The sequence below is a fragment of the Rhodamnia argentea genome, chromosome 4 (genome assembly GCF_020921035.1).
Source record: "Rhodamnia argentea isolate NSW1041297 chromosome 4, ASM2092103v1, whole genome shotgun sequence".
NCBI classification, from domain to species: Eukaryota; Viridiplantae; Streptophyta; class Magnoliopsida; order Myrtales; family Myrtaceae; genus Rhodamnia; species Rhodamnia argentea.
Genome location: NC_063153.1, coordinates 4,881,011 through 4,953,099, shown reverse-complemented (window position 1 = coordinate 4,953,099; position 72,089 = coordinate 4,881,011). Strand labels below are relative to the sequence as shown.

The 72,089-nt window shown below is 39.0% G+C and overlaps 2 protein-coding genes across 2 annotated transcripts; one reads left to right on the top strand and one right to left on the bottom strand.

The window, feature by feature from the left end:
• Positions 1-31,055: 31,055 nt before the first annotated feature.
• On the bottom strand, positions 31,056-32,906 carry LOC115750815 (AAA-ATPase At5g57480). The gene has a single exon (XM_030688377.2). The coding sequence runs from the start codon at positions 32,775-32,777 to the stop codon at positions 31,224-31,226; it is 1,554 nt and encodes a 517-aa protein (XP_030544237.2). The 5' UTR covers positions 32,778-32,906; the 3' UTR covers positions 31,056-31,223.
• A 27,191-nt stretch (positions 32,907-60,097) lies between these two features.
• On the top strand, positions 60,098-63,454 carry LOC115750810 (pentatricopeptide repeat-containing protein At4g20740). Its single transcript, XM_030688367.2, has 2 exons — positions 60,098-62,617; positions 62,787-63,454. The coding sequence occupies exon 1, from the start codon at positions 60,214-60,216 to the stop codon at positions 62,386-62,388; it is 2,175 nt and encodes a 724-aa protein (XP_030544227.1). The 5' UTR covers positions 60,098-60,213; the 3' UTR covers positions 62,389-62,617; positions 62,787-63,454.
• Positions 63,455-72,089: the final 8,635 nt, after the last annotated feature.

Below are 72,089 nucleotides of genomic sequence, written 5' to 3'. Positions count from 1 at the left end.
ATATTGCTGCAGATTTAAGAACTTAAAAAGACTCTCTGGCACAGTTTTCTCGCGATAGTTACCCTTCTGAAGATGAGTGTTTCATATTCAATGAGGGGTATTTGGCAAGCTGGTCATGGTTGCAGCACCTTCAAAACGAAGTTGTCTCCTCCAGTTTTGAGATGGTGCAACCAGGAGTGATAACTTGGATCCATAACTCATATAACAACGCAGGTAATGTAGGAGTTATTTAAAACTTTAAAAACGGGTTGGAATAGGTCTGGAAAATTAAAGCTGAACTATGTTTCGGTCTTAATGGTCCGGTGCGATACCCATTTTCAGCCCATGAGCCCCAAAGATTAATAACTAAAAAAATAAAGGAATCAGTTGAAGAGAGAGAGAGAGAGAGAGAATAGGTGACAAAATGGATCTCGATCGTTGTAGGTCATAAATGGGTTGCCTTAAGTTTTAAAGACAAGCTTAAGTGAATCATAAAACTTTATCACATCAGCGATGGTCGGCCAAATGGACTGAATTAGTACGATTACAAAAGGTTTAGATTGAATTGGCAAAAAAAAAAATTAGGATTGAATTGGCATAATTACAATAAATTTAGGACTTTTTTGATAATTTTTCCTTTCATAGACAATACTCTCAGTATGGCAAATCAATGCATGTCGCACCTATTAGTATGGCAATTTCTTAGACTAAACCTTAGAATTTTGCAGCATTATTGTTTTGCAATTTATTTCTGAATAACATCGCGATATTTGCAATACGGATAGTATTCGTTTTACGGGAAATTATTCTTTTGCTCTGTGATGAAAATAATGACAGAAAAGATCAGATTTCCAAAGTGAATTTCGGGTATTTCTGTATAAGAAAAAAGCTTGGTCATTTTAGTATGGCAATTTCTTAAGACTATACCATAGGCTTCTTGTATATTCAATCGTTGAAAGTTTAAAAAGACACGAGCCAAACTCAGTCTTTCTGTTTTCTTTTATGCGAGTCACTTTAAGAATGAACTGGAAACTTTATTGTAAATTCATTCAGCAGAGAAAAATTTCTTCATAATTAAGCACTGTTTATTTCACGAAAAATGAGTGATTTAAAAAATATTTTTTTAAAAGTAATTATTTGTATATTTTAAAATAATTATTTTCGTTATCGACAAAAAGTTAGGTTTGAGCAGTTTTGCCAACGATATAATATTTGTCATTCGTTAATTTACATGTGATATAAGCAATCATTTGTAGGAAAATATTTTTCAAATCATGTATTTTTAGCAAATAAATGGAGTCTTAATCACATATGATCTCAAGGAGATTTTAGCTAACAAAATAAGGAATTATCTGTTGAGGCTAACAATGCATCTTAAGGGGGGTGATTAGATTGTTCTGAAGCTTTTGCAGAAATCACCAAGTAAAACTTGAAAATCAATTGCAGCAAATATTAGAAATATCTGTTAGTACTAGTGTGCAAATGCCAATTAATAATGGAAGTAAAAGATAACACACAGCAACGAGGTATCTTGTTCAAGACAAGCATCGGTAGAAACAAATTGTAAACAGCAAGTGCGCGTACTGTTGTTTAAAAAATGAGGATGATATTGAACATGTGATGCTAATATTAAGGAAATAAAATATATTACAAACCGAAATATAGTGATTTAGCTTTATCGCCAAGCCTACGTCCACTCTTAATATCATCAACCACGATAAGGCTGGAATCTACTAGTAATCTGTTAAGACAAGGTCCAATGAGCAATTACCGCATCTTCACTAAATCACACTACTGAGACTTCTGTACTACTGTCACGTTTGTACACTTGCTCTTATCACAATTACAAACATTAGCATGGCCCAAACATTCACGTTAGAAAATAAATAGCCGCTAATAACAGAAATAGAACAAAGAATAAGACACAAAGCAAATGACTTGCTTTGTTTGTTTCCACCCAGCATTTCTACTTCTCTTAGACTCAATATATAACCAACCATCCTCAGATGACGTTTGCCTCGAAATCCTCAAATACCCATTGATCCTACCGTTGCCAGCAACAGGACATCACTAGAATCATCAGAGTGGCTAGTGCCAGTGTGAGAGTTATTGCCAAAATTTCTCCTAATCTACTCTAGTGATCTTTTCTGGATCCCAAATCTTTGTAACGGCTATTTCTTTTTCTTTTTTTTTTGTTTAATAACATTCCAGTCAGCTGATCAAGTTATTAGCACTTTCCAAGACGAAATATCAGCACAATCCTCTACCCATAATTAGGATGTGCAGATTTTTACTAGTCTGTTGATGTTGTTCACTTACAAACCACGTGGATGACTTGCAATCACTCATCTTATGATCCTCTTGGCCTCTTTAGCGTACAAAAACTTTCAAGGACATCAGTATCCCCGTTGATTTTTCATTTTCGCTTATTAACCATATCAATTTCCAAAGACTTCCAAGGACATCAGCATTCTAGCTGATTCCTCATCTTCACCGATTTGACTGAGTTAGCTTCGAAATATCTCTAACGACACCATGTTGACTCTGAACACACAAGTTGGTTCCTCATCTTCACCGAACTCACAAGAATCAGGCCTTAATTCACTATAAAGGTCGAAGGGGATCAAACCCATTCTACGACCCACCATTTGATCCGAGCAACTTAAGCCCTCCTTCTTCATCGGTATTGTCACAGTCTTCCACCTCATCTAAAATCGATAGTTGCTCTTGTGCCAACAATCTACTGCTTCGGTAACAATGCGATGCACCCCATAATGATGTTAATCTTTCTTCTGGTCCTTCCAAGCATATTGAAAATTTCAATTCTATCAAGCTATTCATCTTCATGATCCGTCCAAGCTTTATCAAATATCCTCGTTCTAGGCTTATTTACCATCACTAAGGTTCATCCAACCATTCATCCAATCTTTATACCTTCCAGCCATCACAAACATCCTTGTTCACCATTGATCAAGATCCTTCCAAATGTTCACCTTATGTGAAGATCCTTCTAACTTGTAGACATCTTTAAAGCCTAATATCTTTTTCGCCTCGGATATTGATAACAATCCCTGGATGTCGGTAGAGCATTTTATATATAGTGGCAGAGCACTCCTCATATCAGAATCATCTAATGTTGTTTATGACATCATTTGCATATCGGCTTGTGTATATTTCACCTGGTAATATTCAACTAATACATTAGTAGCATTTGATTGTTTTTATCGTCAAAATGATATGGGGGATTTTCCAACACTCATCGATTTTCCACGCTATATCTGTAAAATATTAAATATAGAATCAGAAAACTATTATATTACCACCTAGGATTCTAGAAATAATATCTAATATTGTAGATGTGATTTAACTAAGCGGTTCTGGGTCAATAAAGGGATTCACCATGAACAAAACACAAGCTCGAACTTGTACCGGAGACTTGCAACACATCAATGAGGGTTAAATCCTATGATTGTGACACTTCGACCAATTTTTCAAGGCAAGCTCAGTATTTAAATTAAACAATAATTATATGTGCTTATGTATTTCAAACCTAACCCCCTCAATCTGTCATTGTACTTTTTTCTCATAATAAGTTCGCGTGGTCATTAATCTAAGCTTCACCTCCATTACGTAGCTACTGTAATATGCATGTCAGTCATCATCGGTACGAGTTCTATTTCTACCAAAAAAAAAAAACCAGCTTAAGTCGCTCAAATTATGGCCTAGGTTTGATATTGAAAATCCTATATCATGATTCAAGAAATATTTTCCGCTTATATACACCAAGCACTTGTAACACCTTAGGGTTGGCACATTTGGTTGGGTCACTGGGGGAATTTACAGCCCAAGAGATAGAGATCAGCCGTTCGGATTTCGCAAATTACGTGCCAGCTGCTTTTGGTCAGAGCCACCAACACAGGATTTAACCAACTCATGAGGCTAGTAGGGAATTTCGTGAACCTTCATATATCCAAGTCACCACATCCATGCCGCTGGATTGTAAAAATGGAATCATCAATATCTCATGTTTGTTTGTACATATACTAAATCAATTATACTAACACATGTAATCATCAAACAATTATCAATCTTGGAATATTGGTCCACAACGTTGATGTGCTAATAAATGACATATACTTATTTAGATACCATTTGTTTCGCGACAAATGAATGATTTGGAAATTATTTTTCGAAAAAAAAGATCTCTTGTATTGCTTACGAAAATGAATGAACACAATACATTTTTACTGTCTACGACAATGGTTAGACATAAATTGTCGTTGATAATCAAAATATATTCCATTGACTAAATATGTCAAGTAATACAAGCAATCATTTTTCAAAAAATATTTTTCAAATCATTCACTTTTCTTTAAATAAATGGATCCTTAGATATCAACTACATGTTTGTGGACCATTTAATACGACGATTTATTTATGAACAACATCATGACACTTTCTAATTTGGCGGGAAATTATTTTGTTGTAGTGTAATTAAATTAATAGCAACAAAAGCAGATTTTGGATGCGAATTTAATTGTTTCTGTACAAGAAAAAAGCTTGGTCATTTTATTCCGTTTGAATATCGAATAAAGGCAAGAGCTTTTCAAAGACATTTTGTATATATGCAAATGCAATCGTTGAAAGTTCAAAAAGACACGAACCAAACTCATTCCCACGGTTTTACTTTGATGCGATTCACTTTCAAGAATAGGTAGTGAACTTTTTATTGTTAATTCAGCAAGCGTGTAAAAATTTATTCAAAAAACTAGTGAAGGATAATCTCGTAGAGGCATATTGTATTTACAACCGTAGTAAGGAAAATAGTGTGAAAAATGAAGTAGTGAAATGAGAAAAAGACGAATTGCAATTCGTGAACACAAAGAGATAAACTAATTGAATTTTCGCCTCTTGGGGTTGGTGCAATTGGTCGGGGCGTTGGGGGGATTTCCAACAAAGACGCATTTCACAAATTATTATGGAGCTGCTCTGTTGGAATATATAAATGTGAAACCATTCTTCTATCAACTTAAGCTTTTAGAACAGTTGGTTGTGGTCCCAAAAAATCTTTTATGGTATCGTAGCAGGAGGTCTTGAGTTCAAATTGGAATATATAAATATTAAACCACGCCTTCTCAAATTAGAATATATAAATATTAAACCACGTCTTCTTCTATCGCCTTAAGCTTTTAAAACAGTTAGTTGTGGTCCCATAAAATCTTGATTTCGAGGAAATTGTTCATTTAGTAGCCGTACAATATTTGAATATAGTCCTTCCGGCCAATTTTCATCGGAACTTGCTGATGTGACGATATGCCACGCAGGATGGTTGATGATTATTGGTTCACCACATCGGCGATTTCTGGCGAAAATTGACTGAATGACTACATTGGCATTTCGCGCAAATATCTACAACTCAATTGATAAAATTAAAAATTTTATGGTTGAATTGGCCACCGTACAATAGGTTTAGGATTGACTGGTCATGTAATGTTGCCTAAGATCTCTAACATTGAGCTAGACTTAAAACAACTAATGAAGTACCAATCATATTTGTCGTAATTCATATGCTGCTCCCACGTCTTGTGGGAAGGAATCAGGTCGTAGATGCCCTCAAATACGGTCGAAGTTGCACCTAAGAATCCAATTCAGTCTTTGACAAACTGTAGAAAAATCATTCTTAGCCCACCATTTTATTTTGGGTGCGGCATCATTCGCACTTTTTTTTTATGGTCAAGAGACATTTGAACTTTGAAGGACGCACTCCATCAGTTCCAAAAAGATGGCAATATTCTTTTTTCTCTCTTTTTGGACTATATGTCTTTGATCGGAATATGAATGTTTGAATAATTACAATTAATGCGTAGAAGATTGATCCATGCAAAATTCATCTAAGCTATAGATACTATATCATACAAAGCAAAAGGAACCCTTTTTGTTAAGATCTCAATCTGTTTAGTAAAATAAATTACACCCACGATAAAAAGTGTGAGTTTAAACTTTATTTAAATTCTCGCATAGTTCGATTTTTAAGTTTGACTATTTTCTATTCTGCAAGCTCTTTGTAGAGTGCTTTTCGCTTTTCATACTTGGCACAAATTCTTGAGGTAGATAGCCACATTTTTTTTTATTATGAGCCAGGTTATCTCGAAAAGCAGAAGCAACAAAATGACCCCATTCCCTTAATTATGAAAGTATCCGTTGTTGTTCTTGTATTTTTGGCATTACACAAAGAAAATTACTAGAAGAAAGAAGATTTAATTTCCTCCATTGGATAGAAAACCAATCAAGAAAGGTTCGTTTTGTGAAAATTAAGTGTTGGATTCAAATAGTGGTAGATGGAGGTGTGATTTAGGCTCCATTCATTTTGCCAAAAATGAGGTGTTTCTGGAAAAGAAAATGTCAATATTTTTCGGTGTTTGGTTGAAATCTGAAAAATATTTTCCATCGTTTGGTGTGGAAAATCAGATTTTATTTTCCTCCCTGCACTCATTTTAATTATTTTTTATTTTTTATTTTTTTAAAAAAATTATTTTTTATTTTTTTCTCTTTTTTTTTTCTTTTCGCCCCTTCTTTGATTGATCGCTGACCTTAGGTGAGGTCAAGTTGCCACCTCTGGAGAGGCTTGACCTCTCTCAAGGCTAGCGACCCTTGGCTTGACCTATGGCCAATCGCTAGCCGTCGCCGTGACCAGCAATTAGCAAAGGAAGAAAAAAATATAAAATAAATAAAATAAAAATACACAAATAAAAAGAAAGGAAGAAAATAAAACTAAAAAATAATTAAAAAGAAAAGGAATATGAAGGAGTGGAGAGAGAAATGATGAGGAAATTTTCTTTTCTCTTTTCAAAAAAAAAAAAAGAAATCATTTTTCCATGAGTGGAAGATGTTTTCCTTGACTCATTTATTTCCTGTTAACCGAACATCGAAAAACATGGAAAATACTTTCTTAGAAGTTGTTCTTCGCTAAACAGACATAGCCTTAGCATTTGAATGACAAAATAATAGAGAAGACATGGAAAATAAAAAGGTCAAAAAAAAAGAAAGAAAAGGAAGGGTGCGGTCCATTATCGCATAAAGAGCTAAGTTCCCCTTTAAATGGACACCGCTAAATCTTAAAAGCTTTTGACAAATCGCAAAGCTTCAATTTGAGATAAATTCAGACCAACCAGATGATATTTCAATTTTCTTCATCCTCCCAAATTCAGAAATATTGGTCTAAAGGTCCTGATGTCCTTCTTAGATTGGAAGCAAGCTGGACCACTGAAATTGTTCTTCATGAAGAATAAAGTACGGAAAATGGGCAGACCAAGACGTTAAAATTGGTGAATTTATTGACCCAGCAAAACAAAGTTAGCCAAAAACAAAAAAGGAGAAAGAGAGAGAGAATATGATGTTTGTGCTTTACATCTTTGGTGTCTGGACATAGCATCCTTCCCAGTTAATTTAGGGTTGAGAAAGAAAGACCAATTTCAAGTGTTCATATATATTCTTCCACTGGAGTATATGCCGAAAACGACGTATAGCACGATCAGGACATGTCCTAATTAGGTCGGCTTCGATGTATTTCCCATCCCCTCGACCTTGACAGGAGTTAAAAAGAGTTTCCGGGTTTAGGATTGTGTGACGGACTAGGAATCCCATTTGTAAAGTCTTGTGGGATTTGGACGGGTTTGGAATCCAACTAACAAGTAAGTGGAGGTACGAATAACGTGCCGTGGAATTTTGGAAACAAGCAACAACGCTCGCTCTTGGTAATTATATTGAAACGCATAATTGGTTGAAGCGTTTCGAATAAGAGCACTCTTTGTTTTCTAATTCTATTTTTTTGCATTGAATTATTTGTTAGCCCCCGAAAATTTATTTACCAATCTACCTTACTTTTTCCTGAAAAAAAAAAGAGTTATTCATATACATTGAGTTTATAAATTCTACAGCACATGCATAACATTTGAGTTAGGTTTTTATTTTTATTTTTTGGGTTCGAAAAAAGGGGATTTTGAATTCATGATTTTATGCCGAAAACCGATAGCGAGTTCGAAACGAGCTTGAAATACACCCGAAAGACACTGGGACGAGGTTGGCCGTCTCCAACCCGCTCTCAACGAATAATAACTTCATTTTTTCGTTAGATTAAAAAAAAAAATCCAATTGCATCAAAGAACAAGATCGACAAGGTCTTGGCACAAATGGACGAGATTGGAATTTGTTTTCTTGTTGAGTCTGTTTGCTTATTAGGGTTGGAGATAGAAAGTTGTCTCCTTCTTGAGTTTGGGCGTGTACAGAATATTGTTTTAGGCTCCGTTTGTTTCGTAGAAAGTAAGTTATTTGAAAAATATTTTCAAAATTTGTTTGCTTATAAAAATGAAGGAACGAAAAATATTTTCATATTGAATGCAAATGTTTAGATGCGATTCATTTTCGATAATGAAATTGTCTTTCATTAACTGATTATTTCAAGCTATACCTGCGATCATTTTTAAGAAATTGTTTTCCAAACCACTCATTTTTTGGCCAAAGAAACGGAGCCTTATTCTCGTCAAAATAGTCCTATGATATGCTCGAATCGCAGAGATGTGGTAAGTGAAGTGTATAATTAAACTAAATATGAACTACGTAAAATTATCGATTTGTAGAGTTTTAACCCCATCCGGTCGCTATCTACATGTTGTAAACCCTTTTTTTTCCTTTAAAAAAAATAAAAGAACACCTCAAGTGCAATATTTGTGTATGGCGCTCATTTTGGTACCAATATTTTTTTTAGATCATTTAAGTGTCAATTTTTTAAAAAACGATTATGTAAGTGCCAATTCCGGAGAAGTTGCCAGAATTTCTCGTCGTTGGCATTAAAGTGATTGTTTTTTTTCTCCGATTTGGAACTAAAGTTATCGTTTGTTGGATCAAACAGAATGGCCAATGAAAGAAACAAATACATTGAAAGAATGAGTCACCGACTGGAATGACAGGTACTCTTAATCCTTACTCTTTCGAGTAAGCATTTTTTTCAGTCCTTCGGCGTCTTCACCCATTCGCTGGCTCTGATTAATAGTTCTACTTTCCTTTGATCTCAGATCGAAGAACCTTAAGTGAAGTGCTAATACTAGGGTCCGAGAGTTTAGCCTTCCCCTGGCAGTACTCTTTCATCCGGTGCAAATTCTGACATCATAACGGCCCGCTTCCTTCTCTAGCTCCATGCTCGCGGAGCGGCACACCGACCAGCATCAAGAGAATAAGAATCGGGCAAAGGCGCGAGAGAGGAACCAAAAGGGAAGGTGCCATGGAAGAAAAAAAAGGATCAGCTAATTAACACCACCCGAAGTCACCCACGTGTGGGCGGTCTCCTTATTAAAGAGCAACTCGCTGCGATGGCCTAGAAAAAAATGACATGCTAAATGCACTAAGATTTCAAGATGCATCCACTAAGACTATGACTATCGGTGAGGGCTTTTTAAAAGCATCGATTGTGTTCAATCAGCCACTCTCCTTTCTTTGACGGCCGCTGGGGTTGAAAGCAAGTCCGGGCACTACCAAGCATTAGCCCAAAAAAAGTGATATCGTAAACTTCTAGCATTTCAGGGCGAGGGCAAGAAGGCATCGAGTGTTGGCATAGTAAGCATATTTCTAAGGGAAGATGACGCTTATTTCAAGCACAAGTGCCAATTTTTTTCAAAAATAGTTATTCAAGTACTAACTCCGGTGAGATAGCCAGAATTTCTCACCGTTGACAATAAGGTGATCGTTTTTCTCCTATTTAGCACTTAAGTGATCCTAAAAAAAATATTTACACCAAAGTAAGCGTCGTACACAAATATCGACATTTGATATGTCCTTTTACCTTTAAAAAACTTAAATTAACCAGACGTCCATTCCTTTAAAGGAGGAATTGCATTTTCGGTCCTTCAATTGGAAACACATTCGGCAATTTATCATCCCTAATTTCTAAAATCTTTTAGCTTTTACCCTCTAGATTTTCATTCCGTGCGATTTCCATTCTCAACTATCATACATGTGCAATATTACCGATAAATTACACGGCATACGTAGACAGTTCAAAAGAGATACTATATTAACTTCTGAATATTATTTACGTGCACTATTCATGACTCATGTTCCACATTAAATGAGCACTAGAGGCGGAAATCGCACACTAAATTCAACTTTATGGACTGAATATCGATATACAAATGTCAAAATAAAGCACAAAAAGTGGTAACTTTGCAGCAACGAATATTATTTCCGAATGAGCGTCAGTCGCGCGAATCTCTCTTTGCGGCGCGCTACTCCAAACGTCACACGTGTTTTTACCAAACGTATGGTCCTTTTGACCATGGAAATACAAGTTGGCCATCCTCTCGTTATGCATTGACCATGTATATGATAGCGGTGATCGATTCTCAATCCGGTATGATCTCGTCCAAATCAAAAATCGAATTAGAAAGACCAATTTTCAGGCCGATCCAATAGAACCGATTAATTATTCATATGAGTGAATAACACGGATTTTGATTTGAATATATTAATTAAGATTAGATTTGAATTTTTAAAAAAAAAAAAGGCAACCGAAGGATTACTAAGTCTACGTTTAACAATCGGTCCAGTCCGATTCCTCCCGAAATCGGAAACCGATCCAAAAAATCACTTACTCTAATTTTATGGAACCGAAAACCAGCCGGGGATTGGAGCGAACTCCATGGGAACTGGACCGAGACCGATTCAATGCAATTCGTCTTACTCACTCCTAGCGTATAATAAATATAGAAAAAAACAACATTTTCCATACGGGGCAAAGATAACAAAACGTTTCAAAAGCCCCAACGTTTCTCCCCCGCAGGGCCAAAGGACAAAAATGACACCCACTAATAATTCTGCCATTCTCAGTGTTAAATCACCGCGCTCATCCTACGAGACTCAATGCACAACGAGCCACGTAAAACAGCACAAAACAAAACCTTTTCTATTAAGATAAAATTTCAAAAAATTGCCTGAAATTTATGTGTTCTTTCAAAAGAGAGCTCAAAATGAATCATATTTCAAATAAAAGTCTAAGGTAGTAAACTAATCTCAAATAAAAATCAAAGCTCATTATTAATCACTCGAATCTTCATAAGACCAGAGGCATTTTCATCAAAAATATTTTTCTCGTTTTCCCATCTCACTTTCTTTCTTTTCTTTTATCTCTTTTTATTAATATTTTACGTTCTTTTCCTTTCTTTCTTTCACATTCGCACCTTCGAGACCTCTCTCTTCGCCCTTGACGACATCCTTGGTGCCTTCTCCAGCCTTGACCGCGGTTTCCCCCACAAGAACGCATTCGACGCGCTCATTACTCGCTTTTGTTGTCTCGTCCGCCTCAACGAAGCCCTTCGCATTGCCAAGACAATGACGATCTGTGGCTTCGGCCACAACACTAGACAAGAAGGTGAAAGAAAAGGGAGAAAAGAATAAGAGGCCAAAAACACAAAAAGAAAAAGGCTATTGGATGAAAATGCCCCTTTTTATTATTACGATTTGGCTAGTCGGTGGTCATTGGGTCTTATTTAAGACTAAGTTTGCCACTTCAAGCCCTTATGTGAGACTAAGTTTGTTACTTCATATTATTATTTGAGATAAGATTTACTTTGAGCCCCTTTTTGAGAAAATGCATTTACTTCAAGCCTTTATTGAAAGTTTCAATCACTATTTCCAAATACATTCAATAATCTCTTTTACCAAATATCTTGCATCTTTTTTTTATTTATAGAAAACGACATCATTTCTTATTGCGAGCGAAGTAGCACCGACACCGGCACACAACACAACACAACACAATATGACAAGCCAATATGTTATTTCTAGAAAAATATTTTTGTACATTGGGACACACTGTATATGAAATATGTATTTTTATATATACATGATAATTTATCATGGATATGTAAAAATATCAGCGGTGAGTTTCTTCTTTTTTTTGTTAGGAATTCACCATTAGGTTTTTTTTATTAGCTGGGTATATTAATTTTAGGGTTGCTAGATATATGACTTAAGTATATATATTTTTGATAAATTTATATTTTGACCATTAATTTATTAAAAATGCTTAAAATTGATCTCGTATGTGTCGAAATGGCTGTCGGGATGTTAGACTTGTGTGTCACTAGTGTGTTTGGAGTGAGATCACGTATTGATCACATGTCGAAGTGTCGGAGAATATTAAACACTACACGAAAGCTCCTAGAGAATATCGATGCTTCTTAGGATGCGAGTGAAGTAGTTTGTTGTGGGCATCAACAGAGGGATCCGCCTTGGGCGTCATCATTGTTCCAGGGGTGAAAGGTTTGACGACTTCTCTTTCTTGTTTTTTGGAAATGTTTGCAAGGTCGTGTTATGTTAATCCCAAAGGTAAAAAGTTAATGACTTTTCTTTGGACATCTCACGGATTGTGTTATTTTTGTCCAAGGTCCAAAAGATTAAGCTTCTTTTTTGGGGATTCCGCCAAGAAAATAATAGATGAATTATTCATGTTCTTTTTTTTATTTTTGATTTGTCTTATCTTTATTTTCTTTTTCTTTTTTTACTTTTACTTTGTCTATTTGCAAAATGCAAAAGTCGAATTCTTTATCTATGATATTAACGTTTTTTTTAAATTTTTTTATCAGTAAGATCGCATGCATTACATGAATAATCCATTTTCAATGGGCAGAAGGCAGGGTTCAATGAACACAAACCCTAGGACGAGGACCATGGCCAAGGTCACACACATCACTCAATCAAATCCATCGACCAGGACAGCGAGTGGCTCGGGACACACATCGAGGGGTTCCCTTATTTGTACTTTAGCTGATCCGACACTCGCCTTTCGAAATAATTGAGGCACCGGCATCCAAAGATCACCGTCAAAAACTTGTCCTTGCGTTGCCGAGAAGGAAATCATTAAATCCTTTGACTAAGTTGAGAAGAAGAATGATGGAATTATACTTGGCCGTAGCAAAGGAGATCTTGTTGCATCCGTAGGCTTTAGCGCGACAAAATTCATGTGCCATCTGAATTAGGGTGACACATGGAACGTCCACATGTTACAATCATGTCATGGAGAAAGAAGTTGGTATAGGGGCTGTGTAATGTGACCTGTTGCATGAAATAACTAAGGTTCTCCGTCTCTCTCCACTACGACCCGGCCCCTCCGCCGCAGCCGTAGCCACCGCAACCGCACAACCCCCGCCTCATCCAACTTTTCCGCACAACTTGTCCTCGCGACTGTCCATCGCTGCCATCCTTCGTCTACAATCAAGGGCATAGATGGTGGTCGAGGTGAAGGGCAGTGCAATGGCTAACCTGTTTTGTGAGCAAGTAGATGCGTGAAGTTGACGTCATCGTCGTCGGCCTTGGCCGTCTTCCATGGTACATTGCCGCAAAAATTATGTTGTAATTTTGTTTAATAATTTAGGATTAAATTGACAAAATTGAAAAATCATGCCTAAATGTACAATAGGATCCTTAACAGATGCAATTGCTTTTATCTCTATTGAAATATTGTGGAAACTCTTATGTAATTCAAAATATTAAGATAGAGCAAAATATTTGTTTGTAAGAGTTATTATAAAAGACACTGTATGCTGTTGCTCTACACCACTATTATTGGGAGATATCAATTTGACGCTAAATGTAGCTAAATACTTTTAAATCAGGAGGATTGCTGTCAAATAATTTAGCTGTATCTAAAAAATTTAGGAATATGACAACTAGTCACGGATGTATAAGCCTTTAAGAACCTAATATATATGGATGTTAATTCAGTCATAATTCCAACTTGTAAAGTTAGTCATAAATTTTTATAAGAAATTTCAATGTAGTCTTTTCAACCAATATTTGCCAAAATATATAGACGCGGCGATCTACCATGTAGGAAAGTGGGTGATAACTAGACTGTCACGTTAGTGGTTTCCCTCGAAAATTGACAAGAATTATTTTATTCGAATTTCTCGGAAAGATTTAGGTCTAAATTGGCAAAAAAAAAAATTGTTAAATTAACATTCCATTCATATATAAAAAAAAAAAAAAAAAAAGTGAAACATTGTAATCTAACTGCTTCTACTAGAAAACAAAACAAACTTCGAATAACAAGATGAATCATCAAAACAAATATAGGGGTCACACACTCAAAAACCAAATCTATGACTTCTTCAAATCAAAATCGACGGTCGATCACCAAATGCGTCTTCAGTAATGAGCATACACCGAGATTTTCATCTGTTGCTATGACTTTGCTTTTTAGTGGTGCGTGTCTAGATTTGGCATCCCCAATACTATTGTTATGTAGAATAGGAAGGTTAAATAAGCATAGATTTGATAGTGAAAGTGAAACATTCATAAAGTTCTTCCGATCTCCTTTAAAACTGGACTTGTACGTTAACGAAATTAGAGAGAAGCGAAATCCCAAAACATGCATTAAAAAAACTCCCCAAAACGGGAGAGAGAAGTTTTCTAATCTAGACTAGATCAAAAGAAAAAAGGCTCCACAAATGGGAGAAAAACAAAATATTCAAACAATAATTAAATCAATTAACGAATAGAAGAAGGAATGAAGAGTTCTAGCTCAAACCATCCCCTCTATAGATATAGAAGAAGGGAGTTGTGTGGAGATGAGAGGGAGAGAGGAAGGAGGCTGGCGGTTAGGGTTTAAAGGCTAAATTGACAAAATTAAAAGGTATAAAACTGTATTAACGTCTATATAATAAGGATTAGGTAATATTTCCTTGAAAAGCCTATTTTGCTGGGTATCATGGAGTACTAACTCTTCCGTCGAACCATTTTCCTTTGTTTTTTCCTTGGCGCAAAAACTAGCATCCTTATTCTTACACATACACTTCGGTAGTAAATTGAGGAACTGAGGCATCAAATCAACCCAAACATAATTATAGAAGATTGGTGGCCACTTTACTCTATTTTTTTCGATCCAAATATTTCGGTATAGATTGATGCAAGTTGTATCGGAAAGGACCGTAGGAACTTAGACCGTGTTAAACTGGCCATTGGGTTTCTAAAATTCTATCCAAAAAGCCTGAAATTTCTACGGTCCACCGACCACAATATAGCAAGCCACCGTCTCGAAATTGAAGAAAAAAGGATATTAGAAAAAGGGGCCGATTTGCAAAAGCAACTTTTGACAAACACGATACTCAACTTTTCCTGGATGCACTTTGCATCACGTGATTTTCCATGTATTGTTTCTCGTGTGAACGGCAAAATAACTAATCGGTCCTAAATTTATTATACAGAACCTATAAATATTAATTCAACCTTAAAATTTTTAAATTTTGCTAGCTTAGAATTAAACTTTTCGCGAAACTTCAATGTTGTCATTCTAGCAAAATTTTCGCCAGAAACCGTTGACATAACAAGGTGCCACGTAGGACAGCCAAAGGCAATTGGACTTCCACATCATCGACTTCTGATAAAAATTGACAGGAATGATTACATTGAAATTTTTCCAAAAATTTAGTAATAAATTGGCAAAATTAAAAAATTTAAAAGTGAATCAATAGTTGCATAATGAATTTAGAAATAGATGGGTAACTTTTTCCATGCTATGTTTGGGAAGCAGGAACCAATGGAAATTTGGGTGGACAATGACGAAGATGTCGAAACCCTTTGGAGAAGGAAAATGAGCGAACTTTTTCATAGTTTTGTGCGTTTCCTACACATTCGCATTCCTCACCCCACTTCCAAAGTGTTCAAGACCAAAAAAAGGATGCCTTCTTCCTTAAATAATTTCAACTTGCCAAGTGCATAATCTACAATAATCGATGCAGACGAAGGATAAGAAAAAATCTCGAAGATGATTTCCATAATTTTCTCTCAAAAAATGACGTGCCAAAAACCCTACGTAGGTTCGGAACATCTTCGATCCGTCCAACAATGGTCGCACCACGTCCGATAAATTCACTTTGCCAACCCGGCATAATACATGTACGCATTATTATTCGGCCAATTGCTAGTGTAAGTATATGTACATTTATCTTCGATGAGCCACATGTGTATTTGGAAAAAGAGGAAATATTTATAGCACAATCCAAGGGAAAATTGTCTAAAACGTCTTAAACATATTGCACTTTTGCCTTTGCCAATTGAATCCTAATTATTTTCATTTTCTGTCAATTGAATCCATCATGCCAATTTTAGCCAAATTTCACCGATGTGGACTAAGGCTGTCCTACGTGGAACGGCCGGCAATAATGCGGATAATTTTTAATAATATTTTGTTTTTCTCAGAGGCCGGTGAGGGTTGCTAGGCTCTCACCGGTCATTGGGCGAGGGTCACTTGTCCCTTGCCGGCCTTGGGCCGAGGGCATTGCGGCCCTAGCCCAGCCTCACCTAGATATGGACTCAATTGGGAAAAAAAATAAAAAGGTTTAGGATTCAATTGGTAAATTTAAAAGATTTAGGATTAAATTGACAAAAGCAAAATAGGTTTAGTATTTTTTGAACAATTTCCTCAATAATCCAAAGAAACAAGAAACGTTGGTGCATTATCCGGAGCCAGTTAAGTCCACTTTCTCATGCTTCTGGACGTCAAATTTTTGCATGCTTTCCACGGGCGAAAATCAAGAAGTTGGATTTTCACTTTCTTCTGTTTTCTCCACCTATCCCCACGTACTCGTTGGCCAAACCCAACATGGGTCGTTGCTCTCAGCCCCCACTCCTTTTTCGAAGTCGGTCACCTTTCCAACTCATTTCCATCAGAATCAACAACGCAGAAAACCCCAAAAAACAAAAAAAGCAGAAAGAGATGGTCTAGCTTTTGGTGATTGCTGCAGACGACTTTTGAGCTTCAGCAGATCCTCCTTTTTTTTCTCCCCAACACCAGATCTTGGGGGGTTGCTTCTACTCTTGTTCCTCCACCCTTTTTCCCTCGCGTATGAACGAGCCCCGTCGTCTTTTCAAAATAAAAGAATCAAAACATCAGTAGGAGTTTGACGATGAGAAGAAAGAAGCCCCCATCGCAAGGAGGGTGACTCCTCCACAAAACAAGCCAACAAAGCCCTAAAGCTGCGTCTCGAGTGACCTCTTTCTTTTCACCAAACAAGCCAAATCAAATCAAGTCCCTCTCTTGTCTAAAGCGAGGCTATTGTCGGAGCGTAATCATAACGGCTCTGCACGAAGGGAATGAGGATGTAATCAGACCTATTAAAATGGGTTGTAAATCCACTTCTTAACCCATATATGATGAGATAAGTTATATGAGTTAGTTGTATTAGCTAAATGGGTTGTAAATGTATTAAACATGATATGGGTGTTAAATAGGTCGTAAATGGGTTTATCATTTAGTTACCCAACACACATCTCTCACGCTTACTCGATCTCGCACTTGCTCACTCCGCACTCTTATGTAAGTTTGGATATGAGTTTTCCAATATTTGATTAAATATAAAAGTATTTTGGGAATATAGATCGGGTTAGGTATTGGTCATTAGATTGCATTGCAATAAATATGTCATAAACAGGGTTAAATAGGTCTATTTGGGTCGACCATTTATGAACCAACCCAACTAACCCACCCGTTTAATGGGTCTAGTTGTAATTACCGGATATTACACTTTGAATTAATCGTCAATTTGATACCTCAAGTACTTTATACATATATAATATGTTATACCAAATACTTTAATATATTTTAATAACTTATTTATGGGCATAACTAGAATTAAGCACATAACATGTGGCTCAAAACAGATATTACATTGTACTAATCATCATTCTACTAACCAATCATGAGTGTTCTACCACATATATATCATCAGGATATAAAAATCTACTACATATAAAATATTATCTATTTATTAATTGTCAATACTAGCTAAATTAACTCGTCTAATTAATTATTATCTAAAAACAAATATTATTTACTACATAATTATTGTATGATTGAAATGATAGTTATATCACAATTTGTGCACTAACTAAACATAATTATAGATTACGATGATCATTATATTATGGATGGTATGTATTGAGTTATGAAAGTTTAAATAACCATACCTAATAGGGAGAGACTACTATTATGCTAAGTATTATATCATGAAATAATTTACAATTACGTATAATCAACATAATGTTGTTATATTCGATTGATTATATACCTATTATTCATTTTTTTACCTATTAATGGTACAATAGGTCCTTAAGTTAAGATAAGTATAACTGATTCTATCATTACATAAAAGATACAAATAAATACAGTTATAACCAATTTGTATATTTTAATTATAGTTAATAATCACCAATAATAGAGTGAATGGAATATATAGAGGGCTATATTGAGAACAGTCATTACAATCAGATTGTAACAGTCTTTACACAGAGGAATCCATGTAACAACTATAATGTTGTCATAACTATTATGGTAAGCAAACATTGTACATGCAATTACTCATATGCATGTGATGTAATTGTAAGCCATCCAAATGGCCGCCCGTCGTCTTAAACGACGCACTAGGATCGCCGTAATCGAAAACTAGAAACATAACAATAGAGAAAAGCCTTAGGCATACCCGATTTCGAATCCATGGTGCCTTGAACGGAGTTCCGACAATTTGAGGCTCGAGTTCTTCCCTTCTATTACCCTCTAGAAGCCTGGTGTTGATAAGGTAGCACTTCCGTATGGCGAATGAAATAATGAGGGTTAGAAGGGGACGCCCTAGCCCTATTTATAGAGTTTTAGCCGGGCCCACTCATCATGGGCCGGGCCGAACTCGGCCCACACTAGCTAGGCTCATATTCAGTCCATTAAGAATTTTTTTTATATCTTTTCTTTATTAGACTAACCCCGTATAAACAATTTCAATTAATGTAGCCCACATCAGGAAAACTCTTACATTCTCCCACTTGGGCTATATTAATTAAAAGTGTACTGTAGTGCGCCCCTTTATGTTGGTCTAGGGATTATTCTTAACGGCCAATCCGATCCTGTAGAGTTTCAAATACCGAATCATGATAGTAACTACATGAAAACGTGTACAGAGTCACCCATGGTCACGAGTGTTCTTAACTCTATTGACACGGATTTAATATGGAAGTATGGCAAATGAATAACACCTTATAAAAGAGATACTTTATGTGCCATCCCTTTGTCATGCACCATTCTCTCTCCTTATGTGCCATGAAACTTTATGTGCATTAGAGAATGTCCTTATAATTCCAATGAACCTCGATATGTCTCACTTTCATGGTTAATCTTACTTTATGTATAACAAGACATATCCTTAAGGTAAATAACTAAAGGCCCCTAACTTTTACTCAAGGTTTACACAACAACTCGAGATTTTCACCAAAGATGTGTATTCAACTCAAATACTTTATTGCATACAAAAGAGTCGATACATATCATAATGTTACAAAAAGTAACATTCACATATGTAAACAACATTAGAGCAAGACAAAAACAGCTCCCACTAATCAACAACATCCAACGATGCTCCTAGGCCTATCATAATGACATGTCATTCGAATACGTAAAGGCGAAGGCCTTTTGTGAGTGGGTCTACTATCATATCGTCTGTAGAAATATGCTCTACCGCAATGTCACGACTCTGCACTTTCTCCTTTATGGTCAAATACTTGACCTCCGTGTGCTTACAACCCTTGAGGCCTCTATTGTTGTTAATAAACAACATCGTAACCCGATTATCACAATACAACCGTATGGGTCGATCCACAAAAACAAAGATAGTCAACTCTCTAATAAGGCTCCGGAGCCAAATAGCCTAGGTAGCAGCCCAATAGCATGCTATGAATTTCGAATGCATTGTAGTGAATGTCACACTATTATGCTTTTGACTTTTCCATGATACCGCACCGCGTGTCAACATAAAGATATGTCCCGTTGTCGACTTCCTCTCATCCCGACAGCCAGCAAAGTTTGCATTCGAATACCCTACTAACTGCAGGTCATGAACATGCCTGTAGATCAGCATATAGCCATTTGTCCTCTTTAAATATCTTAATACCTTCTTAGCAACAACCCAGTGATTGTATCCCAGATTCGACCGATATCTACCCAGAAGTCCAGTTGCAAATGCAATGTATGGTCTAGTGCAAATTTGAGCATACATGATATTTCCAAGTGCACTAGCATGAGGTACATTCCTCATTTAGGCTTTCTCATTATCTGTATGAGGACACCGCAATGTACTTAATTTGTCACCCTTAACTACAGGAGCAATTCCTGGCTTACAATCTTGCATATTGAATCTGTTCAAAATACAATTAACATGTGCCCTCCGAGATAAACCCAATAATCAGCGAGAACGATCCCTATAGATCTCAATACCGAGGACAAAGGATTTATCACCAAGGTCATTCATATCAAAATTCATCAATAACATCCGCTTCGTCTCATACAGTAATCTAATATCACTGCTTGCAAACAAAATGTCATCGACATAAAGTATGAGGAAAATTAATTTCCTCTCACTAACCTTGCAAGATATACCCCGATCCAACTTGTTCTCAACAAAATCAAATGAAGTGACGACGCTATGAAACTTCAGATACCATTGCTTAGAAGCTTGCTTGAGCCTATACATGGATTTTTTTCAATTTATACACAAGTTGACCTGAATCATCAACCGTAAAACCTTCGAGTTGTACCATATAGACCTCCTCATCAAGGTCCCCATTTGGAAAAGCAGTTTTAACATCCATCCGGTGTAACTCCATATCAAAATGAGCTATTAAAACCATGATCACTTTAAAGGAATCTTTCGAAGAGACTGGCGAAAAGGCCGCCTCATAGTCTATTCCTTCTCTCTAACTAAATCCTTTGGCTACCAGTCTAGCCTTAAACTTCTCAATTTTTCCTTTAGAGTCCCTTTTGGTCTTATACATCCATTTGCAGCCAATAGGCTTGTGGCCCTTAGGCAATTCAACAAACTCCCGCACACCGTTATATTTCATAGATTGCATCTCATCCTTCATCGCATCTATCCACAGATCCGCTTGAGGACAAGAAATAGCATCCGCATAAGTTACTAGATCAACCACATATCCAATGTCTTAGTCATGTTCTCCCGGATAGGCTATATAGTCCGGTGGTACAGATGATCGTCTCTCCCTAGTAGACCTCCTAAGTAGAGTTACTACAACCTCATCTTGAATCCGAGGGGCATGAATAATTTCATCGGGAAGCGCCTCGACGACGTAATCCTAGACTTCAACATGCTCATTTTGAGGTGCGGGAGGTACCACAATTGTCTGTACAGGGAGAGAAATTGATACAACATCTAGCACTAGACGGTTTTCTTCAATAATCTGTGAGCAGCTACTCCTTTCGGCTACCTTAAATTCCAGAAACTTTATTGTTTGTGATTCCATAATTCTTACGCCTCCATTAGGACTATAAAATCGATATCCCTTTGAATGATATGGATAAAACACAAAGAAACACCGAGTAGTTCTTGAGTCCAACTTTCCTAATGTTGGATTATACAAAACCACTTCTATAGGGTATCCCCAAACCTTAAGATGATTGAAGCTAGACTTACGTCCAGTCCATAACTCAAAAGAAGTCAACGGAATAGCTTTGGTAGGCACCCGATTCAATATGTAGAGTGCCATTTTTAAAGCTTCGCCCCATAGAAAATCAGGCAAGTTAGTTCTATTAGTCATACTCCTCACCATATCCATAAGGGCGCGATCGCGCCTTTCAGCCACACCATTCTGTTCAAGACTTTTGGGTATAGTAAACTGAGCTACTATTCCATAATCCTCTAAGTATTTGGTAAATGACCCTTTTAGTTGTCCAACATCACCATGCTTGCCAAAATACTCACCACCTCGATCAGATCTAATAACTTTTATGAGTTTTCCCAATTGTTTTTCAACCTCGGTCTGAAAATTCTTAAGCTTCTCAAGAGATTCAGACTTTTCTTTGATCAAGTATAGATAACCATATCGAGAATAGTCATCAATGAATGTAATAAAATAAAATTTTCTACACAACGTTGCTATATAGGGTCCACTAATGTCGGTATGTATGACTTCTAACAGGTCAGAACTATGGACTACGCTTTTCTTCTTTATCTTGATCATCTTACCTCTACAACAGTCTACGCAAATCTCTAGGTCGCCTTTAAGAGCAAAGCGGGATATCGACTTTATTAGCCTTTCAATCTTTTCCCTAGAGATGTGACAAAGTCTCTTATGCCACAATGCGTAAAACAGTTCTTTAGGTAGATGTCTCTTGGAAACAGCATTTTCAGCTGTATAGGCAACGTAGATATCATTGGAAGCCAAACACATTCTTTAAAATCCATTGAACATATTGCAGTACCCAACCTTATTTGAATTATAAAATATAGTAACAAAATTGTTCCTTAATTCAAAAGAGCAACCATACATGTCCGGACATGATACGGAAAGTAAGTTCCGTCTGAAAGAAGGTATATAGAAAGTGTTTCTCAACATCAACTTGAAACCAAAATCTAGAATCAAAATGACATCTCCCACGAACTCTACGTCGACTTTGTTATTATTTTCCACAGTGAGCTTTGATTCATCCCGATTTGGCTACCTCCGGTTTATAAATCCATGTATGGTAAATGCAACATGATTAGTTGCACCACTATCAAGTCACCAAGAACCCGATAGGGCTTCTGATAGATTGGATTCACATACCAATGCCAAAGAATCATTACCTTCAGGTTCCCGCTTAGACAACCAAGCTTTAAATTTATTGCAGTCCTTCTTCTTATGACCACTCTTTTTACAAAAGAAGCTGCGATCATTACCCTTCTTAAAGGAGGGCTTCTTAGGACCCATACCTTTTGAATGACCAGTGGTTTCTTGAGTACCTTTATGAGTATGACTTTTGAACTTCTTACCTTTCTTACGGTTGGAACTTGAGGCATATAGGGCAATGTATCCTCTATCTTTCTTTAGTTTATCTTCCTCTGCCACTACCCTTGCTATAAGGTCATTAAACGACCAAACCCGACATTGGGAATTGTAGTTAGTCTTAATAATCCCAAAATCGGGTGGAAGGGGCTTGATGTACAAGCAAGGCATCGGGAATGGAAACATTTAGCCCCTTAAGTTTTATCTGCATGTCTACCACTCTCGGGATGTAATCCCTAACTCCAATCGAGCCATCATACCTCATACCAAAGAGTTCCCGCACAAGTGCTCCAGCCTCAGCATTAGACGAGATGCGGTACCTTTCGTCCAAGGCACTCAACATTTCCTTGGCAATGCAATCAGCCAACAGCCCACTTTTCAAGTGCTCCTGGATGGATCGCCTCATAGATGATAGGCAAATGCTATTGCTCTTTTCCCAAGCAGCATGGAGCATTTTCTCAGACTCTATACCGTTAACAATGAGATCCACCGGCTTATCCTCACTTAGAGCAATATGCATATCCGCCAGCTCCATCGCAAATAGAAAATACTCCCTCCATTTCTTAAAGTTTGAACCATTAAGAACCTCAATCACAATAGAGTTGCCATTTACAGAGAACGTGATTGATAAAACGGACAATGTATACGATCAGCATCATGTGAGAACTGCGTAACTTGAAACTTTATAAATACACAACCGAGAGCCACGCACATCATCATGCAATCACCTTTGGGTAGAATACATGACATGCAATTGTAAAGTCTCCACATGATAGTGGCCATGAGAATATATTCCAATTTTCGTGAATTACCACCTTTGGGTGTGTGATTCACTAGAATTGGTCAATTCTCAACCATATGTAGTACATGTGACCCTCTATGAACCAACACACGATCACCACCTTTGGAAGTATAACCATGCATCAGAACAGGATACATCCCACCATAATATGAGACTAATATTTCACAAATCCAATCGGGTGTGCCACTTTGGTAGTCACTACCCCAACTCAATCCGTGAAATTCTCTCATACCAATGATATAAACTTTATGTCTCACATATACAATATATATGTGACTTTAAACTTAAAGACAAGGGGCAATTTCTCACCAAAGTCACACATCATGCTAATCACATTGTTCCATTGATCGATGCAAGTAAAACTTTATACAATCGATCAACACATTTATGCTTTACTCATTCCAAACGTGGAAATATACAAGCATGCCAACAAATCCATTTCCAATACCACAGCAAAAATATACGGAATACGTGAAAAAGTCAAAAAATACGCATTTTCACATCATTTATGGCATCAAATGTATAATATAACTATACCACAATGTAGAGCATCTCAATATGAGCACGCCGATATAAAATACTCTCCAAAAAGAGCACGCAAGCGCCTACACACACCACCTTCACCAACTGCGCTTGGGCTTCACACGCCGCACACACACGACATGTGCGTCACCAAAAAAAAAAATCAATCCAATAGGGTACCGGTATGATCGGTTTTGATCGGTCCAATCGGGTACCGGCTCGATCGCCCGATCTGATTAGTGATCGGCCCAATCGATCAATGTTCAACAGCCCGACCGGGCAGAGTTGACCTGGTCAAAAGTCAATGGGTCGGGTCGACTCGGGTCAAAGGTAGCACGGGCGATGACGTCACCTACACGTGGCGGCCGCTCATAAGGTGGCGTCACGTGTCGCTTGTTGGTAAGGCGGGATGCCATGCCGACGTAATCAATGACGTCAGCATCCCAAAGGCGGTTCTCACTTGGAGCGTGAGGGCGGGTAGCCCGACGCGCCGCACATGAGGGCGCGTCCGGCATCCGCCGAGGTCTGGCGATCACTCGCCGGACTCGTCTCGTCGAGTACTATCCAAATGCGCCATTAAGCACAAGTTTCATCTCGACGCAATTTGCGAAAACAGGCACAAACATATAGTTCCAGTTTCAAATTACATCGGCTTTGATACCAATTGTAAGCGGTCCAAACGGCTGCCGCACGTCTTAAACGATGCCTTAGGATCGCCGTAATCGAAAACTAGAAACATAACAATAGAGAAAAACCTTAGGCATGCCCGATTTCGAATCCATGGTGCCTTGAACGAAGTTCCGATGATCCGAGGCTCGAGTTCTCCCCTTCTATTACCCTCTAGAAGCCTAGCGTTGATGAGGCAGCACTTCCGTATGGCTAATGAACTAATGAGGTTTAGAAGGGGGCGCCCTAGCCCTATTTATAGAGTTTTAGTCGGACCCTCTTATCAAGGGCCGGGCCGAACTCAGCTCACACTAGCCAAGCCTATATTCGGCCCATTAAGAATTTTTTTTATATCTTTTATTTATTAGACCAATCCCGTATAAATAATTTCAATTAATGTAGTCCACACCAGGAAAACTCTTACAGTAATAGTCACCACTATAATCAAAAGTGTTGTGATAAATCTTCTGCATCAAGTTAGTCACATGTCAACAAAAGTTATAAATTTACTATTGGGAGAAACTAAATAGTTTGTTTTTTCCACAATACAATTGAATGCTTCTATCGCTTCAATCTGGAGATGGTTCTACATTTTATTTTCTTCGTGGATCACTTTTTCCATATCGAAGGACACAATCGTAGAGGTCTGGCTACTTGAAGATTTCATGGTACATCTTACAAGCTCCACAAATCGGTTTCGCCCTTTGCGCATAATCATAGCTCAAAGTAATTTGCACATAGTCTTTGAGATTTATTTAAAAAGTTATTTTAAGTTTCTGAATTGAAAATCCTCTTTCGTCCTAGTTAGCGGTCCCGACCTTGAGGATTTTTGGTCGTACATAATTATTTCGTGCTATCATGCATGTAATAACCATGAATATTGGTACATTATACTACTGGGATTGTCCGTCCTCCAGTACGCTTGGTCCCAAAAAGGGAACCCAATCTCCAGTAATTGCATTTCTTTTTGTCTCTTCTCTTGTTTTATGCTTTATCTGGAAAGTTGGAGCGGGGAAAATAAGTAGGGTATAACAAAGGACAAAATTTAATGTTAGGGCAGAAGATAGATCAAATTTAATGTTAGATTTCGTACCATTCTCGACCGACGTCTCCACACTTTCCATCTTTTCCAAGCGGTCATAGAAAATATGTTAGGAAGAAAGATGGTAATTTGACCTTATTTGTCGCTTTCATCGTGGGCTGGTCCTTCTGGCTCTTAATTCTGAGGCTACGTTTGGTCGAAGATAAGACGTGACAAAATTATGTGGAGGGATTTCCTATATATCGTAAGTGACTGAATACTATGCCAGCTATGAAAACACAAAATTCATATTAAATTGAAATAGAAAAGTGAAAATTTTCGAAAAAAAAACAAAGGAAAACTCCGCCCTTATCACAACCAGTGACCATAGCACAATGATCTACGGCGCTTGGCGACCGCATGGTCCGCTAGAACGGCTACCACCACGCGACAATTGCCACGACATCCAGCCCGGAGATTGATGGGTGTTCTACCGGACGTTCTCTAAATCACGACTAGGATTCATGGTGGAGAAGAGAGTTGCTAGGACAACAAATTGGTAGGAGTCGGATATGCGACCTACACAAGAGACTCAATGTTTGACGGAGCGCAATCATTCACGAGAGAATCAATTTTTCCGGCTCGTTTGGCTGCGGAAGGGAATGGTGTTGTAATGTAACGGATATTACACTCTAATTTAATAAAGCTCTAACTATTAGGGCTGGGCATAATGAATCGATCGAATCATAAATCGCTTGGATCGGATAGAATCATCCGGTTGGTCGGGTTCTTGAAGGTTTTGGTTCGGTTCCCGATTCCATAAAATTGGCCCAGGCCGGACCGAAAATATGTTAGAAAATTTCTAAACATATTTAAACCTAAAGTTAATATGCTTAGGATGCTTAGTATGAATTTCAAGTTTAGTGACGACACGATGTAATTAACGAGAGATAGTTCGGTAAATACGTCATTATCGAGAAAAATTTAATGCCAAATCACAAAAAAGAAATGCGATCGGTCCAATAATTGAACTGCCTAAGAACCGGACCGGCCCGGATCGATCCAGTTTTTGGTCCTTGAAACTAGGAACTGTCCTCCTGGTCCAATTCTCGGCTCCATGGTGGAATCAAACCGGATCGGGAACCGATCACCCCTACTTGATAATTGTTACTGTGCTGTTTGGTTTAAATAATGTTGTACGTACCACAATTTTTGTTTTCGTGAATGACATATGTAATGACGGTTGAATTTAATACCTCACAGAACATACATACATACATACATACATACATACATACATACATACATAATCTGTTATCGCTCATCATTTAATAACTCATTAATAATTATAACTAAAATTAAGCACGTAACATGTGATCATCGGAGAAATATTATATTGTAGTAATTATCACTTTAATAACCAATCATAAGTGTACTACCTCATGTATATCATCAGGATATGAAAATTTAATATATAGAGCATTATCTATTAGTTAATAATTAATGTAAATAAATAATTATCTAGAGACAACTGTTATTTAGTACACAGGAATTGTGATTGCACAGAGGAATCCATATCTACTGGCTATAATGTTGTAGCTATCATAGTAAGCAAACATTGCACGTGCAATCTCTCATATACATGTGATGCAATAGCCGCCACTACAGTCAAACATTCTGCTGATTCAATCTTCCACATCGAGTCAATCACATGCCAACATAAGTTATAAAATATAAGATCGGGAGAAGGTAAATCGTTTTTCTGTTTTTGTATTTTATAGAACACAATTGAATGCTTTGATCGCGTCAACCATGAAATGGCTCTACAATTTAGTTTCTTTGTGGATCACCTTTTCATATTTAAGGGCACGAGCCTATAGGTCTGGCTACTTGAAAATTTATAAAACACCTTGCAAGCTCCACGAATCAATTTCATCATTTGTGCATTATTACAATTCAAAGTAATTCGCAAACAATCGGTGAGATTTGAATAAGTGATTCCAAGTTTGCGAATTGAAAATCCTCTTTCGTCCTAGATAGCAAGATCGACCTCATTGTGTTTGATCATCCGGATTTCTAGTCGAAGAGAGTACTGGATATGACAGGATAAGAAATCCAAGGTTCTTGTCATATTCGAGCTACTGTTTGGTGAACTGTGGATTTCAAATCGAATAAGTAGAGGCAAGGCACGGCTGAGATCGTCTCTATTTTGCTGAAACATCATGATAATTTATAAATTTGAGTTCTAAAAAGTGAGTTATTGTTTAGCAGAGGTTTGTTCCATCTGAATTCGAGTATAATGTTGACGGAGCGAACCCGTAGAATCAAGGGTCTTGACTTGGAGTTGAACCCTTTGAGAATGACCCACTAGCATTGCTTATTGTCTTGTCGATTGAGTAAACATGTGCTGAACAATCTAATTATTCAATCTGTTTTCACAAGTTGAAGTTGCACTCATGAAAGTCGTCCAAGAGAGTTACCTTGAAAGTCGTCCAAGAGAGCTACCTTGAAAGTCGACAATCAATCTCGAGTTCTTCATAAAATGTCGAGACCCATTTTGAATGTCGTAAATGTTCGGTCGGTTAAAGAATGAGGGAAGTGATCTCATTTTACGCCAAATAATCAATAAAAGAACAAGGTCGTAGAGATATCTGACTTTGCAATTGGAGACCCTAGCTTGACGTCGCCGGAGAGGCGGCCACATCTTGTTGGTCGCCACCATTGGAGAGGTAGCCCCTTGCCGCAGAGGTGGCCCAACGCAGCAAAGAGGTTGCCCAACGCAGAAGAGAGACGACGGTTGTGAAAAAAAAATCCGATTCTTTTCTTGTTTGCTATCTTGAGAAATCTTATTCTAGTCTATCACACTCCCTCCCTTGGGATTTTTTTTATTCAGGCTATGTCCCCTCTATATCTCTCTTTATCCTATCCTAAACAGCAACCAACTACATGATACATACCCTATCTTAATGACCAAATGCAGCCTTGGGTTTTTCATCATGGATAATTAATTTCGTGCTATGCCAAAATCTTATTTTATTTTAATGAAATAATCATGAATAATGGTACGTGGTGCTACTGGAATTGTCCGTCCTCCACAATGCTCGTGAACAAAAAGAGAGAACCCATTTTCAAGTAATTGTATTTCCTTTTTGTCTCTTTGCTTGTTTAATGCTATATTTGGAAAGTTGGAGAGGGCAAAATAAGCAGGGTAGAACAAAGGACCACATTTAATGTTAGGGCAGAACACAGGTCACATTTAATGTTAGATTTCGTATCATCCTTGACCGACGTCTCCACACTTCCCATCTTTTCCAAACATATGGTAGGAGGAAAGTTAGTAATTTGACCTTATTTGTAGCTTTCATCCTGGCTCTTGATTCTAAGGCTACGTTCGGTCGAGAATAAGATACAAAATTATGTAAAGGGATTTCCTATATATGGTAAGTGATTGAATACCAAGCTAGCTATGAAAATAAAATACATACTAAATAGAAATAGAAAACGAAAATTAAAAAAAAAAATCTTCCCTTATCGCAACTAGTGACCACAAGGCAATGATCTTCGGTGCGTGGCGACCGCATGGTCACCCTAGAACGGCTACCACCACGTGGCGATTGCCATTACATCCGGCGTAGAGATTGATGGTTGATGTAGCGAACGATCCCTAAGTCACGACTAAGATGCATGGTGGAGAAGGGAATTGCGCTTCGCTAGGACAATAAATTGGTGGGATTTGAATATGTGACCTTCAATTTTATGAACTAAAAACCCTCCCATTTACTGTATCTCTAATAAAAATGAATGAACGAAAAACATTTCCATTGTCCACGAAAACTTTTATACATAACTCGTTGTTCACAATGAAAATAATTTTCGTCGATTAATCGTTTCGAGCGACGCAAACGATTATTTTTTGAAAAAAATATATTTTTCAAGTTATTTATTTTTCGCAGAACAAATGAAGCCTTAAATTGGATAGAATTACACCCTTTCTTATTCCCGTTGCTCATCTATATGCCAATTTCATTCCACGTCATCTATGTGTTCCTTCAAATTGTCAGCAAACACTCGTTTTCTTTATTGCATAGAGGTCGAACGAATTGGCACTCCATAACATATTTGCCCTCGAACAAATTTTCATCCGACAAAACATCTTAAATTTGTATCCCGTGACATATTTACCCCCGATAAGTTTTCCTCTTGTGAGAAACGTCAAATAGGAACACCCGATCCAAAACAAGGGTATCGATTTGAGGTTTTTTCATGGGGTGAAATTTGAAGTTAAATTGGTGATATTTTTCGTGAGACGAAAATTAATTTGCAGCAAATGCATCCTGAGGTTACCACTTCAGGATTTCTAATAGCAATAGCATGTTTGTCATAGGAAAAAATCGATGATTTGAAAGATATTTTTTTATTAAAAAAATCAATCAATGCAGAATAGTCTCAACATCAAAATATGATGAATGAAAGATTTTCTAGGAATTCGTTTCTTCAAGCGCTGCGAACTTCACCTTTTTAGATAATATTTCTCAAGTGGTCGATTTTTCGCGAAACAAGCAGACAAACGTATTTAGCATTAGGACGTCCTAGCGACACCCTTGGGACCTGAAATTATTTGCCTAAACCCAAATATAATCCAATAAATAATTAAACAAATTTTTAATGAAACCACGGGGGAAATGTCTCACGTGCAGCATTTGGACAACACATTGTGTCACTTTTGCTTGTACTTAATTCCCATGGTCGGACGACTCCGATGTGAAATGAAATCTCTTACCACCTTTTTTTTTTTTAAATTTCATTTCACTTAAAGATATCAACATAATATTGCACGTCAAACACATATGTAAAGATAAATCAACTTAATACGACATGTAAAGATTCTCTCGCATCATTAAAATGGATCCATAAAAAATTATGACTTTACCAAAAGATGGTACTCGTCTTCCTAATGAAAAAGGCAATTTAATTTAAAGAAAAATCAAAAATTAATTAAAAAGATTTACTTTCCCCAAAATCACATTGCGCACATCGTAACGTCTCCAAAAAGCCGTGTGCCGGCCGGCCGGCCCTCCCTCTCAAAAAGAGCAAAACAACAGAAATACCCACGAAAGTGGATAACCTCTGAATGTCGTCGGATCTTTATGTCGAATTTTTTATTATTATTTTTGCTGAGTCATTGCAGTGCTTTTAAATTCTTCATAAGACATTTCAAATTTACCAATTTGCCCTCAGAAATCACGAACCAAAAATAACCATCCGTCTGTTCCCCCAACAGGATCGAATTGCTTATCCATTTTTCATTTCTAAGCCCAAAAAAAAAAAGGAAAAAAAAAAAAAAGGAGAAGATGATTTTCCCTCTCATTTTGCTTTCTTCTCTTCATCGTCCTCCTCGACTTTCTTGCAAGAATCGTCCTCGCAGTCGCTCCTCCCTTCCTTGGGGCTCTCCAGGGCCCTCTTCTCCTGCTCCTCCTCTTCCTCCTCCTCCACCGCCACCCCGTTCAGCTCGCACTCCTCTCTCAACCCTCCGTACTTGTCGTTCCTCTCCGCCCTCGCCCTCAGCGCCTCCAGCAGCTCCCCCACCGCCCTCTCCTTGTTCCTCCGGTTCTTGATCAGCACCTCGCTTACGTCCGCCGGCGTCATCTTGGCCTTCTCCACCGCCTCCCGGAGCTCCCCCGCCGCCGCCTCGCCCAGCAGCTCCTCGGCCTCGCTGCCCAGGTAGTTCCGGAGCAGGATCTTGAGCGCCGGGTACGAGCAGTAGCTCATGTAGATGTGCATGTCCATCCGGCCGCTCCGGAGCAATGCCGAGTCGAGCTTCTCGATGTGGTTGGTGGTGAACACGAAGATCCTCTCGCTCCCGCAGCACGACCACAAGCCGTCGGTGAAGTTGAGGAGCCCCGAGAGGGTGATCGTGTTGTTGTTCCCGTCCTCGCCGCCGCGGGCCGCGTCGGGGTCGTAGTAGCTCCGGGGCGCGGCGGCGGCGGGGGTTGCCTTGCACCTGTTGGACAGATTGACCGAGCAGTCGATGTCCTCGATGACGATGATGGACTTGGAGCTGGTCTTCATGAGGAGCTTCCGGAGCTCGGAGTTGGAGTGCACCTCGGTCAGCTCGAGGTCGTAGATGTCGTAGCCGAGGAAATTGGCCATCGCGGCGATCATGCTCGATTTCCCCGTCCCGGGCGGGCCGTAGAGCAGGTAGCCCCGCTTCCAGGCCCGTCCCGTCCGCTGGTAGAAGGCCTGCCCCGCCGCGAAGTCGCGGAGGTCCTCCATGATGTCCGTCTTCCTGTCCGGGTCCATGGCCAACGTGTCGAAGGTGCTGGGGTGCTTGAACGGCACCGACTCCCAAGGGTGGCCACGGGAATCGAGCGACCCGCCGCGGGAATTGGTGTAGAGGAGGCGATCTTGGTTCTTGCGGCGGATGTCGTTGGCCTTATCCATGATGTAGTCGAGGTAGGAGTCGAGGATGAGGTCCTTGTCGCGCTTCCGGATCCGGAGCGTGAAGCCGCGCTTCTCGTCGGGGAGGGGCCGCCAGGAGAAGGTCTGGGACTGGCGCTGGGTGACGACGTGCTCCCACTGGACGGCGACGCCGTCGAAGACGTCGTCGATGCAGTCGTTGTTGGAGAGGCCGAAGGTGGTGGCGCTGGAGTTGACGGCGCGGGTGAGGGAGAGGCGGCTGCCGGAGGCGGAGACGAAGGAGCTGAGGTAGAGCTGGACGGCGTTGTAGAGCTCGTTGGTGTTGACGCCGTCGATCTCGGTTATGTCGAAGTAGCAGTAGGAGGAGAAGCAGGTGAGGGCCCGGTTCAGGAACTTGAGGGAGGCGAACCGGAGCTCCGGCGGGAACACCACCTGGAGGAGGCTCTGGCAGAAGGCGAGGACGCCGAGGAGGGAGGCCAGGGATGTCCAGAACTCCTTCATCTCTTGCCTGTGAGACTTAAAGTTGAGATTTTTTTTTCCCCTCTTTTTTTTTTTCTTTTTTGGACCTTGAAGCAGAACCGGGGAGTAAAGGGTGAGGGAGAATGGGGATTTGGGTTTTCTAGGGAAATGAGTTGTGTGTGTGTGTGTGTTTTTTTTTTTTTTTTTGTGATCTGAGGAAGGGACAAATGGATCTTGGATTATTTATAGGGGTTGGGGGAGGGGGAGGGGAGGTTGTCTTGTGGGGTTCTGATGTTTTCAAGGGGAGGAACTGGGGAGTTTGTGGAGAGAATGAGAGAATAAAGCAAGAAAGTGTCAAGAAAGCTAGAGAGAGAAAGTAGAGAGTAGAGAGAGAGAGAGAGATTTTTTTTGGGTTTTGGGCTTTTGAGGAGAGATGAGAGGGATTGGCTCTGGGTAATATGAATTTTCCTTTTGAAGTACAGAGGGAGAACAGCTGGTGAAGGAAAACAGCAAGGGCAAAAGGGGAAAAAAAATAGGGTTTTTGGAGTTTTGAGAGAGAAGGAGAGAGTTGGGTGGGGCCCGGTTGGTGTTTTGGGGGGGGTTTTGGGGATTGAGTGATGCACAGGGCGCGTTTCTTGGGTGAACTTCCTTGTCACCGTTTTCTATTATGGAAGCTTTTGTACCACTTTCCTGCTGCTGCCGCTGCTGCTGCAAAGGGCTCTGCCTCGATGGTGAAATGAGAGAGAGAGAGGGAGGGAGAGGGGTGTGATGTATCAAAAGGGTGTTTGAGAAGGGGGGGAGGAGGTGAAATGAGAGAGACAATAACCATACGGTTCCAATGTGGTAATTACCAAGTGGTTGAGGTTAATGACCATGAAATCACATCCCCCCACTAATTGCTCTTAAATTTCCCTCCTCTTTTCCCCTCCCTCGATCTTCTCTTTCCCTTTAAAAGCCCCCTGGCCGCGCACATCCCCTCCCACAAAAGGGTAAATAAATCTCGAGCCAAGAAGACCAGCAAATTCTTCAATTTTTGCTTAAATTAGGGTTCTTGAGGCACACCCATCACCCATTTGGTATGTAACTTTGCATTTTGATGGGCGGTGTGGCAAGTGAAAAGAGCCCACTCACAATCACATCCCCCCCACCCCCAAAACAAAAGGAGCAATAATAAATCTCGAGAAAAACCCAGTAAATTCTTCAATTGGGTTTTTGCTCAAATTAGGGTTGTTGAGCACACCCCCATCACCCAAAATCCTCGTTATCAAGGCAAAATGCCATTGCCCCGAGCAAAAGTCCCATATGGTTCAAAAGAGAAGTCCACCTCTGCTGTCGATGGGGACCAAGGGAGAAATGTCCCATATGGTTAAAAAGGAAAAGGTTTGGGGGGGGTGGGGCCCAGAGCTGGAGCTGGGGCCCCCCCTCTCCATCCCCTCCCACCTCCACCTTTTGGCACACATGTCACATATGGATCTTTTCACCCTCTGCTGGTCGCCATTGAATGCTCCAGATTTTGTTCTCCAGGATCCGATCTTTCCCCCCCTTCCCCTTCCGGTTTCTCAGCTTTTTCCCCTGCTGGGATCCTCTTGGGGGCTGAGGAGGAGCCGGATCTCAATCCCCCTCCCCCGCAAATTAGTCTAATCTTTCATTGATAATGGCGTTTCCCTCTTCTTTTTCATTAAAGGGTCCTTGGTTTTAACGCCCTTTGGAACCGGGATTTAATCGGGAAAATCATTGTGAATTTTTCTTAAATTCTTTTTCGACTTTTTTTTTGGTGGGTTTACAGGTGTCAAGATTAGAAAGGGTCCAAGAGCTTGACCCCCCAACCTACCTTCCTTCCTTACAATCGGCTGTCCTCGTCCATCGAGAAGAGCTGCGGTTGGCCATGATGGGTGGTGAGCGCAGGCATGTTTCAGTCTCCTCGTAGACTGTCTGAAACGTCTGAGACAGATCATTTCGTTTAACTGCGATTTATTTAACAATACGTTTCTTTCTTTCCTTCCTTTTCTCTTTTTCTCTCTCTTTTAGATCATTAATTTACTGCATTTTGTTTTAATAATTTCTTTCGTTGCTCTTTTAAGCTCGGCCTCAAAGAAACGGTTTTTTTTTTTTATTTATAAAAGAGGGTTGGTTAGGTATTTTTGTGGTGATTATTTAACAATTTTGTCGCATCCATTACTGTACTGATGTTCAGTTTGCTGCAGTACCCCCCGCTCGCGCCGCGCGTGAAGCTCAGTCCCCGTTTCGGAAGATCGGTTTTCAATGGCGGACGGGCCAAGAATTCTGAACATTTGTTACTTCGAAGGGAAATTAGTTCCAACATGTGATTTCTTTCCCCATTTTTGCCACAAAAAAAAAAAAGAACAAACACGTGGAATTATTTCAGTTGGCGCGAATGCCAACTACTCTCTCCCGGGCTCAATTTATAATTAAAAATAGATACTCATATTCCCTCGACAAGTTTTTGAGCGGAGATATTCGTTTGATAACGACACAAAATTTTTATTTTTGAAATGTAAATTCGTTTGATAGCAGCAAAAAAATTTTACTGCTGCCAACCACTGGGCCTCGGCCATCGATCGGTGGATGGAGACCGAAGGCCGGCGAGAGCTAGAGACCGATGACCAACGAACGACGATAGATGGCCGGCGAATGGCGGTAGAGACAAGAGAGAGAGTAAGTAGTGAGAACAATTTCTCTTTCTGTTTTTGTTTCAGAAAAAAAAAAAAAAAAGAATTCTACTTCTTATTTCTGTTCCAAACTCATTTTTGGACAAAAAATTTGTTCAAAAATAGAAAAATAAAATTGCGTTACCAAACAGATTTCTATTCCAAACCTGTTCTTCGGAACAAAAAAAAATAGAAAAATAGAGACATTGAACTATTGTCATGCATCCTTAGAGGTCGCAATTTGTGTTTTCGAAATTGCTTTTTCTACTTTTAGGTTTTTAATTTATTTGGCATTTATAATTTGACTTTTGTTTAGACATTAAAATACATAAAAACATTTATCAGCACAGTGATTACATTCTTTTTTTTGGGCGGGGTCGGACAATGATTACATTCAAATTTTAAATAAATAATAATACACGAATTTTACATGTTAAAATTTAAAATATGGTGAAGATCCAGGAGTTTCGAATTAAAAAAACAAAAAATTACATGAGCTGTAAGATTTCCATTCAAGTGAAAATAATAATAATTCAAATAGAAACTTTTTACTCTTGGATTATTTAGCATTTCACCACAAATAAATCAGCAATTTATTATTATTATTATTTTGCATTGATATTTTGGAAACTTGAGACTGAGACTGAGACTGGGTCCTCCTTGGGAATGAGGAGAAGGGCAGAGCGCGTGAGCTAAAAGACGAGGTTGAAGAGAAAGAGACTCTGATATTTGAAGAGGAAGACGTTAAAGAGGAAATCAGGCAATGAGAAGAGGCGATAAGCATCAAAACTGGCTTCAACCCCCCCAACCAACGAAACCATCTGTTTTTTGTTTGTCTCTTTCTGACAAAGTGAATGTACCAATCGGCAAAAACAAATTATTCAATAGAAAGAATAAATAAATCAGATTTGAGTTTTTTCAAAATGTTATATAAAAGGTGAAACAATTGGCATTATAATTAGGTGCTTAAATGATGGGAGATTTATCTTAGCATTGCGTCTTTCGTCTCATCCGGAAGGGATATCTATATCACGCCAGGAACGAACCGAACTTAAACCTATCTCTTGGCCCTTTTTTTTTTCTTTTTTCATTTACGGAGTTCGACATCAAGGCTTTGCTGTAGCGAAGTGTTCTTTCTGTCGATCACTTCCGCCTTCTTAAAAAAAGAAAAAGAAAACGAACCACATTGAATGATAATAAGATTCACAAGCGAGATTATTGGTTCATTGATATGACCAGCACATTATTGGGAGTTCAATCCTTGAAACTGTGGCCTTTCTTTTTCGTTTGCTGTGTTTATAAAACAGTGTGCTTGAAAAACACGACCCGATCAACTTAGCAAAGCCCTTTAAACTTTACCAAAAGGTTCGAACAGTCTCTACACACGAGGTTCGATTGAGTCATTGCCCTCACGTATCGGCCCAAGAATCATGCACTACCGACATCGGGGATGAAATTTTTGCGAAATTAGATGATGGAGGTCCACCGAATTTCGCAATATGTAGATTTTATCTCACTTGATTGGAGGGTTTGCATCTTCTGGCTACCAAGTCTTCTACATCACAACATGGCCCCCTTCATGCTGAAAATATCTCTCAACCCCACGTTTGAAAGAAAAGTTCAATCGGTGAGCAAAAGGGACTCAATCTCCTCCACTTACTCAGATATGAACTGATAAAAACAGATCTTCTTCGTGAGGCCTCACCTTTTCTTTTAGATAGGAGTTTGATTTACAACCATCTAATTGAAAGTATTTCGTTTGCGAAAGGTGAAACCATTCTTACACAATAAAACAAAAAACAAAAAAGTTAAGTATATTAAGTCAATTTGTACCATAAGTTGATGATTTCACCGAATATATAGGTGTGTCTGTTTGAGTGAAAGAATTTTTCGTGAATTGATTTTTTGGACTTTCGTGCTTTTTTTTTTTTTTTGGGTCGATACCTTTCATGCATTTGATTTGTTGAAAATGATTAGTCAACGAAAAACCATTTACAGTAGAAGAAAATATGCATACTTAAAGTTAGGAAAATGAATTTCTCGACCTTAAAGGGGGAAAATAATTTTCTAGAAAAATGATTTCTTGTAAAGCATGTTCCTTTGCCATTAAGCTTAGGATGTGTTTGTTTTGAAAGATGATTTCATCATTTTAGTGGAAAAATCATTCACTTAAATGTTAATTGTGGCTGTCTCTCTTGATCGCAAAAGTCTTTTCCATTGGTATTTCACTTTTAGCAAACCAAACACATTAAAATTTGAAAAATCATTTCATGAAAATCGTTTTCATGGAAAAAAAAAACACACACACACACCCACCAAAGTTTATCTTTTGACAAGTTGAGATTATTTGAGTGAAATATTTTTTTCAAATTAGTTTTCTGGACTTTCATGCTTTTAATTTGCTGAAAACGATCGGTCAACTCAAAATTGTATACAGCCAAAGAAAACATACATGCTTGAGTTGAGTTATGCAAATGAATTCTCTTATCCTGAAAAGGGGAAAATATTTTCCTGAAAAATGATTTCTCGAATTTTTTTTTTCTTTATCATGAAACTTTTCCCAAAATAAACATGGCCTAAATTTATTATTTAACAAGTTAAGAAATCGTCACAAGCCCTTATTTATGCGAGAGACTAAAAGAAAAAGTTAAGAGAAGGCAACCATGTTCTTATAATTACAGATACAGGACAACAATATGATCAACACAAATTTATAACTATTTGAGAATTGTACTTGAATAGATGCTTGGAAGTGACAATGCTCGCGCACTTGTCGGTCCATGACTCCATATACATCTACGATACAAGTTGATGTCGGAAATGTCAGACCCAGTGCATGCCGAATACTTGTGAGTAATGTGTCGTTGGGACTAGAAAAGAGTCTAGAAATGCTTCTCCCCCGCCATGAAGACAAAAACATTGGATTGCGTACGGCGTTGAGAGAGTACAAGCCAGATTTTTAGCCCATTTATCTTTTCTCACTTGTTGTTGAAGCGTCCAGCTTTGAATGAAGAATTTTATATGCCACTAGATTACATGCAGTCTCTCTCCACCTCTCTCTCCACCTATTCGCTTAAGTTTTTGGACTAAACTTTCTAACATGACCTCGATCCCAGGTTCTGCCCCAGCCCTTCGTTTGTCGACTTTCGCATGTAGTTCGTAATTTAGCTTGCACGTGAGAATGGTGTGTTAAACTATCCTAAATTACTTTGTCTATGGGGTTAAAATGCTTTTTATATATGGAAAGTGCTTCTCCGACAGTGCTGTCGGGGACGGTACAATCTCAACCGTAAATCCATATACCATCACCGCGTGTTTTGCATAAAAACACTCATTGATTGGAAGATTGTGTGGCTAGAAATAACCGATAGTACTATTAGACTGTAAGGTTAACGACTTCCCTTATATATACGTGGTTCCCTTCAATTATTGGGACAGTGACAAAACAAAATCTTAAACCTATTACAATTATGTTAATTAGTTATAAGCCCATTTTTTTACCAATTGAGTCCTAAAAATCATTTACATTTGTTTCAATTCAGTTCATTTAGTCAATTTTAATTGAAAATTGTTGACATGGATGTCAACCGTCCTACGTGGCACGATTAGCGTTGGCATAGATAATTTTTATAATTTTTTTAATATTTTTCAATTTTTTTCGATAATTCACGTATCGGTTCGCAACAATCTTTCCAAGAAAGACCATTTTGCATCGTTGCACCAAGTATCGAATACAAATCAATTAAGCAACATGATCACAATCTAAGGAATCAAGGTTGTATCCGACTTTGATGGGTTGTTGATGCATTGACGGCGTCAACTTTAGCAAGGCGGATGAGAACAACATTAAACAAGTTTTAGGCTTCGTTCATTTAACGGAAAATGGGGTATTTTCTAGAAAATATTTTTCAAAAAGTCATTTTTCAGAAAAATAGTAATATTTTTCGGTATTCAGCTGAAATCTGAAAATGACTTGAAAAATATTTTCCGTTGTTCAGTGTAGAAAATCGGATATAAATTTTCTCCATGCACTCCTTTTCATTAATTTTTTTTAATTTTTCTCTTTTTTTTTTATTTTGCTATCTTCTTCGGCCGACTATCGGCCTCGCCACATCGCGCGACACCCGGCTTGGCCTTGCCACAAGCCGGTGAGGTCGAGCTTGCCTTGTCACAGGTTGGCTATAGATCGAAGAAGAAGGGGGATAAAAAAAATTAGAAAAGACAAAAAGAAGCAAATAAAAATTAATTTAAAAAGAACGAAAAAGATTAGAGGCACGAAAGATAGTGAGAAAATATTTTTCTCTTCTCATAGAAATCATTTCTCACTTTCAAAGGTTTTTTTTTTTTTTTTTGTAAGATGGAAATATTTTTCTTAACTGATTTATTTTTTGTGAATCGAATATCGAAAAAATTTTCGAAAAATATATATTTTTTAAAATTACTTTTTGCGATACGAACGGAGATAAGTCAGTGCTGTGCCACGGGCCGTCTATTCGATGCACTGTGGCACTGTTGGTCTGAGCCCTCTGGGTCGCTCCTCTTCTCTTCCTTTCACCTTTCTGGGGAATTTTTAACTTGGCCGTATACCCACAACGCACGTGGGACAAAAATGTACGGCCCCACGCCGATGTCAGACCTCTTTCCACTGTTCTGCTCTCCGTCCTCCGCTCTCTTGTTTGGTTGCGTCAGGGTGACATGCACGGAGATTCGCTGGGGACCAGTGGTGCGACGTGAACGTGGTGTGTTGACCAAGGGAAAGGACACAAACCTAGGAGATTTTTATCAAAATTCGAAATGAATTTTGATAAAATGCAAAATGTCTTCAATTTAAAGAGATTTGGGAAAATACTAATTATGTTCGATAAAAACTCGTTTGAAATGAGTTTTAATTTAACTGGTGTTTGGTAAAAATAACTTTGCGAAAGGGCTTTGAATGCAATTTTCCATTTTTTTTTATTATCAAAAATAACCTTCACTATATCGGCAAAGGTTTCAGGCTGCCCCCGCCAAGGGTCGCACAACCTAGACGAGGGCCTCCTAAGGTCAGGCGACGCCCGGGTTTGCTAATAGGCAATTGAGCTTGGGTCGGGCAACCTCGGGCGCCGTCGCCTAGGTTGCACAACCCAGGCGCTGTCGCCCGGACATTTGGCCTTGCCTGGGCAACCGATCCCATATCGGTCCTTTGCGGGCCCTCGGCTAGTCCTCGCCTGAAACACCAGATCTGACTCCTCAACGAAGAAAATGAAAAGTAATAAAGAGGGGTAAAGTCGGAAAAATAGGAAATTAGTAAGGATAGTTTTGGAACAAAAAAAATCTTTCTGCATTTGGCCAAATGCTAAAAGCCCGATGCTGATCCCTACTAGCATTGAGCATTCAGCTTTCCCAAGGCCAATATTTGGCTAAATGCAATGCTGGCCGAAAGCTGAACCAAACGCTTCAACATTCTTCCAAGGAGCTTTGAAGGCTGAAAACCTTTTGGGAAAGCTGAACTTAACTCACCCTTAGTTGAATGTGTCCTAGTAGATTTAAGGTGGGTTTGGTTCAACATTTTTTAAAACTCCTAGGGACATAAAAGCCCATTGGGGAAAATGTTGGGTGTTTGACAACTATTTTGAAAGGGTTTTAGGATGAAAGTTAGCATTGGGAGAGTACTGAAAGCTCAATGCTTGTAAGGACCAGTATTGTGCTTTCATCATTTTCGAAATGCTAAAGACCCAATTAATGAAGATTACTTAATTGCCTATTTTGCCCTAAAAAATTTAGTAAGAATTCGTTTTTGCCCTTTTTAAAATATACAACCCTAGATCTACGCTTCATTCTCTTTGTTACCCTCATTTAATTTTAGGAAATGTTAGAGGAGGTTTGTAGTTTTTAAGGATAATGAATTTCTTTAGCTTATGTTATTTTTGGTCGGATTCTTTGCCTTATGTTACCATGTTCATCTTTTGCTACTTTTCATTGTTGGCTAAATAGTTTAGAGAACTATGAATTTGACACATTGTGTGATTCAATTAGTGTACAATTCTTGAAAAGGATCAGAGGCAACTTTTTAAAGCTGGGTGAGATAGCTTTTAAGTGGACTAATGTATTTTGCTATTCAACTAACTTATGTATATATGCATAGGTGTTAAAAAAGCCCGCGCTGGTCCGACTAAACCCGGCCTGAAAATTCACCTTAATTTTTTAGCCTTTCGGGCCGGCTTGTACTATTAGGATCGGGTCGGGTCGGGCCGACCCGGTTCCGGCTTTTTTTTTTCACCAACGTTTTCTTTTTAATTTATCTTATTTTTATTTTTATTTTTTATATTATTTCATTCGACGTACATGTCAAATGATTTTGATTCAAAACAAGAAAAAAGAAAAGAAAAAAAGAAACCGACCCAACCCCGCCCGAAGAGGGTTCGGGCCGAGTTGGGCTTGGCACTGTTCGGTTTCAGGCCGGCTCGAGCCGGGCCGAGACCCGGCCCCTTGACACCCCTATATATACACATACAAAAAAAAAATCATACTTTAGAAAGAGACAGATTGTATCATTTTTATGTCCATCATAATCACGAATAAAAGATGCTGGGTCAACGAATTGCGATCGCGTCGGGTATCAAATTTCTTTCAAAGTGATTTTTGTTTCCTTTTGAATATTTTTGGCCAAAAAAATTAATTTTATTTATAATTTTGTTAAGACATATCTTTAACATTGTCGTCAATACATAAATTAAAAAGTTGCAGACTTCTTTTTTCAATTTTAAACCAATTAAAAATAAAAAGTTTAAATAAATCACCCAAAGACATATTCCAAATGTGTTTCTACCAGACAGCTTTTTTTTTTCTCAAAGTTGCTTTTCAAAGCAGACTACACCAAATATTATTTGCATTTCCACAAAGCCTTTTAGGCTAAACTGCTTTGCATTTCTTCAAAGCTCCTTGAAAAAACTGAACCAAACCCACACTTAGTTGAGTGATTAAGGGGATCTCATGCCTTTCATAAAATAATAGAAAAAAAAAATCACAAAATCGATTCTCATCGTAAGTGAATTTTTCCATGCATTGTGTATTGAGTCGTGTGGATAGATTCTTCGGTTGTTTGCTTATTTTTGAGTGGTGCTGCAATGATAGGCTCGTCAACCTCGGACCTTCAAATCGTGAATCGTGACGACTAGTTATGGCTCTATCCCTTGCAGCAGACGTAGGTTGAACGGGTGGGTCAGGATAGATCGAAAGTTGCCCAATCCAAATAGATCCATTTGTTCCGTTTTGACTAATATCGATTCAGCTCATACTCGACCCGATCCATATTCCTAAAATACTTCCATGTTCAATAAAGTCTATGAAAATGCATACCCAAACTGAGGTGAGAGTATGGAGCGAGTGAGTGTGAGATTAAGTGAGGGCGAAACAGAATGTACAAAGAGTTGTAGAGGTGGGTTGAGTCTAAGTACGTTTTAAATCCATTTATGACCTATTTGCGGCCCATTTATGGCTTATTTGATACTCACATTATATTTAAATTCATTAACTAATCTATATAACAACCCAATTCATCATATATGAGTTTTTTTTTTTGGTCGAACATTATATACGGGTTACGAAATGGATTTATGACTCATGTTGACAGGTCCAGCCGCAATTTACCTCTTATGAAGGAATTTCCTGGTTGCAAGCATTTTAGTGGTGCTGCGATAATAGGCTCGTCAATCTCGAATTTTCGCATCGCGAATCGTGCCGAATAGTTATGGCTCCCTGTGGTGGTGGATGTGAGGCTATCGTACCACAAAAGTGGTCTCCAACGCCGGTCGCTCCGCTCCATCCTTTTATCGACAAGAAAACAAATTCGGGGAGATAAACTTTTGGAGAACTTTTTTTTTTTTTTTGCAGCCCTTGATCCATCATTTTCAACCAAAAAAAAAAAAGAACAGAGGGAGACTTTCGAATTTCTGAAAATGAACGTGGACGACGCAGTTGATGGACCAAAATTTGAGCCCTTGTGCCACACTCGGCCGACAAACTGGGAAGAGCGAAAGCGTGGACGGAAACAGGCTCGACGCACCAAGACAGTCAAACACGATGGAGATGGACCACATTAATCAGGCATAGAATCATAAAATAAATAGAACACAACAAACGTAGCTGATAAAATAAGCCGATAATTGCGATTGAGAATACCCTCTAGCCTTGTCATTAAATCACATTCAGCACTGGCCGACCAAGTGAATTGAATTATCGCAAATACAAAAGGTTTAGGCCTAAATTGAACAAAAAGAAAGATTTAAGACTAAACTGATATAATTACAATAGGTTTAAGACTTTTTAGATAATTTTTCCTGCCAATATGTGATCGGGGTTAGTGGTCATTAGATATCGAGGCAGCTTCGTTGGCTTAAATTGGAAGGAAGGGCTTTGGTTTTTTTTGTCTCTTTTCGAGGCCGGTTTGGATGAGCTGGGGCAAGTGTGGGATCCGCCGTCACTATCGGCTCGGAGCGGCTCGCCCATTTCATCCCTTATAGGGCAAAGTCGCTTAAGCGGAGTCTAATGGCCAGAAGTCGAAAAAAACAGTGAGTTATGATTACTTGTTTTGAAAGTCCGATAAGATAAATAAAAAAAGATTTTTTTTAACGTGCTTCAATATATAAAGAAAATAAATTGACGTGGCATGTGCCAAAAATGTCGATGAGAATTGACGAGGGGCATGCAAGATCTCTCTGAGCGCCCATGCATCGTACGATTTTGTTCAGTCGGTCACGCGCATCTATTCCGACAGCATCACGGGCGGTAGATGGACATCCGTGTCCTTTCTTATTCCCAGGGGTCGACGGACCAGGCATCGACACTGATAGCATGATTCTTCATCCATTCATGCAGAGCTACACCCGTCACAATGGTCGGAAAAAAAAAAAAAAAAAAGAAGTGGGCCAGGTCGGATCGGGTTGAAAATGACCCAACCCAAACAGATCAATTTAACCCGTTTTGCCCGATTTCAATGCAATATAATTTCAGTGACCCGTACCGAACTCAACCTTTATTACCTATTTTGGAAAAAACCATACACAAACTGAGGTGAGTAAGGGCGAGAGAAAACGAAGAGAGAGTTATATAGGTAGGTTGGATCCAGATAAGTTGTAAATCTATTGATGACCAATTTATTATCCATTTAATACTCATATTATGTTTAAATCCATTTATTGTATATAACTAACTCATATAACAACTCATGGGAAAAGTACCAAAAAAATCATAAATATATTATATTGGTACTAATTCAGCCCTAAACATTTCAATTTAATGAATTTAATCCTAAATTTTTTTTGCATTAGTACCAATTTAATCTATTTAGCCAATTTTAGTCGAAAATCACCGACGTAAATGCCCAAAATGCCATATAAGACGGTCGGCGCTGACGTGGATATATATATTATAGCCGAGGTTTCCCACGTGCAAAAGATTCTTCCTCGAGATGGTGGGGGTATGAGTGCTAATGCTATCGGTTAAGTCCCCTAAGACATGGCCGGGGAAATTCAAACCCGAGACCTCATCGCTTTAACTGTCTAAGGCCCATGGATCTCACCAACTTAGCAAAACGTGGATATTATTTAATAATATATTTTTTATAAAAAATAAAATAGATTTAAGAAAAAATTAAAAAATTAAAAAAAAAATTTTAAAAAATTATTAAATAATGTTCACGTAAACGCCGGCCGTCTCACATGGCATTTCTGGTGTCGACGTCGGTGATTTCCGGCCAAAATTAGCTCGATGGATTGAATTGAACCAATGCAAGAAGGTTTAGGACTAAATTAGTTCAATTAAAAAGTTTATAACTGAATTGATATTAATGATATAAGTTTATGACTTTTTTGGTACTTTTTCCAAAATCATATATAAGGAATGGGTTTATGATCATGTTGACAAATCTATACACAACCAATGGCGCAAATTACAGATTACCGAGATGACAGCCCGTGTGTACGGTAGGAAACACACATAGTCTCGATCGGATTAATTCCATCCGATACTAACCCGATCCTAACGTTTACGGGATCTTCGGCACAAACTGTGTCCATAGTCGAACGACTTCCATGCAGGGAATCGCAGGGCTGTCTTGGGAAACCCCAGTTCATGCGATTCTCTTGATGCCCCCCTCGTAAGCATGGGGGTTTTCCACGGCAGAAAGAATCGTCGAAGTCGAGGGATAAAGGGGGAAATATCTCAAAACCCTTTGCCAAAATGTCCTTTCCTCTCTTCGGTGAACGATCTCTTGCTCTTCTTTACCTTTTTTCGTCCATCATCTACCTCGATGTTTCGAGCAGACAGCAACCGGCATCATCTTCATGCACGGCATGAACTATTCTCTCACCGGAAGTACATCCCTCGCGAAGCCGGAGCGATTCAGTGGAAGAGTCGTTTATCCATTCGACACAGCATTTTATGTGTAAGAGTCGAACCACGCCTGGCAATTTTCACAAACCTTTCACATCCTGAGAGCAATTCTTGATCAGCATCTTTTACCAACTCGTGAAAGGACTTAGTTGCTCAGTATCACCGCGGGCATCATGTATGTTTCTGTCATCATTCATCGAACAAAGCGCATCGTTCGACGATCTATACGAGTCGTGTCCGGTATCAAAATCATGTGCTCAACCGAAGAGCGGAATAGATTTGGATGCTGCAACTTGAAATTAAATGCATTGCACAGTTGGTCTTCTGCATCATCTCTGGTCTCACCCGCATGCTATTCACACAGTTTTTACATGGACGAGAGGTCTTTCCATCGAGACTTTCACCGGCGAATGTTAAGTCAAGACATCGCTTCGACCCATTCCAGTAATCTATGGTTGCCCTAGAATGTCCTGTCCAACTTCTCTCCATTTCAAACGCGCAAAGAAATGAACAGGGTATGGATCTACCGGAGCAAAAAGAAATACATGAAAAAGGAGTTCTAGAACTAAATGCTTAGTTTCCACCCTACATCATAAACGAACATCAATGATTCACTTAACACTAATGATTCATAGTAGGTATACTATAGATTAGAAAAGCTGATAGAAGAAAAGTTTTGCAGCAAGACACATCATAGATTGAGGAATGATACAATTTCTCTCCAAGTTCAAGAACAATGAGCTAACGATAACTTGATTTATGAAGTTCTTTTCAAGTTGAACTTCCAGTTTCGTTCCAACAAAAAAAGTTGTTCAGACAAGGAAACATGCCAAATAGGTTAAATGAAACTGTTTTCCCAGAGCAAGGTGCATGAGAAATTGTAAATAAAGGTATCTAGTCTGCACTTTGAGAAAAGAGGAAATCTATAGTAAAGGGTAAATTTGTACGCCAGACAGATCATGATGAACCTAGTGAGATATAGCTAGATAACTCTTTGTCTTGCCATAGAATAATTATTTGTTTTGCAGTTACTTCTTGCACAACCCAGAAAAGCAAATTGTAATAATGGATTGCAGGATACAGACAGGCCTATACTTCTTGGTTTCAATAGGACTCCTTACGAGCGTTATTTCTACTGTAAAAACCAAGAAGCTGTTTGAACCAAGGCAGAATTTTAAAGCATATTCATTCCTCCATATGATTTATCCAACCGAATATCGATCTCAGAATGATTAATGCCTGATTCAAAATCATGGACATGCAATAGATTTGGCTTCCAAAAGCTCACAAAGAAAGAGAGAAATATCATCCGTGTATCGACAATGATTAATCTTCACACGGAGAGATACCGAATCGAAATGCTACTTAAGAAAGTTGAGGCATTGACAACGCGAGCGAAATAACCAATTCGCATGACGAAATTGACAAACATATCGGTCACGGAGACACTAGCAGAGTCAAACATATCGAGTTTCGTGATCTCCTCTCCCTGTTTATGTCTTATAGAAGTAGCAAGACATTCATACATAATAACTTGTTAATCATCTAACCAACGACAATAAGAAATATGATCCGTGTATCGACAATGCTACTTGGAGAGATACCGAATGATTAATGCCTGATTTATCCAACCGAATATCTTCACACGGAGAGATACCGAATGGAAATGCGACTTAAGAAAGTTGAGACATTGACAACGCGAGCGAAATAACCAATTCGCATGACGAAATTGACAAACATATCGGTTACGGAGAGACTAGTAGAGTCAAACATATCGAGTCTCGTGATCTCCTCCCCCTATTTATGTCTTATAGAAGTAGCAAGACATTCATACATATAACTTGTTAATCATCTAACCAACGACAATAAGAAAGAATCAGTTTCCGTGACGAGTGTGGACTCGAAGCCATGGCAAACTCAATCACCACAGGCTGGACTTGGGTTCTTCGACAATTTAACTTTCTTGATACCTGACTTCTTCCCAAGTAAAGTCGAAACCCTCAAATCCCATAGACATCAAATCATCAAAAGAAGAAAGGGATGAGTGTATTGAAAATCCTAAAACTTATCTTAAAAGTGCAATTGAGTCATAAAACTTATAAAAAAAGTGCAATTAGGTCCTAAAACTTGTCAAGTTGGTGCAACCAAATTTTTCTGTTAACTCCGTCCATTTAGATTAAGAAAATTTCCGATGTGGCTTTTAATATTTTTTCTCTCCTACATGTTGGGGTCCATGGGGTTTACCATGGTCCGCCCATATAGGTAACCACACCCCACTTTAACTGTTGAAAATGCATAATTGAAACGACGTCTTTACGTTGATACATTTGCCCCCGCTCTCTGTCAGCTTTAAGGAATGAGGAACAAGAAAGAACAAAGACGACGACAATATCTCTCCCTTCTCCTCTCTGGAACGTCAAGGGGTGACGGATTCTCTCGCTGCATTGTGGACATTTAATGCGTGAAAAACGATGTACGTCTGTTTTGTGATATATTTCTCCAATCGGTGATTCAAGATGATCCTAGGATTTGTTAATTCCTTGTAATCCGCTGTGTATGTAATCGGGATCCGTTCCCTTCATTGGTATCAAAGCCCCGATTCTTGTTTCCTGATCGTTTTGTATTTTTATCGTCGATTTGAACATGAACAACCCGTTTTTCGAGTTTCCTGTTCATGATTCTTTTACGATGTTTTGTTCATCAAAAATACTTTTTAAACACATCAATGGAACGGGCTCGGCGAGACGAAGATTTAGAGTGGTCGATCGTCGCAAGGTGATGTTGGAAGTGGTTGCACGCGCCACACGCACCACACACAAAGCCATGGGATCGGGTTCTCGAGGCAACGACGAAATGACGCCATTTTGAGAAATTCCGCTCAATGAAAATCATATTTGAGTATACCATGGGACTCGTATCGTCAAGACGATCATCTCGAGATTTTGAACGTCGCCGGAGACCACCGGAGGAGGCGGTACGCGCCGCAGGTGTTGGCGAGGCGCGGTGCGCGTGGGACTCACGCGCCAATGTGTTGTGCGCGTGCTTGGGAACCATTGTGAAGGGTTGCTGACGTCATCGATGACGTCATCGAGCGATTATCTCAACCCGGTTTTCAGTCCAACCAGGATTTATCCGACCCATGACCCGATTCGACCCGATTCGGGACCTGACCCGTTGACCGGTCAAACCAACTTTCAAAATTTGCAATTTGGTCCCCGTACTTTTCGAAAATTTCAATTTGGTCCTCGGACTTTATGAAAATTACAATTTTTTTTGGATAAGGAAAGAAAATTACAATTTGATCCCCAAACTTTTGGAAATTTCATTTTGGTCCTCATACTTTCTCAAAATTACAATCGAGTCCCCGAATTTTTTGGAAATTACAATTTGGTCCTCGAGTTTTTGAGAAATTACACGTTGACCTCATTGACCGACCGTTGACTATTCAAAGCAAAAACTTTGACCGGCTCGTGTGGATGCATATGAACTCCCTTTGAGGTGTATGAGGTATCATTACGTTCGTCTCAAAATTATCTTCGATTGGATATATTATTTGGACATATTTGCTGAATATAAAATTATTAAAATGTGTATGAAACTCTATGATGCATGTTTTTTTGGGGCGATTTTCCTGTTAAAAAAAAAAATGGAGGATGGCTTAGATGTAGATAGCCATATTGTGTAGAACATATTTTGTTGATAGCATGTATAATGTTTAAGGTACTTGCTATTTGTATCCTGTAATTTGTATATGATTTGATGCTTAGATTATTTGTATATTAGTTCAAATCATACTATACCATGTTATGATTACAAGATAAGTGGATTATTATGTGATTTATGATCTTTATTCGAGTGGGGAGTTCTATAAAGTTTTAGTAACTTTAGTGGACTCAATTTTACATAAATGATTATATTAACGGTAATTTCAAACAAGGATTCTTGTATAATGATTGGAAACGTAGTGAACTTTCGAATCTAAGGCCTTATGTGAAAGTATTCATTAATATAATTAGTTAGTGTAAAATAGATGCATAAATGTTAGGCATTGATAGTTCGTAAATACATGTCTATAGAACTTTATGTTCAAATACAATGGCTTTAGCTTCTTAGAAATCGTAGTTGACCTTGACTAAGGAGAGAAATTGAACGGCGAAAATTATGAAAATTGGAATAGGATCTAGTTTGTGCTAGAAGAGTAAGAAGCACTATGAGCTCTTAACTTAGTTATGGAAAAACCTGAAGATGGGAATACTGTACAATATAGAAGGGAAAAGAGGCATTTGCTACATTAAACAAGATGAACTCTATTGCTCGCATTATATTGCTAAGTAGCATAAAAGAAAATGATTTTATGCATAAGTTCAAGCATTTATGATGATGCCAAATTCAAGTGGGAGGCATTAAAAAAAAATTAAGTTTGGTTGGACATCGGTCATCAACTTGAGACAGATCACTATAAGGTTTGACACTTATATGATGCCTCATGGGCAGAATATAAAATAGCTTTTGTGGCGTGTGTCAAACATGATAAGTGAACTATAAGATACATGCCATATTTTGAAGACCGATGAGTAGCAAGTGCAAGCGGTAATATGTTCTTTACCTCATAGCTGTGTACATATGAATATCCACTTGATCCACAATAAAAGTTAAAGACTTTTGAAAATGCTATGCGACACCTTGAACTAGAGGTTAATCGTCTTTTGGTAGTGAAACCTGAAATCGAAAGTTGTTATGCTAATTTTAGTTCAAATGAGCATTGTGCTTCAAGCGTAAGCATCAAGGTGAGTTTAAGAAGTGGAAAGGACAAAGGAACATATCCTTCTGGATAGAAATTAAAGTTTAACCTACATCAAAAAAGGAAAATTTCCTTTCAAGAAAAACATATCAAATGTGAAATGTTTTAAGCGTGGCAAGAAGGGTCATTTTGCTTGCAATTAGAGTGAGCCAAATAAAGTAAAAACCCTTAGTACACTTAAGTGTATGCATATGTCTCAATTCAATTTTCATAATTGAATCTCATCCTTTGTCGATTGTAGACTTAGAGACCACTGACCATGTAGCGAAGGAAAGAAATGCCTTCGTGAAATTTCAATGAGTTACACATGGAGCAAAGTGAATAAATGTGGGAAACAATTCCTGAGTTGAAGTTAAAGGGATTGGTACCTGTCAATTTAATATGTGTGATGGTCACACCGTGATTCTACATGATGTATTATATACTCCAAAACCTCGATGGAATTTAATTTTCGTATTAGTTTGGGTTAAATTTGATTTCAGTTTGAACTTTCATAACGATGATGATGGCTTATTGTTGTGAACAAGTTATTATGATTCTAGATGGTTTCATTGTGTTGATTGTTAAATACAATAATGTGAATGTAAGTTATTCCCTATTTTCATCTTTTGTGATGATATGAATATATGACATGTTAGGCTGGGTCATTTTGGCTAATAGCAAATATTTACGTAAGCCAAATAAGACTTATTGGGCAATATTGAAATTGTCGATTTGTCTATTTGTGAGCATGCCCGGTACGAAAAATAAAGAGAAAACCATTTGAAAAAGGAACAAGAGCTGAGTTTCATTTGTAGTTGATCCATTCGAACATATGTTATTCAATGAATGTGAGAACAAGGCATGATGCTGTTTATTTTATCACATTTATAGAGGATTACACTCGATTCAGACATGTTTTTGATTTCTCATAAATCCGAGGCATAAGTTGCTTTCAGAAATTTTATATTTGAGCTTTTAGAAAATCCTTTTAAAATTTAAAAAAAAATCCTATTGAGGCCGAGAAATTACATTTGATCGGTTCGGATGTTATGTGATGAAAATGGAATAGAAAGACAGTTAACTATTCTAGCAATTCCTCAATAGAATGGAGTTGCATGGAGGAAACAGGTCCTAATGAAAATGGTTAGGTCTATGATGGCACATGCTAAATTTTCTATCACCTTTTGGAGTGACGTTTTGTTGATTGCTATCTAGATACTTAAATGTATGCTTTCTAAATCAATTACTTTCACTCCATATGAGTTATGGATAAGTCGATAATAAGATTTGAGTTTTCTTAGACCTTGAGAATTTGCTGCTTTTACTCATAAGCTCTCCTACATGTATGGAAAATTGAGCCCTAGAGGCAAAAAGAGTATCTTCATGAGATACTGAGAGCACTCAAAAGGGTACATGTTATAGATGAGCAAGAAAGTAAAAGTGTAACTGAATATGAATCACGAGATGTCACATTCTTAGTGAATGAATTTTCAAATAAGGGCAAGATAAACGAAAAACTATTCCCTATTTCAAATCTTGGATAGTGATAATGATTTTACTAGAGCATCTCATCCAAGTGAGAGCAATGTGAGAAATGGGGAATTTGTTTCGAACCAGTTTCAATTGCAACCACTTGATGTAAAAGCGTTGTCATTATCTAATCCGAGTGGGAGCATAATAGAGAATGATGTACTAAGTGTACAATCTCCAATTTGGCGAACAAGTCGCAAAAGCTTTCTCCATCGACTCATCGATATTTAGACATTGAGGTAAAGCTTTCATGGTTGCTTCACAAGAAGAGAATGAGCCAAGGAATGTAAATGAGACTCCGACTTGCCCCGATAAGGAAAAGTGGATATAAGCAATGGAAAAAGAGATGGAGTCAATAGGATCAAATCAAGTTTAGAAACCGATTGATTTTCCACATGGACGCAAAGCCATTGGGAGCAAATGAGTTCTCAAAATAAAGCATAAAGCCGATGGCTCGATTGAGAGATATAAGGCTCGCTTTGTGTTCAAATGGTATAATTAATTTACCTCATTCCGGCAGTAATTAGTATGGATCTTGAATTACGTCAAATGGATGTAAAGATTGCTATTCTCAATGAAGAATTAGTAAAAGAGATCTGTGTGAAACAATCTATTGGTTTTTTTTACGTAAGGCTAAAAACAAAAAGTATGTCGATTTTTGAGATCGATATATTGCCTTAAGCAGTTTTTGAGATAATGGTATATACCTTTTTCGTAATGTCATAGTGGCATATGATTTTATAATGATTGATGAAGATCATTATGTATATATCAAAAGATCCAACAATAGATATTTGATTTTATCATTATATGTTGATGATATACTAATTGCTAGAAGCAATATGGAGTTTGTCATTACAATCAAGAATTGGTTATGTTCCAATTTTGAGATAAAAGATATGGGTGAATCTGCATACATTCTCAAAGTTAAGATTTCAATATATTTTCATGTAGATTGTGATCTTTTTCACAAGAGACTTGTATAGGTAAAGTCCTTGAATGATTTCACAAGTTTGAGCTATAGGATATGTCCCGAGACTCCACAAGTAAATGAAGAAATGAAAAATGTTCCATAAACTAGTGATGTTGGAAGCTTAATGTACGCTATGAAGTGTACTAGACCTAATACTTATTATGCAGTTGGAATAGTAAGTGTACCGGTCCAATCTAGGTCAAGCATATTGGATTGCCGTCAAGAGATTTTCGAGATATTTGAAAAGTACTGCTGATTCTTGTTGAGTTATTAAAGTAGAGATCTACGCCTTGAAGGCTACACGGATATTGAATGAGGAAGAGGTTTAGATAAGAGGAAATCTACCTCTGGGATTGCATTCTTACTTAACGATGGCGCCATGTCATGGAGTAATAAGAAGCAAACGCATATGGCCCTATCCACGATGGAAGCCGATCTCATGGTGTTATCGGCAGCAGTACAATAAAGTGTTTGGCTTAAGAGATGTTTGGATCAATGAAGTGTTGGTAAGGATGCTACGGGTCCAACTATTGGTTAATTGTGATAGTCAAGTAGTAACAGCTTACACTAAAGATCCACTACCAAACCAAATTTATAGACACGAAGAATGACTTTGTGAAAATATAGTTGTACGAAAAGATGTGAACATACAGTACATATATACGCATAGAATGATAGTAAATCCTATGACGAAGTGAATTCCTGGAGATGTTTCCCTAAGTCCCGTGTTGACAAAGGAATTAGTTCTATATATTGAAATCTCCGGAAGTGCGTAGAAGTTAAAGTACTAGATATTTATATTTCCCAAAGTTCACGATTAATGATACTTGTTATCATTATTGATGCCTAGGAGCTTGTATGACATTTATGTATATTGATGCTTAGTGCATTATGTTGAGAAGGTATGTCAGACGGATGAGAGATTATCGTACTCACACAGGTAATCGTCTTTATTTACGTAATGAATAGATATGAGACGATTTCAATCTTATTATCTATGTGATAATAGAGAGCTCAAGCTTGAAATTTTGATGTCACCTTAACATAAGTGTTAAGATGAGGGCATAATGTTTATTATGTCCGAAAGTGAAATAGCCCATGTATTTCACTTTATCTGTCTTTAATGCTAAATGCAAGTTCTGAAAGATTCTTTTAAAGAGAGTAGATTTGTGAACTCAAGCTAGACATTGAGTATGTTTGAGCTGTCATCTGTACGGTATTAAGTGGAAAGACATACGCTCTATGTGAAAGGAGAAAATACCGTAATACGTACTTCATATTACGTATGCATAAGACGGGAAAAAGTACACTAGAAGTGCCATAACTTATGTACGACGTTCACTTGAGTGCCATAACTTTCAAAACGTTCACTTAAGTGCTACAACTTTCAAAAACCGTTCACTTGAGTGCTACGTTGGAGCAAAATCGTTCACTTTTCCGGCATGCCACTTCAGCTTTCCGGCGTCTACAGTAACTTTTCCGGTGTACTACAGTAACTTTTCCGGGTGCTACAGCAACTTCCCGGCTGCCACGTCAACTTTTTTGGCTGCCACGTCAACATGACACTCAAGTGAACGATTTTTGAAAGTTATAGCACTTAAGTGAACGTTTTGAAAGTTATGGCACTTAAGTGAACGCCGTACAAAAGTTATGACACTTCTAGTGTACTTTTCCCCATAAAACGACTAAGAAGAGTTTAGCAAGAGTTTTGATCTCAACTCTATAGCCGTGTGAGACTCTTGAGGGTAAAAGTTTCTCAATTTAGTCCCCTCACGACTCTTACTTATTCTCAAGATTTCTCTTCGGTGTTCGCTATCTTAGAGTGTTGCCAATGGTCATGAGATTGATTCGATCCGGGACATTTCTAGAAAATCGAATCGGATTGAGATTGAGAGGTTTAAGGGAAGAGGAAGATCAATTTATTTTGACGTTACATTCAATCTTCGTATTCACGGGTCTACCAATTATGATTATTTGAGTTTAATCATGATTGTGAATGCAATGTATTATATTTGAGTACTTAAAGAGATCGAGAGAGATATGATGTAAATGTGACCGATTGATCTAGGGTACCATATACTGGATCTACTTTGAATTGATATGCCTATTTTGAGCTGCTATATACTCCCAACGGATTTATGACTACGAGCTCTCGTAGTATGCTGGTCGCACGGATTATTTGTCAATATGAACTTTGTAGAAAAGAAAGAGAGAGAGTTATGTTTAACCCTCCATGGGTGAGTGTGAGTAGTTGACCCTCCATGGGCACATGGGATTTGTTTGCCCTTCATGGGCGAGTGGGAGATGTTGGGGTTCATGGGGTTTACCACGGTCCGCCCATGTAGGCAACCACACCCCATGTCAATTGTTGGAAAGCCATCATTGAAACAATGTCTTTACGTCGATACATATGCCCTCCCCTCTCTGTTAGTTTTAAGGAATGAGGAACAATAAAGAATAGAGACGACAATGATATCTCTCCCTTCTCCTCTCCGGAACGTCAAAGGTGCAACGGATTATCTCGCTGCATTGTGGACATTTAATCTGTGAAAAACGAGGTACGTCCATTCTGTGATGTATTTCTCCGATCGGTGATTCAAAACAATCCTAGGGCTTGTTAATTCGGTGTAATTTGCTGTGTATGTAATCGGGATCTGTTCCCTTTACTATATGACATTACCTTACTAAAACATGAAATATAATACTAAAATGATGTCGTTTTGACATAAATCCTAATTTTTTAAAACTAAAATATCAATTAAATTAAATTAAATTAAAAATAAAAAGGTATTTTAGAAAAACAGATGAACAAAAAAAAGAAAAGGGAAAGGGCAGCTAGCCCTAGCCACCGTCATTGGAAAGCCTCGGAGGGGGCTCGATGAGGGTTGAAGGGAGTCGCCAAGGCCTTGGCAAGGGCTGACGATCCCCACAATTGCAAGTGAGGGTATTAAAAAAAAGCAACATCGGCATTTTTCGTTAGTCTAATTGGATGGAGTTAACGGAAGGACTCGATTATATCAATTTGACAGTTTTAGGATTTGGTTGCACTTTTTGAAAGTTTTATGACTCAGTTGCAATTTCGTGACAAATTTTAAGAATTTCAATGCTCTTGTCCCTAAAAAATATATACCCTTTTAAGTATTGCTGAACAAGGGACCCATAGTGGAGCTTATGGAAGGATTTGCACAGTGAAGATATTACAAACATGCACTCACTTGTGCAATAAAAGTCCTGTATATTGTTCCGAAAGTAGCACGATCGAAGAACATTAAAGGGCATGCGGTAGTCGTGTGAAAGATAAGAAATCGACAAAAAAAAAAGAATAATGACATAAATGGTCCTTGAATTTTGATCAAATGTGTAATTAATCTTTGAATTTTTAATTTGTTCAATATTGGCTCATGAACTTTTGTCCAATATATAGTGTTGTTCTTAAACTTTCAATTTGTTCAATAAGATCTCTAAACTTTTGGAATATGTTCAACTTAGTCCTTAAGTTATATGAATATATTCAATATTGTCCTTTCGTTAATTTAAATTTAGGGACAATATTGAATATTTTCTTATAGTTCTACAATAGTTTAGGGGGGCCAAATTTAACAAAGTGAAAGTTTAAAATCACATTGCACGTTAGGTTGCAGTTTAGGGATCACATTGAACAAATTAAAAGTTCATGAATCACATTACATATTAGGCCAAAGTTCATTGACAATTTGTGTCATTTTTCCGAAAAGAAAGAACAAGAACAAAATCATCACAAGGGCGTGAGGAAAAGGGAAAAAAGGGAATTCATCTCCAAGCAACCTAAAAGAACCTGAGCAAGATAATACTTAGCTAACTTTGTATTTGACATGACCGATTAAACAATCAAAGAGAGAGATTGCCATTGTTGTGGAAGGTCAGATTGAAAGAGAAGAAACCACGAGCGAGAGTTGGGTTGTTTGCGAAAAGGCTTACCTCCGACTGATAAATGATAATGTATTTCTTCTCTTTTCCTTTTCTCGGAGTTCTAACATTGTCCTTTCAGAATAAAAATTTGGAGAGAGCATACCGTGAAAAAAAAAAAAAAAACTCTAACTGCTAGCATCACATTCACTTCAAATTAATTTTTTCATGACAAAAGAAGCCAAACTGTTTTATTCATACTACCTCTGTCATCAACCCAATATTGATTTTCTCCTGTTCAATGGACGAAAACTCAATTCAAGCTTGATTGAGTATTAAGAATATGCTCAAGCTCTCGATAAAATCAAGATACTCGATCTTGACTCAACTTTGATCAATTTACGAATGAACTCCCAATTTAAAAAAGCTTGAAGTAGACATACCTAGTAATTTTAAAGATATCTATATTTGATCAGCCAAAACGTATTTTTCCTCAAATAAATAATGGAATCTTGATGATGCTCAATCAGGATCGTGTGTTTGGTGAGCTTAGAATTGGTGAGCTTGAGCTCGACTTCACAAGATATTCAAGGAGCTTGAGTCCGAGCTTCACTCGAAATCAAACAATTGAACTCGAATAATCATCTGACCGACTCTGAACTAATCTTGCATAATTCGACTCACTTTCACCTTTATTCCAGACTCCAATGATTCTGAATTGGTGATTATTAAAATTCCGGACTTGGGGTCATATAGAGCATGTACCTCATGTAGGGAACCCTGTTAAAGAATACATAGGGTACGCTGCTAAACTTTAATTACATATTTGTTGAACTGTTGATAATCCTGTCTATTTTTCACAATTTTTTCACTTATAAATATGTGAAATGATTGGGGTAAGTTGACTGAGTTTTGTGTTCTAATTTTGCTGATATTATATCTTAGTATTAAGTTAGGGATAACGACACAAATGATTCTTGAATTTTGACTCAATGTGTAATGTAGTCCCTAGATTTTTAATTTGACCAATATGATCCCCGAACTTTTAATTTGACCAATATGGTCCATGAACTTTAACCAAATGTGTAATGTGGTTATTGGACTTTTAATTTGACCAATATAGTTCATGAACTTTTGCAACATATTCAGCTTAGTCCATGAACTACATGAAGATATTCAATGTAGTCATTCCATTAATTTAAGTTCGGAGACTAAGTTGAACATGTTCCAAAAGTTCAGAGATTACATTGCACATTGAGTTAAAGTTCATGGACCATGTTAGTCAATTAAAAGTTCAAGGACTACATTGCATACTGGGTCAAAGTTCAGGACCATTTGTATCATTTTGCCTATTATGTTATTGCTGTACATGGAGATATATTATTAGGGGTGAGCGGTTCCAAGTTCCATACAAGTTTCATTGATTCAACTTCAAGGATTAAGTTGAATATGTTCCAAAAGTTCAGGGGTTACATAGGTCAAGTTAAAAGTTCAAGGACCACGTTGCACATTGAGTTAAAGTTTAGGGACCATATTGGTCAAATTAAAAGCTCGGGGACTATTTTGGACATTGGGTCAAAGTTCATGGATCATTTGTATCATCTTGCCTATTATGTTATTACTATACATGGACATATATAATTATGGGTGAGTGGTTTCAAATTCCGTACAGGTTCCATCTAGAACATAAAACCTACGTGTAAGAACATGTTCTTTATTTTATGAAACCTAGAACCTGCTCCGCATATCTTGGAATCTAGAATCTACCTTATCATAGGTTCCAAGGTCTTCCTAAATTTCACATGTATTTTTAATTTAAATATTGCAATTGCCTTTAATAACCATTATTTATTGCTACAATCCACTGATCACAATTCATATTTTGACACACAAACAAATATGAAATATTAATAAAGTGAAAGTCTCAGCCATAAATATTGTTTAAAATGAAAACTCATACTAGTAATTTCATATTACATAGTTAACATCGGATGCCATGGAATACCGTAGGATCACGAGAAAACTTATAAAAAAAAACACAAACTTTATACGGGTTTTAGATTCTAGGTTCTATCTACCCATCAGAACAGGTGCTTCAATTTTTGAAACCTAAAACCTATCCTATATACTTTGAAACCTATAACTAGACAAGTTCCCTATTGGTCCGATGTCAAGTTTTTGGTTCTACCCCGGAACCGTGCTTACCCCTAATACACTTGTTGTTTCATGTTTCATTTCGGTTTTGGAAATAAGGATTGTGGAATTTATTATTTCACAAGAAATTTTGAAAAAGATACAAGGTGCAGTAGGCCCAATGCCCAAATTTTTTTTTTCAAACTTTAGTATTTGTCCTAATTATATCCCAAAAATTTTTATGTCTCATAAAAAATCTCTAACTTTTGCTTTTGTCCCAATTCTACCATCCTAATACTTAAAAAGTCCACAATTTTAGCGTCTGTCCCAATTACATTAAAATTTTTTTGTCCCATAAAGAATCTTTAAATTTTACTTTTATCCCAATTTTACCACCGTTAGTCTTCCGTCTATAATTATCGTTAGTTAATCCTATATGGCATTTCCACGTCGATAATGAATTACACCTCAGCAAAATTGTCATGAAAAAACCCTCAACTTCTTTTCTGTTGTCTGCTTTCCCTCTATATTGTTGGGAGATATATAGCCACTCAAGGTGACACATTTTGAATTCTCCCCGACACTCAATAGCCTAAAGAACGGCTAGACTTGGAGATCCGATAATTTGGACGAACAATATCAAATCTCGTCATGCTTGAAATCAGTTATTTTCGAATTTCGAAAATTCACCGGTAAGTTCAGCAAGATAATTCAAGTCACGTAGGATGAAATAATGGTGACTATAGACGAAAGGTTGGCGGTAGTAGAAGTGAGATAAAAGTAAAAATTAAAGAGTTTTTATGAGGTAGAAAAAAGTTTTGGATATAATTGGGATATATGTTAAAGTTGAGAATTTTTTGGATGATAGGCCGATAAAATTGGGACAAAAATAAAAATTAATGATTTTTTATGAGTTAAAAAAATGTTTTAATATAATTGAGATAGATATTAAACTTGAGATTTTTTTTTGGGTATTAGGCCCTTTGAACTTATGTCTTCTGAAATCAATATACTGATTTTGTATAGTAACCAAAGAGTACCGTCTCTTTCGTCTTTGTTTTTGAAACTCGCAGTCCGTCTCTCCTCCTCTCCCTCCACCGTCCGACGGCTGCGACACCCCCAAAAAGACTCCAAATGCCACCCAACCACCCTTCAGCGCCGAAGCCCTACAAACCCTACTTCTTCTACGGCCACCGCAAGCCCTCCCAGAACCGCCCCGTCGTCTACGGCGGTCTCTTCTCCTCCCGCAAAACCATCCCCGCTCGGCAGACCCCCAAACCCATAAACCCCCCAGCTCCCTTCCACCTCCACAAATGGGACCCAGACCACTACAGGCCCCTCCAATCTCCGTCCATGGCGCCGGAGCCTCTCTCCTCCCTCGCTGCCTCCCGCCACCTCTCTCCGATTGCCCGGTTTATTGTTGATGCATTCCGCAGGAACCGCGGCAATTGGGGCCCGCCCATCGTTGCCGAGCTCGGCAAGCTTCGTCGTGTGACGCCTGGCCTCGTTGCGGAGGTGCTTAAGGTGGAAAATAACCCCACGGTCGCCTCCAAGTTCTTTGCTTGGGCAGGTAGGCAAAAGGGTTATAGGCATAATTATGCTGCCTATAATGCACTTGCTTATTGCTTGAATAGGAACAACAAGTTCCGAGCAGCTGACCAGCTGCCTGAGTTGATGGACTCGCAGGGGAAGCCCCCTAGTGAGAAGCAATTCGAGATTTTGATTAGGATGCATGCGGATGCCAATAGGGGATTGAGGCTTTACTATGTGTATGAGAAGATGAAGAAGTTTGGCGTGAAGCCACGTGTATTTTTGTATAACAAGATTGTTGATGGGTTGGTGAAGAGTGATCATTTGGATCTGGCATTATCTGTTTACAATGATTTTAGGGATGACGGGCTGGTTGAGGATAGCGTCACTTACATGATCCTGATAAAAGGATTATGTAAGGAAGGGAGGATTAATGAAATGATGGAGATTTTGGCTAAAATGAGAGCAAACTTGTGCAAGCCGGATGTTTTTGCATATACAGCAATGGTCAAGATATTGGTTTCCAAAGGGAATTTGGACGGATCTTTAAGAGTGTGGGAGGAAATGAAGAGGGATGGTGTTGAGGCTGATGTTATGGCATATGGAACCTTGGTTACAGGATTGTGTAAAGGAAAGAGAATGGACAAGGCCTTTGAGCTGTTTAAGGAGATGAAAGCAAAAGGATTTTTGATTGATCGGGCGATTTATGGCGTATTAGTCGAATCATTTGTTGCAGGTGGCAAAGTTGAATCTGCTTGTGGCTTGTTGAAGGATTTAATTGACTCAGGATATCGAGCCGATTTGCAGATCTATAACTCTCTCATTGAAGGCTTGTGTAGTGTCAAGCATGTTGATAGGGCTCACAAGCTTTTCTTTATAACGTTGCAGGAGGATCTCCAGCCAGATTTTTGGACGGTTAATCCCATTCTGGTTTCTTACGCCAAGATGAGAAGAATGGAGGATTTCAGCAAGTTGCTGATGCAGATGGAGAAGTTTGGATTTTCTGTGATAAACGATCTCTCCAGTTTCTTCTCATCTTTAGTTTGTGAGGAAGAGAGGATACCAATAGCTTTAGATGTTTTCAGGGACTTGAAAGTAAAAGGTTACTGCAGCGTGTCGATCTACAATATCCTGATGGCGGCTTTGAAAAAGTCTGGGGATGTAAAATTGGTAATGTCTCTATTTGATGAAATGAAAAACAGCCAAATCGAGCCCGATTCCTTGACTTATAGTGTTGCCATTGAATGTCTTGTTACGCTTGGGGAAATAAAAGAGGCATGTACATGTTACAACAAGATAATGGAGATGTCGTGTCTCCCCTCTGTAGATGCATATTGTTCTCTCGCTAAAGGACTCAGCAAAATCGGGGAGATCGATGCCACTATGATGCTCATCCGTGATTGCCTGGCCAGTGTTACTAGTGGACCCATGGAGTTCAAATACTGTCTGATGATTCTCCATGTAAGTAAGTCAGGGCAGGCTGAGAAAGTGGTTGAAGTCCTGGATGAGATGGTGCAAGAGGGCTTCCCTCCAAGTGATGTTGCATACTCTGCTGTCGTCTCTGGATTTTGTAAGCATGGGACAATAGAAGAAGCTAGAAAGGTCTTTTCAATTATGCAAGTGCGCAAGCTTTTGAAGGAATCAGATGCAATTGTTTACGATGACATGCTGGTTGAACACATGCAGAAGAAGACAGCAGACCTGGTGTTATCGGGATTGAAGTTCTTTGGTCTGGAAAGAAAATTGAAGGCAAAGGGTTGTAACCTGTTGCCTTTGTGATGATACATGTGTTCTATGTTCATTCTACCACCACTATATTTAAAGGCTTCTTTGCGATGCAAAATGGGATGGGCTTCCTAGCTTTGTGATCGCTAGGATGACCTCAATGAAATGCAAGGCATTTTCTGGATCCTTGAGATTGCACATTGATCTTCTGCCCTATGCCAGTACCTTTTTATTGAGGTTTGACTTGATGTTGTTCTCTGCTGCTATTGCACCATCACTTCGGGTGAGCCAACATGACTTTGGAATTACCTATATGTTGCCTTGAAAAAACTTGTTCAATTGACATGTATCTTTTATGACCTTCACCTGATTTTCTCCAGAAGGTGTAAAATAAATCTTTCCTTTTGGTTATTCACATGTCTTGCCCCATGTTAAATTAATGTCTTGTGCAGGGCCTTGTAGGAAGATTACCCTGTATGCTTTTGGTGTATTGCTTGGAGGCTATTCTATAGTGGATGAACAACCTACACTTAAATCAGTCCTACTGGAGACCAATATAGAGGAATAATTTGGTGACTTCCACTAGCATGGGCCAATTCATTGATCTCTTTGGCAATGAGGGTCTCAACTGTGCAAATTTAGGAGGTTTCTGCAAAACATGGAAGCTAGTACCTGTGAAAATAATTTAGCTGTTATTTGGCTGTAGTTGGATATAATTCGAAGGCTTGCATTTCCAATAACCATTGAGAGGACCACCAGGAAATGAGGTCAAATCAATCGTGTTGTGTCTCAAGATTGAAGATGGGTACGTGTTGCTTTCAGTTCGTTTAAGAAGATTCAGAAAGTGGCTGCTTTGAAGAATTATGCTGGGTGCCACCCCTTTTTGGCTGCACATATTTCCATCAGCTTCAATTACTGTGTAATATCAAGCTGAGGGAATGATGTCATCATCTATATATTGAAGGTGCTTTTCTCTTATAGAAATTGTGCAGCTAGTTGCAGGGAAGAACGGACAACTTTTTTCTTGATGGTCTTTTCCTTTCGTATTATTAAAAACTGTAAAAGAAATTGAGCTCAAATTGACAGTCTCTTAGCAAGCGCTTTTTTTTTATGCTTTTCACCTCAAATTGGTTGAGCTCAGAAATCATGCTTGTCATTTAGTAGTGTAAAATTATGCCCTATTATGGAGTTGGTACAGAGAGAGCTTGTTCATGTATTAGGTCAAAGACAAAAGGAATAGATAATGTCGAAAAGAGAAGTCAGGGCCCGACCTAGAGCCTATAAAAATTGTTTGATCTACCAAAGCATGGAACAAGAGGAGCTCGACCTGTTTGAATTCAAAAGCGGGAAAAGTCACCGAATGCGAGCGAATGCAGGCACGATGGAGCAGCTGTCAAAGATCGTGGAAGTAGAGGAAATCGTGGAGATGTGAGAGCAGATGAATGGGGGAGGTTCGCATGGAGTAATGTAATAACTGTCGAGGGGTAATCAAGTTCAATAAATAGAAGGAATGCAGAAGGAGCACGGACGCTCAAGCTATGTCGACACTCTGTGAACTTATCGTCTAAAGTTTTCTCCTTTGTGTTTGTAGCACTGTTCTTTCAGTTTCACTTTTAGTACTTCCAGTTTTCAGAACAATCTTGTAATCTGTGACGTGCATTGAATATGATTATCAGCTACTCAAGGTGCTCTTTAAAGTATTCTGCTTAGCTATCGTTATCAAAGAGTTTAGTTATGTGTTTTGAACTGAGGTTGTGTTAGTTCATTCAATATTGTTGTTGTACGAATTTGAAATAAGAGTGGTGGACGGAGGTTAATTGGGTGAAGAGCTGAGGCGGGCTGATGCTGTGGTTCTTTCTTATGCATATGTGATCAGCCTGTCACCCTTGATTGACGAGTACCTTTTGGCTCCCAGAACTTGGTCGATTAGAGGTTAGGTATTGCAATTGTTTGTCCCATTGTCTCTTTAAATCCGTGCAATCCATGATAAAGAATTGGAACTTCCTTCTAAAACTATGACTCCTGGTCATGGAACTTTGATAGGCAAAACCTTATGAATTAGTCTATATTCCGGTGTTTGAATCACTGAGCAGAATTCTTCTAATATCATCTTTAGATAAAGTGCCAGTTATGGCGGCGGGTAGCAAGCTATACTTGAGAAAGGAGCATCTGCAAATTAGCTTGGACCAAGTGATGACACTGATAATGCAGCAATTTTGGGAGATCAAAACTTGTATCGACTGTTAATCTTACAAACAAATTCAGGTTTGTATATTGTTCAGCTCTCTTCTGTTAGTTGTGGTGATCTAGTAATGTTCTTAGTTGAGCATTTTTTTGGCCTGCTGATCCCGGAGGTTTTCTAATATGTGCAAAAGGCTGCTCTTCACCCTACCAGCCCACTATTTGATCAGGAGATGCAAACTCTAAAACCTCATTGTGTCGAAGCACTGAAGCGGATTTTCATTCTCTGTGATCATGATGGGGATGGTGCCCTCAGTGATGTAGAGTTAAATAATTCTCAGGTTTTCTCTTGTGCTCCCAATAGTGTATCAGTTCATCAGAACTTGTTTTACATCCACCTGTTTTGTTCCTTTTTGGGAGTTTTTTCTAGTGCCAAGCAGTTCTGACAGCTGAGCATCAGTGGTTTCCCTCCCAATAGTGTATCAGTTCATCAGAACTTGTTTTACATCCACCTGTTTTGTTCCTTTTTGGGAGTTTTTTCTAGTGCCAAGCAGTTCTGACAGCTGAGCATCAGTGGTTTCCCTGGCTAATATGAGGAAATTCTAGCAGACATATCTCATGTTATGTTGTCTATGGCATCTATTCATGTTGCCGCAGTTCACATCTTTGACAGGTCAAATGTTTCAACATGCCTCTACAACCTTCTGAAATAGTGGGAGTCAGGAGTCAAGAGGTTTATTCAAGATAAGTTGTCTGAAGGAGCGAATGAACGAGGGCTGACATTGACCTCTTTCTCCATGTGCTGTTCACAGGGAATGGCCGTCTGGAGAGAACTTGGACTGTTCTAAGCAAGTTTCGTTGTGCTAATGATATCAATCTAGTGGAGAAGCTAATTCCATCTTCATTTAAAAGAAGTCCTAATCAGGTACCTCTCTACTGGAGATAAATTGTAAAAAGGATACACTTAGCTTATGTGTCGTTTGCCTGGAGCATTATGTCAATGGCTTCTTGTTTCATTACTGTATCTTATTCGCTTTGGAGTTATGACAGTTTCTTCCATAGTCTCGTGATGTGGTGTGAGATCTTTACTCAAAAAGAAAAATTTGGAAGACCTTGAATCACAAAACTCGCTTGACATCTAGAATGTCTTTTGATTGTGGCTACTTTATTTCTCTCAGTACGCGAATTAGCTTCCATTCTGGGGTAGTGAGTGCCACGTACTGGTTATGTAAATACACTGGTGTGGTCACTGTCAATATCTAAAATGCTATTAGAGCTTCTTTTCTACTCAACTTAATCTGTCTTCATCTTTAATTGTCTAATAATCCCACTTACGTTTCTTCTCTGGAAATTGGAATGTTGATCTTCTTCAAGTTTCTGTGTTTGCTGAGGAACCAGTGGGATGATCTTGGCCTGTTTACACCAGGTTGAAGAAAATGGCATGCGCATGTCAAATGGTCAATTTTCCAATGGGTAAGCTACCTGGAACTGGTGCCTCTCTGCTGCTGCAGAACGATCTTGTTTGTTGTTAATTGGCATTACATTTAGTCAACCAAGTCTTTGGTACTTGTTGAATAGATAATCTGTTCTATTAGTGAATGAATAATTAGAATATGGTTACATATATGAATATATATGAGCTTAACCCTTATTACTATTCTACCGTTATTACTAATCGATACTTTTCAACACTCTTTCTCAAGTTGGGATATAGATATCAAATAATCGCAACTTGTTACATAAGAAGCTCACTCTATTTCCCGTGGACTTCGTAAAGATGTCCGCGAGTTGATCCACTGTCCTTGCGTATCGAAGAATAATCTCCTCGTTATGAACTTTTCTTTGACAAAATGGAAATCAACCTCTATTTGTTTGGTTCGCTTATGGTAGATAAGAATAGATGCAATATGAATGACGAATTGATTATCCATTAAGAGAATAGTTGATATAGCAGGAATAGAAGAGAGAAGGAGAAAGAAGGAAGAGTGGTAGGAATAGAATTGTAATTGCTTGATTCTTCAGTGTAACCTAATGGCCCTCTTAAATAGCCGAGTACACATATGGATATCAATTATAGATAGGAACTAATTGATAAATGGAAACTAATTGATGGCTATCCTTATAGATAGAAACTAATTGATAGCTATCCTTATTAATGCTGATTACTATCCTTGTCATAAATGGAATGTGATCCTCCTTAGCCTTGTTTAGGCATGTTTTTGCACTGTGAATATACTTGCAGTCCTTGGGACATAACATTCTTTCCCTCACGGAGAGACGACTTGCGCTCAAGTCGAGTATTATCCAAAAGATGCTCATCCTCCCAACTGGAGTCTTTGGGCGCGAGGTCCCGCCATTGAACTAACACCCGTGAGATCGGCTTAGAGTCCTTCATAATAACTCGTTGACCCAAAATTGCTAGTGGCTTGTGAATGGGTTGGTGATCAACAGCTGCATTTGAGAGTGGGTGCGCCCTAGTGGATTGTGAAGCCGTATATGGTTTGAGTAGTGAATAATAAAAAAATTGGGTGTATGTGACTGGAAGTTGGCGGGGAAAGCCGATAAGCCACTTGTCCCACGCGTTCTTCCACAAGGAACGGACCATAGTAGCGAAGCTCAAGCTTGTGGGCTGAGTCTTTGGAAGCGACAATTGCGATAAGGATGAAGGTGAAGAAGCACCATGTCGCCCGGTTTGAAAGAAATATCGGTGCGATGCTTATCCGCCCGGGTTTTCATGACCACCTGAGCTTTGGATAAATTGGCACGTAATTGAGACAAGATTATATCACGTGAGTGCAAGTCATGATTGACCGCTTCGACGGCATTGGTGCCCGCACAATAGGCCAAGAGGGAGGAAGGTTTTCTGCTGAATTTCACCTCGAAGGGCGTTATACCCGTAGAAGCCTAGAACGTGGTGTTGTAGTGGTACTCCGCCCAGCTAAGTATCTTGGACCATTTGGAGGGTTGATCATGAACAAATGAACGAAGGAATTGTTTAATGCAGCGATTGACATGCTTCGTTTGTCCATCCAATTACTGGTGGTAAGCGGATGAGAAGTACAGCTTTGTTCCCTGGAGTTTAAACAACTTCCAAAAGGCACTCTGAAAAATTGGGTCACGGTCGGAAATAATGGAGTAAGGTATGCCGTGTAGTTTTCCCATTGTAGTCCATAAAACTTGGGCTACCTTGGTGGGTGTGTAGCGTAGCGGCAGTGAAGCGAGGTGGGCTCCCTTGGAAAAACAATCAATGACCACTAATATGGTTGTATACCCGGCGGATGGTGGTAAATGTGTGGTGAAGTCTATAGAGAGATCGGTTCATAATGAGTCGGGTGGAGCAATGGGTTGAAGTAACCCGTAGGGGTGATGGTTGGTTAGTTTGCACTTTTGGAAAACATCGCATGCTTGGACGAACTTGGCGATGTCCTTACGCATGCCGTCCCACTAAAAATGTGTGGAGATGCGCTGTAAGGTCCGTTGTACCCCAAAGTGACCACCGTGTAAGGTTGAGTGATAATCCGATGTAAGGAAGGGCACAAGGGCGGAGTTCGCTGCAAGAACAAGCGGCCACGGTGGCAGAGCGGACTTGATGAGTAAGACCACTCGGGCCGGGAGTCGGGTGCGCGCGGGAGGCCGTCGTTGATGCTCTTTGTACGGCGATCTAGCGGCGGCTCGACACGAATGGTGTCGAGGCCGGTATTCACGGGACTAGATAATGTCAAAAGTGCGCTTTCCTAGTTGACGTTGTCATAAACCCTTGACAAGGCATCTGTCTCTACATTTTTGTTGCCCGGCTTGTATTCGATAGAGTAGTCAAAGCCGACAAATTTCGAGAGGAACTGCTGTTGTTCTAGTGTTTGGATGGTTTGCTTAAGAAGATGGTGCAGCAAACTATGATTTGTCCGGATAATGAAGTGAGCCTCGAGTAGATATTGACGCCACTTTTGGATGACGAACTGTATTGCGAACAATTCATGCACATAAGTTGACTTGCTGCGCATGAGAGGGGAAAGTTTACGGCTGTAGAAGGCTAGAGGATGCTCGGACTGCATCAATATTGCGCCAATTCATACACCGGCGGCGTCGGTCTCCATAATAAAGGGAATGGAAAAATCAGACAATGCCAATACAGGGGCATGACTTAAAGCGTCTTTGAGGGAGGTGAAGGCGTGCTCGGTTTGTGCACACCACGCGAACCCGTCCTTGGAGAGGAGGTCTGTGAGGGGGGTGGCTATCTTCTCGTAGTGGTGGATGAAACGATAATAATAGCCGGTCAACCCCAAGAAGCCGCGAACCCGCTTGAGCGTTGTTGGGATTGGCTAGTCTTGAACCACTTCAAGCTTTGCGGGATCATCGAAGACACCATGTGCTGAAACAATATGTACAAGGGATTCGACGGTCGGTGCGGCGAAGCTGCACTTCGAGTGTTTGGCCGCTAGGTGGTGGCGACGTAGAGTGGCAAATACTTAGCGGAGATGATCAAGATGAAGGGCCAAATCCTTGCTATAAACAAGAATATTGTCTAAGAATATTACAACGAAACGACGAAGGAACGGCCGGAATACCTCATTCATTAACGCTTGAAAGGTGGATGGTGCGTTGGTGAGTTCAAAGGGCATTACCAAGAACTCGAAGTGGCCGTGGTGTGTCCGGAAGGCTGTTTTGTGAATGTCCGAGGGGTCCATCCGAATCTGATGATAATCGGAGCGCAATCCAATTTGGTGAAAATGACAGCGCCATGCAACTCGTCCAATAGCTCATCAACCGTTGGAATGGGGAATCGATCTCGAATAGTGGCAGCATTAAGCTCTCTGTAATCGACGTAGAAGTGCTAGGAGTCGTCCTTCTTTTTTACCAGGAGGACCGGCGAATTGAAGGCCGAGCAACTAAGGCAAATAGTTCCATCCCGGAGGAGTTACGTGACTATGCGTTCAATCTCATGTTTTTGATAGTGTGGATAACGATAAGGCCGGACATTGACTGCCTCGGTGCCGGCTTAGAGGGGAATGCGATGGTCGACATCACGCGCCGATGGAAGGCCGGCTGGTCGGGCAAATATGTCATCGTACTCCGCAAGAAGCGTTTGTACTGATAGCGGAATGTTAGCATCCATGTCCACTGGAGGTTGGTATGATGAAGAGGTAGATAAGCACATGTAACATGCGCTCCTGCCGTCGGCTGCCATGAGTTTGAAAAGGCGTGAAGAGGAGATCGAGAGTGTGCACAGAGAGGGGTCACCTTGTAGTCGCACCGGTTGGCCATGGTGTTGGAATTCCATTGTCATGTTTGCATGGTCTCGTAGGATTGGTTCCAAAGTTTCTAGCCATTGGACCCCAAAACAATATCAGTGCCTTGCAAGTCAAGAACAAACTGGTCCATGGTAAATAGATGGGTTTGAAGGAGTACGGGCACATCGCGACATACAGTCATGCATCGTAGGGCATCATCATTACCTACCAACACCTAGAAGGGAGTGATTGGCGACAGCGGTGAGGCAATGAACTTGGACATGCGTGTAGAGAGGAAGTCATGTGTGCTTCCTCTATCAACCAGCACTTGAACCGACCGAGCTCGCACCGTTCCCATCATGCGCATAGATTTGGGCGAGCGTTAACCCGGGAGAGCATTGAAGCTGATTGCGGGTTCAGATGGAGGGGTTTCGGTGGCCTCACTTTTAGTTAGCAGTGAGACATCATTCGAGTTGTCGAAACCCTCCAAATATAAAAGGGTCGAACGCTCCTTACAAAGATGCCGGCGGATGAATTTTTCGTTCTGATTGAAGCATAGATCTTTGTCACGGTGTACTTGCATCTCTTCTGCGGACGGACGTTTACCAGGAAGTCATGAAAGCGGTGGTTGTGCGGGTGCGGATACGGAAGGGTGGGGTGATGTGAAAGGGCGTGGTGGAAACCGCCGGTTGGCTGGCTCGCTGAATTGGGCCTCATACATGCGCTCTAATGTGAAGGCTTCATGCAAGTCCACTAGGTGGTGAGCTTGGACGGCCATGCGCACCTAGAGCTGCAGGGCTGAAATAAATAGGTTACGTAAGTGTGCCGGAGTGAGTCCACATACCTTGCTGGCAAGATTTTCGAAGGCGGTTTGGTAATCAAGGACGGAACCCATTTGAGATAACTTAGCAAGAAGGGTAGTTGCATCTTCGTATTCGGAGGGGCCAAAGTGATGACGGATAGCAAGGGTAAATGCATCCTAATTCGGCAGAAGATTTTCAGCTACTAATCCTTGATACCAAGTAGCGGCGAGAGCATTGAGGTGCATTGCTGCTAGCGGGAGGCGATCCTCGGGGTTAGTATGATAATATTGGAAAAAGTGGCTTACGTTGAAAAGCCAAACAAACGGATCACTCGAAGAGAAAAGCGGAAACATGAGGCGTGGTGTTGAGCCCTGCGTTGGCCTCTCATCCGTATGGGTGGGTTTCGGTAAGCCACTCCTCAGAATTCCAGACGCAGTAGGATTGGATGAGGGGGGTAGTGGTGATGGTTCTGCTCGGATGATAGCCTTGAGACGCTGGTCGCGTTTGTCTAAGAGAGTGATGAGGCTCTCGGCGGTCGGTTGATTGGTTTGAGAGGTAATAAGATCTTGTCGCAATTGTTCAACATCTGCGGTAGTATCATTAGCTAGTTGTTGCACTGCTTGCGATTGGGTCTCCTGTTCTTGAGAACATGTTGCAAGCATGGTGGAGGTGTGAGTCAACGAGAGCACCAATTGTTAAGAGAATAGTTGATATAGCGGGAATAGAAGAGAGAAGGAGAAAGAAGGAAGAGAGGTAGGAATAGAATTGTAATTGCTCGATTCTTCGGTGTAACCTAATGGCCCCCTTAAATAGCCGAGTACACATATGGATATCAATTATAGATAGAAACTAATTAATAAATGGAAACTAATTGATAGCTATCCTTATTATTGCTGATTACTATCCTCGTCATAAATGGAATGCAATCCTCCTTAGCCTTGTTTATGCATGTTTTTGCGCCGTGAATATACTTGCAGTTCTTGGGACGTAACATTATCACAATGTACCACCGATGAATTTGATGGTGACTTTCCAATCAATGATAGCAGCATCCTTAACCATAGTAATTCACTAGTTACATGTGCCATAGCTCGATATTCGGTGTCGGCGTTTGATCAGGAAACTACATGTTGTTTCTTGCTTTTACATGCAACTAAATTACCTTCAAAAAACACACAATAGCCTGAAGTAGATTTCATGTCCATAGGTTATCCAATCCAATCAGCATTAGATAAGCCTATAATGTTTAGATGACCATAATTCTTAAGCGGTAGTCCTTGATTTGGTACTCCCTTCAAATATTTTACAAGTCAAAGCATGGTGTCCCAATGAGTAATACGAGGAGAACTCATGAACCGGCTTACTACGCCGACAACAAAGGATATATCAAGTCTTGCGACGGTAAGATGGTTTAACTTACCAACTAATCTCGATATTTAGTCGGGGTCATGTAGTAATTCTTCATGTTCCGTGTTAAGTTTTACATTGATATCATAGGAGTATGGTCTGACTTTGCTTCACGAAATCCAACCTCACCAAGAAT

Bases quoted from the DNA above. Each gene is read 5' to 3' on its own strand.
- LOC115750815 (XM_030688377.2), bottom strand. From the start codon at position 32,777: ATGAAGGAGTTCTGGACATCCCTGGCCTCCCTCCTCGGCGTCCTCGCC.
- LOC115750810 (XM_030688367.2), top strand. From the start codon at position 60,214: ATGCCACCCAACCACCCTTCAGCGCCGAAGCCCTACAAACCCTACTTC.